General features: G+C 50.5%; 5 protein-coding genes and 3 long non-coding RNA genes across 16 annotated transcripts in view; 3 read left to right on the top strand and 5 right to left on the bottom strand.

Moving 5' to 3' along the window:
• HOXC9 (homeobox C9) overlaps positions 1-1,540 on the bottom strand; it is a 3,080-nt gene extending 1,540 nt beyond the window's left edge. Inside the window, exon 1 of the mRNA XM_081310251.1 lies at positions 922-1,540. Coding sequence (XP_081166377.1) covers positions 922-1,459 — 538 coding nt within the window. The 5' untranslated portion in view covers positions 1,460-1,540. The remainder of the gene's footprint in view (positions 1-921) is intronic.
• LOC308657938 lies at positions 1,403-7,094 on the top strand. 5 transcript variants are annotated; one of them, XR_014024107.1, is made up of 4 exons: positions 1,403-1,540; positions 2,369-5,316; positions 5,678-5,758; positions 6,073-6,087. It is a non-coding gene; the product is annotated as an uncharacterized lncRNA (long non-coding RNA). The 5 variants fall into 5 exon arrangements; XR_014024104.1 differs by lacking the exon at positions 6,073-6,087 and adding an exon at positions 6,978-7,094 and having other exon boundaries at positions 2,369-5,758; XR_014024105.1 differs by having other exon boundaries at positions 2,369-4,832; positions 5,200-6,571.
• Positions 7,095-11,278: 4,184 nt separating this feature from the next.
• Positions 11,279-16,476, bottom strand: HOXC10 (homeobox C10). Its single transcript, XM_081310245.1, has 2 exons — positions 15,610-16,476; positions 11,279-12,397 (listed from the first exon to the last, which is right to left on the bottom strand). Exons 1-2 carry the CDS (start codon positions 16,358-16,360, stop codon positions 12,120-12,122), a joined length of 1,029 nt encoding a protein of 342 aa, XP_081166371.1. The 5' UTR covers positions 16,361-16,476; the 3' UTR covers positions 11,279-12,119.
• Positions 16,477-16,640: 164 nt separating this feature from the next.
• On the top strand, positions 16,641-25,336 carry LOC308657936. Of its 4 annotated transcripts, none has more exons than XR_014024099.1 (5): positions 16,641-16,655; positions 17,452-21,450; positions 21,822-21,879; positions 23,411-23,497; positions 24,914-25,336. It is a non-coding gene; the product is annotated as an uncharacterized lncRNA (long non-coding RNA). The 4 variants fall into 4 exon arrangements; XR_014024102.1 differs by lacking the exon at positions 16,641-16,655 and adding an exon at positions 16,772-16,894 and having other exon boundaries at positions 21,181-21,450; positions 24,914-25,127; XR_014024100.1 differs by lacking the exon at positions 16,641-16,655 and adding an exon at positions 16,880-16,894 and having other exon boundaries at positions 25,162-25,336.
• HOXC11 (homeobox C11) lies at positions 25,271-28,817 on the bottom strand. Of its 2 annotated transcripts, none has more exons than XM_081310239.1 (2): positions 27,975-28,812; positions 25,271-26,710 (listed from the first exon to the last, which is right to left on the bottom strand). In XM_081310239.1, exons 1-2 carry the CDS (start codon positions 28,658-28,660, stop codon positions 26,122-26,124), a joined length of 1,275 nt encoding a protein of 424 aa, XP_081166365.1. In that variant the 5' UTR covers positions 28,661-28,812; the 3' UTR covers positions 25,271-26,121. The 2 variants fall into 2 exon arrangements, with proteins under 2 accessions (XP_081166365.1, XP_081166366.1); XM_081310240.1 differs by having other exon boundaries at positions 26,350-26,710; positions 27,979-28,817.
• Positions 28,818-34,913: 6,096 nt separating this feature from the next.
• LOC308657937 lies at positions 34,914-39,617 on the top strand. The gene is made up of 3 exons (XR_014024103.1): positions 34,914-35,412; positions 35,838-35,926; positions 37,838-39,617. It is a non-coding gene; the product is annotated as an uncharacterized lncRNA (long non-coding RNA).
• Positions 39,618-41,510: 1,893 nt separating this feature from the next.
• Positions 41,511-48,159, bottom strand: HOXC12 (homeobox C12). Its single transcript, XM_081311554.1, has 2 exons — positions 46,371-48,159; positions 41,511-45,618 (listed from the first exon to the last, which is right to left on the bottom strand). The coding sequence occupies exons 1-2, from the start codon at positions 46,972-46,974 to the stop codon at positions 45,380-45,382; spliced, it is 843 nt and encodes a 280-aa protein (XP_081167680.1). The 5' UTR covers positions 46,975-48,159; the 3' UTR covers positions 41,511-45,379.
• Positions 48,160-57,048: 8,889 nt separating this feature from the next.
• On the bottom strand, positions 57,049-63,398 carry HOXC13 (homeobox C13; the record flags this gene model as incomplete). The annotated part of the gene is made up of 2 exons (XM_081311265.1): positions 57,049-57,416; positions 62,666-63,398. 2 exons carry the CDS (start codon positions 63,396-63,398, stop codon positions 57,160-57,162), a joined length of 990 nt encoding a protein of 329 aa, XP_081167391.1. The 3' UTR covers positions 57,049-57,159.
• Between the last annotated feature and the right edge of the window lie 4,184 nt (positions 63,399-67,582).

The raw sequence follows: 67,582 nt of genomic DNA, 5'->3' as shown, positions 1-67,582 counted from the left end.
CTCTCCTGCTGTTTCTCCTTATTTCCCCTTTCTTTGGCCCTGCAGTTCCCACCTGCCCCCCCACCTATCCCAGCCAGACCTCTTTTGCAATACTCTGAAGGTTCCTATCTCCTTGATAGGAGCCTAAGAGTGTGAGTGAGTGTGTGTGTGTGTGTGTGTGTGTGTGTGAGAGAGAGAGAGAGAGAGAGAGAGAGAGAGAGAGAGAGAAATTCTCTAATCTGGGGAGATGCCTTCCCCATTTCACATCCCTGACACCCATTCTCTACCCTTTCTCCTGTAAACCCTCACAAGAGGGTTCTCAAGTTTAAGGAGACTCAGACCCTACTTCTCTCCCCAGTTCCCTCTGGAAGTCTTGATCTCTCCAAGATTCTATGCTACAAAATCCCCGAAGACCCCTCAACCAATGCTCCTGGGGGAGGGCAATGGACCTTCTGTTTTTATGAATCCATAGTGGGGTGAGAATTCCCATGCTGACTGGGAGGCAAGGGTGATTTTTCTCCCAGGGGTATTTCCTCTCTACCCCTAGTGTTCTCCTCACCTCTTCCTTGTCCCATCTCAAACCATAAAATGAATCTCGCCCCCCAACCCAGCCCCTGGCCCTGTCTGCATTTCTTGGAAAGTGGCGATTGAGCCAAAAAGCCTGGGCAGGGAGAGGGCAGGGGTCGCTTTCATCAAGTCAGCCTCTGGGAGAGGAGTCTCCCTTCGACCCTCTCCCAACCTGGCTCCCTGGGCCCCCTTCTCAGACCTTCCTTTCCCTGAAAGCTCCCCAAGGTAATTCGCTTTTATTGAGTCCTCGCCCCCTCGCCCTCGCCCCTCTCCCGCGCTCCCTGGATCGCTCGGAGGGGCTGTAATTCGGCTCCCCCCGCCTGTCCTCCCCTCCCCTCCCGCGCCGGTTGTAAAGGAAAATTGCTCCCAACTTACTGGGGTCCAGGTCGGCCTTCTCCTCTTTGTGCTTGCTGCCGGCGAGTGCGTCCGCCTCGGGCGAGGGCAGTGTCTGCGGGGCGCGGTCGCGCAGCTCCCCGGGCGAACCGTACATGTAGTCCGGGTAGCTGCGGCCGTCTCCCGGGCCGCAGTCGGCGCGGCGCCCGGGGTAGGCGTCCGGCTTGAGGGCGTAGTGACGGCCCCCGGCCGGGAAGCTGGGGAAGGAGACGGCGCCGGACAGCGGCTCGAGCCAAGTCCGCATGTAGCGCGTGTCGGCGCCGAGGTGGGGCTGGGGGCCGTACGGGTGATATACCACGGACGACTGCGAGGGCACGGGCGCCCACGACGTGCTGAACACTGCCGGCTTGGGCGCGAAGCTACAGGACGGAAAATCGCTACAGTCCGGCACCAAACCGCTGGGTCTGGCGGCGGCCGGGTGAGCCCCTGTGGCCGGAAACCTGGACGCTAGGAGGTCTTCATTGTCGTGAGAGATGAGCGAGTCCACGTAATAGTTACTGATGGGCCCCGTCGCCGACATCGTAACAGGGTTTTACATACATAAGATTATTGTATGAACTGTATATGTACTTTTTATCTGCTCACAGAACAATCAAGGCAGGTAATTATTTTTCCAGCCTTTTCCCGGCAGCTCATTGGTTCCCCAGCCCCCACGTGATCGTATTTACCCAAAAATACGGCGCGGATCAATGCGCAGGGGCTTTTTTTTCCCCTTGCTTTCCCCCCCTCCCACCCCCTCTCTCTGCTGATCCCCGCGACCTGCGATTTCCTGGGGATCCGCAACTCTGGACTCCAGGCGCCGGCCCCCCCCCCCCGCAAGATCGCTGATAATCAGAGAACCCCCCCTTGCCCATGTCCGCTCATAAACAGATGGCTCTCTCCAACCATGAGGATTTTTTAATGGGGTGAAAATACCAATCCCCGAAGCAAGGGTTCCCGGACCCCCAGGGTTGAGCTGGGCGCAGGAGCCCCATAGGGGCGTGGAGGCTGGTGGAGGTAGGTGGAGGAACTATTTCTTGACGTAATCTGTCTCTGTCGGCCCCGACGCTCCCGCAGTCTCTGAGCAAGCCTAGATCAGCGATTGTCAGTTCGGAACGTGGCTTTTAAAAATGTGTTTTTAAATAGTGTGTATGTATGTATTTCTTTCAGGAGCTGCAGCAGTGAGGGAGGGAGGGTGGGAGGGGACTGGAGAAGCTGGGGTGGAGGGAGGGAAGGAGGGAAAGGGGAGCATCCTTCTGCCACTGGCCAACTCAGCCCCCAAATCTAGGGTAGGGGAAGCTTAGGGAAGATGATCTGCGGGTGGGAGGGGAAGAACTTCGGAATCTCATACACCTTTAACATCAGCCTTGGAAGTCTTCGCTTTGGCACAGATATACAAGCGCCTTTATTTTAAATTTATTGTCTGTATCTATTTATGTTTCTTTGCCAGCTTGAAGAAGTGGAGGAGAGATCTACACAACTTAAGTGGGGCATCCCCATCCCGTCTGCCTGCTCACACTCTTTTGCCCCCAACTTCATCTCTGCGTCACCCTACCCCCCCCAAAAGAAGTCACTCACTGGTTCTGTCTGCAGAGAGCCAGGGTGAGAACGGGCAAGGCGAGAGAGCGACCTCGGTCGTGGGCAAGTAGCTTGTTTTTACGTCCTTCAATAAAAATTTTATGAGGATCATTTGATTGTTCATAAATGTGTCTTTCATTAAATAAAATTGTAGGCTGTTTTTGGAATGGGAAAAAAGCAACGGAGGAATGGGAGAAAGCAATTTCTTTGGGGTCGGATGCAGGAAATCTGGAGGGGGCAGTGCGATTGTAGGTGAATATCAGAGAACTTGGATTAACCCCCCAATAGTTGGTTGCTACCCTCCTTAAATTTTGGGTTCACTGCACAGCCCTAGGCTTTACATCAGACTGTCCCATGGTGGTTTAGTAAGGGGGAGGGCATTAGGCAATCAGAAAACCCTCAGTGTGTGTGCAAGAGGGGGGTAGGGAGATTGACTGGGGGCAGGAGAAGGACAGGTGATTGTCCCTAGAGGTGGTGCACTTAGGCAGGGCAGAGAGAATTTGAAGGAAGGGTGCAATTTCAGGGTCAGAGGGAAGAGTCTCAGTGTGCTCAAGGGGAAATAGGCAGGAGCTGGGGCTGAGATGCTGGCTCTAAAGGCAGCAGGGAAGGAGGCTTCCCAGATCCATCCATGCTTGCCCTGCTTTCCCTCTTCTATCCCCAGGAGGGGACCAAATGCCAGGGGTGGGGGTGAGTGCTGGATTTCTCATGTATCTGGATTGCTCTATCTCCTCTGGGGTGATAGAAGGGCTGGAGAGTGTATTAGGTGTATTTGGTGGCGTGGAAAGTTGGGGGGAGGGCACAGCTGCAGCTCCAAGCTAGGACCCCAGCTCCATAGGTCCCCTCCCCAGTCCCTGCTCCTCCCCCTCTTCAGTTCTTTCCATTTCGGTCTAGCGGGGCTGGGATTTCAATGCACAGAGGACATGAGGGAAATAATCTGACTGGGGAGAGGCAACGGGGGTCTGCAGCCTTGTCCCCCTCAGCTCCTACTGTCTTCTCCCTCCATCTGGATTGGCTGGGAAACCTAAATTACAACAAGACAGAAAATCTCTTTGGCCTTGATGGAGTCGGGTTAGCTGTCAATCAAAAATCTTCCTCACTAGTTCAAGGAAAAGACGGAAGGTTCCAGTCCTTCTGCGGAGGCTTTCTCCAAATCCCCAGTGCAGTCAGCACCTCCCCCAGCCCTTGGTGGCTGGGGACCGGCCTGGCTCTTGGGCGGCTGCTGGCAGCGATAAGCAGAGACATTTAGCCTTCAGCGGGGCCCCGGGCCAGACTGCGACCAAGAGGACACCAGGGGACAGAGCCTGAGAGAGACTGAGACCCAGACAGCCTAAGACAGACCAACTGAAACAAGGCGCCAGGCCCAAGAAAGGAAAGAAGGAAACAGAGGATTAGGATAAAAAGAAAAGAGGTGGGGGAGAAGAAAGGAAGGAAAGTAAGCTAAAAAGAGAGGAGGGAAAGGAAGGCATACAGATAGCTAGCCCAAAGAAGGGCAGTGATAAGCAGGCAGGCAGGCAGGACGGGGCAGGGCGAGAGCTGACGGAGCAGCCGTGGCATTGTGCAGTCCGCTTGCTTGCCGGGCCTTTGCAGTGGGACCGACTCCGGGCGCAGCAGCCACTTCTGTCTGGACACAAAGGAGGAAGAGGCCTCTTCTCCTGCCCCTCCTGGGGGACCAGCTCGGGTGGGTACACTAGGCCTCTGGAATACAGAATCCCATATTGGCCCAGGCAGCCTCCCAGGCGACTGGAGGCTGAGCCATGCTCTGGTCAAGGAGCGAAGAAACAGAAGGAGAAAGAGCTTTCACGCCTGCTCCTCCTTTGCGTTTTCGCCAGGCAACAGGGCCTCTCTGCCCCAACCCCAGCTTTCCTGCAGGAAAGAGTCTTTAAAGATCCTCTCCTATGGACTTCTGCTCTTTGGGAGAGCCCCTCAACTGGACATCGTGGCTGTAAAGAGACGCCCCCTTCTTTCCTATCCCCTTTGAACACAGCCTTCTTTTCAACTCTTGAGCTGCCTGAGCACTGGCCTGCCTACCCTGCGGAGTCTGCAGCAGTCAGGCGTCAGGATCACCATCCAGGGATCTTTGCTGCCCATTAAATCCCCCAGGAAACCAAGGGGGATTGTTGCCTTGCCTTGCTTTTGGGAGCAGGAACTCCAACCCTCCCCACTAAGTCACAGGCACAGCTGTGGATCAGGAAGCAGGCCTTGCCCACAGCGCCCTCCTGGCCAATGTCCCATTTTCCCTATGCCTCTCAGAGAGAGGCAGCCGTGGGGAGGCCTTGGAGAGCCTGGGAGTCTTGAAGTCCAGTAGGCCCAAGTAAGACAGGTTCCACAACTACATTGTGAGTTGCAACCCCTTTTTGCCATATTTGGAGACAGGATGGCAGGTCAGGACTTTCAAGCAGGCTTTCAGACTTCCCCTAAACCCAGGTGTGGGGGGCACAAGGATATGGGGGCACCAAGAAGGACAGGGTTATCTTACTGGGGTTCAGTTACTCCTGCTGAATCTTCCATTCATATTTCAAGGCTCCCTCTCACCCACACCACTCCCTTCAATTTTCCTTAGCACTGCTGGGGCAATTTGAGAGACCTGGGGGCAGCTGAGAGTCCCTGTTGGTGTGTGTAGAGGGGACCCAGTTCTAGCTAGCAGTTCTGTGAATTCACTTGGATTGCTTAACATTCTTCTCCCCCCCCCCCCCCGCCCCAAAGATTTCACTGGGCACAGGAGAGTCCCTTAAGGGGGAGGGGCACGCTTACTCTATCACCTCAAACCTGGGCAGCTGAGACCATAATCAAGCTAGCACCGTGGGAAGGACAGACAGACAGGTTACAGTCATCCCCTCCCCCCTGTCCCGCGGCTCCCTTTCAGTGATTTAAATTCCCTCCGGTTCAATCCACACCGTCAAGTTCGGATTAAATTTAAAACAGGCTTTTCCCTATGCCCCCAGTGGGCCATCCCAGCCGCGGCAGGCAGGGAGCCTGCTCACCGCTCCTTAGCACCGGCCCTGCGCGGCGAAGGCCTTGCTCCATTTGCTTTCATTTTCCTTCTCCCCCTGAAATGGGCTCATTTCCCCTCTCAGCTGTCCTCTCCCCTCCCCGCCCCCTCCCGGGTTCCCTTCTATTTTCCCCCCTTCTTTTCTGATCCCTCTTTGTTGGGAAAAACACACCCACACACAACTCCTCCTAGCTAAGGCCTGCCTGCGCTGGAAGCAGAAACTGAGTCCTCTTCGCCTGCCGCGAGGAGACCCGCGACCTGCCCCCACCCCAGGTGGGTATCTCGGATCCCTGCACACCCGGAGTCAGGCCCCCAAGCCCAGCAGGAGTGAAATCCCCAGGGCCTGTGAACGTGGCCCTCTCAACGCCACGGCCTGCCGCCCGGCCTGCATTCCCGCTGACGCCCCCGCCCTGCCGCTGCGCAGCAAACGGGGCTATTTCCGGCTCCCCCAACACATTCTGGTTTTCCAGCCTGGGGAGTGGCTGGAGGGGGAGCCGCCCCAGAGCTAGGGCTGCCCTCTGCCTGGAGCCCCAGTGGCCCTGAGCGCGTTGTTACCTGATCTTTTGTGTGATGTATGTGTCGCAAAGAAATTTGCAGTGACTTTGGAGCCCAGACTGAGGAAGCCGAGGTAGCGAAAGGAGAGACAATACCGGCCCGAAGTACAATTAAGGGGCTAGAGCCTCTGGTCTCTCCCCCGCCCTCCCTGCCCGACTGAGAGCTGTCTAGCTCAAACCTCAGGGCGACTCAACGAACCTGGAGCCAGAAACTCAGCCCATGGCGGGGAGAGCAAGAGGACTCCGCATCAAGAAACCAGAGGAAAGCTCCCTTCCAAGTTGGGGGCGCCGTAACCCGCCCTGCTGAGTTGCAGAGAATCCAATGAATGAAAGTGCACATTCCGACGACTAATTTTCCCGAATTGTCTCAGCCTTTAGAAGGAGAGCCTAGGGTTTGGGACTTCTCAGACAGACAAACCGCATCTCCCGAGACGGACAGACTCACAACATGAGTGTGAGCCTGAAATAATATACAGGTTCAACATTCCCCGAGGCCTCCTTGCCAGGCCTGGCGGGCGCCGATCTCCCTACCTTCTCTCCCGCCAAGGCCTCAGGCAAGAGACCCAGAAGACTCCGTCCCTCTGGCTTGGTCCAATCCCGCCTCGGGAAGTGCCTTCGTTACCTGCTCCTCGGCTCCCCATGGCCACAGATGCAGGGCAGCAGCCTCCCGCCGCCGGGGGAGGAAAGCCCCGGCCACCGCAGCCCGTCGCCACCCGCCCTCCTTCCCTCCCTCCCTCCATCTCGCCCTCCCTCCCTCTCTCCCTCCCTCACGCGCTGCCGCTCGCGGGGCCCTCCCGCGGGCAACCTGCTCTGGACCAAATCCAGGTATCTCCGAAAGAGAAAAAAGAAAGGACCTCTTCCATGAAAATGGAAAAAAAAGGAAGACCTTTAACTGCATTTATTTTTTCTGCTCTGACCATTGGTCGGCCTCCGTTTAGATGTCCAGGACACAGCCCAGAAGCCGCAGAGGTGTGCCGGGCCTGCTGCCTCGCCCATACTGACCGCCGCGCCCCCAGCACTGCACGCTGCACACCCTCTGGGCCGCCGCCCCCGGCAGCCCAAACACGCAACAGACCTCAAGGTCCTTCCTACAGACTCAACATCCGGTTGCCGGCCTCGCCGCTGACCACAGCCCTAGAGCCCACTTTGCTCCGTCTGCGGCCGAAGTCCACACACGATCCACCTTGTTGGTGCTCTAGCACCCTGCCTGGACACCCTTCCTAGTCCAGTCGCCAGCTGAGCTACACTTGGGCTGCGGCGCTGCCCAGGACTTCAAACCTCATCCCCCGAGTGGGACCCACACAAAGCCCGAGAAAAGCTGGCGTTCCCACCGTAGCCCCAGCCTCCGGTTTCCGCCTCCCCCTTCACCTGTTCCCAAGAAGAGCTTCTTTCATCTCCAAGCGAGCGCGGAGGCAAGGCCGATGGCAGGGGAGAGGTCTCAGGGAGGCCACAGAGATCAGTCAGGCTGTGCCGGAGCCCCCGCAGCCGGCGAGATATCTGAGAGACCAAGGCTCTCCTTGGCGAGCTCTTGCCTTTTCCGCCTTCTCCTGCAAGTCTCAAACACTCACACGCGGAGAGTTCAGCTCTATAAATCCTGCTCCTCTTTCTCATATCATAATTAAAAAAAACCAGTAGGGGAGGTTTTAACTTTTATTGCGATTTCTAGAGTTGGGCTGAGGAGCATATATTAAGTTTACGCTTATGCGCTCTCTGCGGGGAGGGTCCTTTAAGAAATAAAAATCCATCTTAATATCCGCAGACGAGAGAGATAATTTTTCCCTCCTCTTCACGCTGTTCCTTCTGAAGACTCCCTTCCAGCGAAGCGAATAAATAATTACCATCGCCTTAGCCATGATCCACTGTCCCAGGGCCCTGAGGTGGACTCTGATTACCAGACTGGCCCTCACCTTGGCCCTATGAGACCTTGCTCCATTTCTTGGGATCCAGGGAGGAGGACCCATTGACCCCTGGCTCTGTGATCACCCCTAAGAAGCCCACTAGCTTTGAAATGGAAATGGGAGCAAAGGGACCCAAATCACAGAAGTCTTTCATTGGTGAATTTCGGCCCATCAGGGGACACTATCTCCAAGTCAAGCGTTTTTGAGCACCCTGCTCCAGCCTGGGACTCCCCTTACCCCAGTCGGCTGTGTGCTTGGGTCAGACTAAAGACTCAAAGGCTGCTAAAGGATCCCAAACCAGGGGAGTCCCTTGCTTGCCTCCCACCAGCTGGCCTGTCTCTCTGGAAACCTCCCCATTTCCCTGGGAGCCATAGAGATTTGAGTATATCCCTCCAAGGGAAGATTTTTTTCTCTCACAAAGGGATAGAAGATAGACTGACCATTCAGTTGGGGGGAAGGAAAGGCTCTATTTCCATTTTCTCCAGTTTCCTTGAGGTTCAAAATAAATCTCTTTGTGTAAGAGAGAAGAAAAAACTGAACGAGTATGTGTATAAATAAATACAGGGGATTTGAGAGAGCCTAAAGGAGACAGAGAGATAGAAACAGAGACCTACATTCATGCAAGGGTGCATATATCTGCCCCCCCTCAGCAAAATGACTGGAAGAATATAGAACTCTATGTATATATTTTGTTACAGAGACATGATTTTGTCCCCTATTTGAAAGTTTATGTTTTAATAATCATTATTATTCCAAAGTAAGAGAACTAGCAATCCAAACTCTTTTTGGCTTCCCTTATCCAGTATCTCTGAGAACAGGGGTGTATCTCCCCATTCTCTCTGACCCCTCCCCCATTTTTCAAAGGCAAGGAAACCTCTTTTGAGACCCTTCTTTCTAGCAACCAGGGCCAAAACTGAGGAACCCATTTCAAAAGGAGTGGAGGAAGCTTTACAAAGTTTCTCATTACTCAGATTTCCCCCTACCCCATTCTCCTCCCCTCCTCCCACTGGCATTAGCCAACAACCTTCCCAACAACATGGTAATGGTGGGCGCTGGCAGCTTGTGTTCACCCAGACATTTCCATGGAATGCAAAGATAGGTAACTGCCTGACAGCCACAGACTCACAGATACACAGACCAAGGCCTATGGGCAGAGACTTCTAGACAGACCAGAGCCAGGTTTTTGCCCTGATATTTCCCAGTAGGGTGTTTGTGAGGGTTTCTACTTGGACTTGGTAGCTTTTCTAACCTGCCAACACCCCACATATGTTCTTCCCTTGGAGATGGAGCTATAGAAGGGGAAGAGGAGGCAGCTGGGCTGTCGTTCATAGTTCCCCAACTCTTAGAACCTCCAGGCACCTCGCATTTCTAATGAGAAGCTCCAGCCCCAGCCAACTAGAGGCATTTTCTCTTTTGGAAGTGGTAGGTTCCAGAGACCCTTCCTCTTTCCCCTAATGATTCTGCCCCACCCTGCTGTCCAACTGAGCTGGCCCGCCAGGCCAAACTCAAAACTCCTGAATTTCCTTGGAATTGGCTGGACCTTCTTTGTCTGTCTCCATCAGCTGGGCCCAGGAGACAATAGCTGCAGGAAAAACTCCTTTCCCTCAGTCACAGGGATTAGGACAGACTGGGGAGGGGACAGTATAAAGCAGGGTTCTCCGGACTTGTCCTGCGGTCCCATTCACAGCTTGCACCCACTTTGCCCTAACTGGGAGGGGGCTGTGGGGCAGTCTCACTGGGGAGAGAATGGGCAGGAGAGATGGGTTGGGGCCCTCGACGAAAACCGACTGATGTAACTCAGGCAGTTTCTTGTTGCCGAGTTCAAAACTCAATCCCAACAACATGAAACTACCTAAGCCACAGATCAGCTGAGCAAGCAGGGCGGGAGATTCAGCTTTGCATCTATCCGGAGGAGAAGGGAAGGGGGTTGGGGAAGGAAGAAATTCAGCCCCGTCCCCCTTTCCGCCCCCACAACCTCCCTAAGGACTAGAGAGAAGATTTTGTGTGGCTGGGTGAGTAGGGAGTCTGCTTTCATCAGTTTCTGGTCTAAGCAATCACTAAGGGAAACTCTGGTGAAATGGGACCGCTAGCCGCCAAATCCCTGCCCCACCCCCAGCACCGCAGTGGAGCTATTTCCCTGCATCTGGCCCTGGCCCTGAGGGAAGCTGGATCCTCCTTCCACTCTTGAGCTGGGTCCTCTGTCTTGTCCATCTGGCTCTCCTGTACTCTCCTACACTCTGTGATCCTTTCCCTCTTCCAGCTCAGTTTAGGCTTCCTGGTGAACATGAATCGTACCACAGCGCCTGTGCTCTGAAGCCACTTCCAATCAGACCACTTGCCTGGCAAAGTCCTACAGGCAGGGAGTGTAAGGACCAAGAGCCTGGGCAAGGCTCACACCCACACCAGCAAAAAGCAGGAAAACCTAAGCTTCAAGCTCCAACCTACTCTACCTCTCCCTCCTCCCTCCAACAGACGACCAGACTGAGAGACACCTAGACCAGTGCGTGAACCTCCAGGCGATTCTAAGTGCCCACAAAGATAAAGAAGCCAAAACCACCAATTTACCCCTTTAACCACCGAACCCCATAGCAATGGGCCGGGGAGGGGAAGAGAGGGAGCTCAAGGCTGCTGCCCTCCGCTGCCAGTGCCCACCAGGCAAGCCTGGGCTCTTAGCAAGCACGGATGCCTGAAACACCTTCTTCCCGGCTTGCCCACTGCATGCCAAGCACCTGGGGACGCTGCTAGTCCCCACTCCGCCGCCAAGAGAAGAACAAGAAACCGCTTCTCTTACCTTGTCGCTGCTTCCTCCTCCTGCTGCTGCCGGCGTTTCTGTTAGCTGCTGTCGATGTGTCTGTGTGTGTGTGGGGGGGCTGAGCTCCTCATGCCCCTCGGCGGTTAAGTTTATTCCTCTCTTTGGATGGGTAGGGGGCTCTTGGGGTGCCCCCCAGCAGTGGTGGGGTGCGTCCAGCCCAGCACCCCAGGCAATCAGATCCGTCTGCTCCTCAAGATTGCAGTTTGCTCTCTGCCTCTTTCCCTCCTCCAGTCACCTTTAAATGCATCTTTTACTGCAGCACCACATTATATTTGCAGATCATAAAATCCACCTCTCGCGCGCACCAAGACCGTCCTGACATTACTGTTTTATGACCTTGACTTATTGTGGTCACCTGGATAATATTTAAATCAACGTTATGGTCTCTCACTTACATTAAACCCGCCAAGAGACGTTCTAGAAAGGCTCTAGGAGATGAGTCAAACACAAAACACACACATCCACACACACAGGTTCTTTGGGGGAGGGGGGTGTCGCTAAAAAATACTAAAAACAAAAAAACCACCCATTTGAAGCTTATGATTCCGGAAATTTATTAGGATTTTTTTCTCCATTAAGGAAGCTACATGCAAAAGATACAACATACAGAATATCTTTAAATAACACAACTCCCAGACAGGGACAGGGCAATTTTTTTTTGGGGGGGGGTCATTCTGCCTTTGCTTTGCTATGTTCTATTTTTAATTTTTTTTGTTCCTCTGCATGGAATTTCTGAGATGTTAGTGGATAGGGGACGTGGGGTGCTGGGAGGGGTGGGAGAAAAGCAGAAAGCAGTACAAATACAAGACTTCAAGCAGATTCTTAGAGCGATTGGGAGGTAAAGACACAGAGAGGGTTTGGTGGAGACGCTGGGTGCTACGACAGACACACAAACACTAGCCGAACTTTCCAAAACGTCTATTATTCTAAGGAGGAAATGCAGCAAGGAAGAAGCGATTCTGACTGACTGTGCTCTGCGAGATTACAGACCCTCTCTGTTTGATTATTTTTCTTTTCTTCGCCTACAATTGGGTGGATTCGATCTTAATTTTGCACAGAGAACAGAATGCTGTGTGTGAGTGTGTGAGTGGGTGAGTGAGGGGCTGACACACACACCAGTCACACTCCCACCCCCATCTATGAGGGCATACACCACACCCCACACCCAAGCACCCCATTTCTCATGCTTTAGGTAGAAGCATCCTCGCAGCACGAACCATAGGTCCCTTGGAAGGAGAGTCTGAGGTCTTTGCCTTTTTTGCAGGCGCGTTGCATTTATACTCAGGGAGGAAAAAAAAAATATCACCAGGCACAAAGGGAGGAGGGGCGGGGAAAGGAAGGAGGAGGGAGGGGGAGGGGAGACCGCGCACTCAGGTGAAATTAAAATTGGAGGTCAGTTCCCGGATCCGATTCTCTCGGTTCATTTTCTTGAGTTTCATTCTGCGATTTTGAAACCAGATTTTGACTTGTCTGTCTGTAAGGTTAATGGTCTTGCTAATCTCCAGGCGGCGCTCTCGCGTCAAATACATATTGAACAGAAATTCTTTCTCCAATTCCAGCGTCTGGTGTTTAGTATAGGGGCACCTCTTCTTCCTTCCGCTCTTTGCTGTCAGCCAATTTCCTGTGGTGTTTTCTGCCTTTATCTCCTCTGTTAAAAATAACATTATTTACATAAGTATCCCTGGAAGATGCAAATCCTCCCAGCAGGGCTGCAGCCTTTGCCAGCCTGCTGTTGGGGCGATTGAGGGAGCAGAGGGGAGCTGCTCTCACCCCACAGGCCTAGCCAGTGGGATCCTCTTGGGGACAAGACTTTTAGAATTTCTTTGGGTCTAGACTTACAGGGAAAAAAGGGTGCAGGTTCTTGCCTTTCAAACATTCATTTAATCTAAATCACCCAAGTCCACATTAATCTATCAGATCCTGAGTATTCTCACTTTTCTCAGCTTGCTGACCCTGGTGGGTTCCTTTAAGCCTCTCCAGGGCCTCCCTCAACTCTGTTCTTCTCCAGCTCTGGAAAATTCCAACCAAACTGAATAGTATTTTCCAGGCCCCAGACCCAAGTGCAGAGTCCACCCCAGAGCCCAGAGTCAATTTCCAAAGAGCTTTGGCCTTTCAACTCAGTGGAGGGACTTTGTTCCAGTCTCTGCAGCCAGAGGCCACTGCATTGTCCCTGCACCAGGCTCCCAGCTCTAACTCCCACCTGAGTTGCCATAGAGTGACTGTGCTCTATTAGATCTCCCTGTTGCCATCTCTTCCTCTCCTGGCCATTTCCCCTAGGTGTGTGTAGCTGAAGCAGGGAAGCTTGTTGGAATAGTGAAGGTCAGGGGCAACAACTTTGTGGCAGGCCTAGGGGTCCTCAGACATATTCCCTGGCCAGAGGACCTAAAGTCAAGGAAGAGAGGAATCCCGAGATATTTTAGCCTACTAAAAATTTCCTGCCCAATCTGGGTGTAGATAGGTACATATGCTTGCAAATATACATGTATACCTGCAGAGATACACACTTGCATATTCATATGTACACATAGGAATGTACACATGTCCATTTATATGAGGAGATACTGTAGTGTAGTGTGTATTTCCTATTATCTTATTAACAGCTTCTCTCCCTGGCACACATTCTTTCTGAAATGGACCAGCCTTGCTCTTCAAGCAGCAGAAGGGAATTTGGCCATTTATTAAGGGAAAAATGTAGTCCAAAGACCTAAGAGGAGGCACCCAGCAAATAAGTCTGCTATGGTTCTGTGCTCTCTCTCCTCCTTATGCCAAAGGAAGCTGCCAGGTTCCAGGATCTTATCTTGATTGGGAGTGGGAAGGGAGTACTAAGGGAACCAGAAAATACCAGAAAGATGCACACTGGAAACTGCAGTATAAAAATATCGATGTCTTTTGATTATTCTCCATCATTTGCACCTGCCCCATCCTGCCAAATTGTGTACAGGCTCTATGCATATAACCCTGTCTTGTTTATTTTTCTTATTGGTGTTGGGTTTGGGGGGGAGGAGAGAAATTATAAATGGGGAAGTTCAGCCACAACCTGTCTTTGCCTCTGGCCTCATGGAGACACCAAAAAGGGAGGGAGACCAGAAGAGCACAGGCAGAGTACAGGCTAAGGGGATTAGTTGGAATAGGAGGGTTTAGGTTGTGGTGTGGATAGCAGGAGAGAAAGAGGAGCTTATAGGGATGGGTGCAATTTGAGTTGGGAGATGAATTTGTTAACCTTGACTTTGCTTTTGGTGGGGCTAGGATACAACTTTTTTCTATCATAAATCTGTGTCCCAATCAAGCTTAGTGTCTGTGGAGAGTGTATAAAATTAGACCTTCACAATGCATATGTACCACAAGGAAGGTTTCATGTGTGTAGCTGCCTCACTCTCCCTCTTATCCTCACAAACACACCAGTGGTCATCTTCTGGCCAGGATCTCTGTGGACTCATTTGCCAAGGCCACCTTTGTAAAGCTGACCAAAGAGAGTGAGGTTCTACCCATTCCTGAAAAAAGAGTGCAGATATCTATGTGAGTGGGCATGAGTGAGTGTGTGAGGAACATGTCAGAGGGGTGTGTGTGACACAAGTCGCCATCAGCAGGCATGCGTGTGTGCGTCGCTTCCATATACAAAGCACCACAAGATCCAGCCCCCCCCCCCAGTCTGCTCCACTCTCAATATTTCATCTACCTTTACACCCAATGAGCCCTTCTTATATACTGCTGCCAGTAGCCAGTGTCATAGGGAGCAGGTTTATTCCTCCCCGTTGGGCCTTTTCCGATGCTTTTTGCTCCAACTTTTCAGGGAAAGTCATTACCCTCAGCCTCCCTCCCCTGCTTATGTGTTTCCTCCACATTCTTTCCCCAGGTGTCAGAGAAAGATCCTAAAGGTCCCCATTCCTAGAGCAGAAATGAATCTTGAACCCTGAGCTTGAACTCTAGCTAGGCTTTCTCTCTCTAACCAAAGTCACAATGAAATCCAACCAAAGCCACACTCCCTTTCAGGAGAAAACCGCTTGCCACGCACACAGAATTTTCCAACCTCTCATTTGTAAGCTGCTTTTGAAAACCAATGGGGAAAATGTAATTTAGCTAGGAAAACAAAGCCAAAAAAAAAAAAAAGGAAAAGAAAAAAATTTAAAGGAGGAAACCACCACCAACAACAACAACCAAAAAGAAAAACTTAAAACATTCCAAATGCCCTGTTTCAACGCCATCTCCTAGCCAAGCATCTGGAGGAGAAGGAGAGATGTGGCGGGCAGCCCTTCACCTCCACCTCTTCCGGCCTCAGCCCTCCAGTCTAAGGCCCCGGGGCCAGACAAGCCAAAAACCCAAGAAACCCAAACCCTATGTACAACTCAAACCCACAAACAACAAAACGCGTTTCGCAGGAAACAATTTTCAACTGGGAAAACGCAGTAAAGAGAAATCCCTCATCTCAAAAGCCTTCCCACTTCCTGGCCTATGATCGCCATTTTAAGCTTTTTGTGAGCTTTTGACCTAAGTGGGGCACAATCAGCCCCCCACCCCCAGGACACCAGTGTTGAGAAAGCAAACCAAAACCAGCACGCGCCCAGGAGCCATCATCCGTACTGGGCAGCACGGGGCGCCTGCAGGCTGCCTGTGGTGCGCACCGCCCCGCCTTAGCACCCATGGCCCGGGCTGGCCCGGCACCTCCACATCGCCGCTTACCTTCCCAGCTAATGACGCGCTACCAGCCTGGCGCCCTGCAGACATCAGTCGCAAACCGTGGTCGCCTTCCCAGGACCTCCGGTTTTCGAGGCCTCAGCCCAACCCTCCCCCCTGCCCCTGTCCTGGTCACGAAGACCAAGTGCCAGAGCGTCCCAGCCCGGCCCGCGGCCCAGGCGGCCTTACCTTTCGCTTCGTTATCCGAGGTATCTGGGCTGGAGTCCGCAGTCTTGGCCCGCTCCTTTTCGCTCTCCGAGGGGCTGCTTTTGGGGCCCGCCAGGCTCTGCTCGGTCTTGATCTCATTGGGGCTAGGGGTCTGGCTGTCGGACTTGGGCGTCTCAGGGAAACTCACTTTGCCCCCGAGCTGAGGCGATTCCAGATGTTCGGCGCGCGGGTTAAGACTGGCCCGCTGCTCGAAAGGGGCTTCGAAGTCGTTGGCCCCGGCGCAGTGGGGCGTCTTGTCCAGCGCCGAGTAGCTCGGGCTGGCGCGGTAGTAGCTGGGGACGGGCACCTCGTGTTCCCCGAGGCAGGACTCCGGCAGGGGGTGGGAGTAGAGAGCTGCCTCGGGGCCACTTTTCGCCCGCTTCTCTGCGCTGTACATGCAGCAGACATTCTCCTCCTTGACACTAGGTGGGTAGGAGCAAGAGGACAGCGGCCTGCCAACAGGTTGTTCCAGGCGGTAGGCGGCTTTAGGGTCGCCCCAGGAGTCCAGCTGAGAGAGGTAGGACGGGTAGGTGTTGAGGGCGAGGTTGGGACTGCCGCCCTCGTCCCTTTTGGAGAGCGAGGGCGCGAGCCCGCAGCCTCTCATCACCCCGCAGTTGAAGTCACTCCCAGATTGCATATACATGCCTGCGCTCCGGCTATAGCGCTCTCCTCCGCCCGGCGCAGCCAAGGGCTCCGCGTACGAGTTCGGAGTTACATTGCGAGGGCATGTCATTTTCAGAGAGAGGGGTTTTTAAGGAGCAATACTACAGCGGAGGAGCTGACATCTTTTTTTTCCCCCATCCGGGAAGGGGGGGCGGTTGGAGGGGCGGGAGGAAAAAGAAGGGGAGGGGGGGAAATATCAGCTCCATAATTATCCGCGCATTCGGTCCTCACCATGTGACGGCTAGACCAATGGGATTTGAAAATGGCCTTGATGATTCAGACGGCCGTGACGTCAGCGGGGTCAAGTTGTCGGCAGGCGGAGCGCTCAGCATGGAGTAACAGCGCCACCTAGCAGCTGCCTCGGGGTAGGGGCACTGGAGCCCTTCCCCGTGAACAAAGGAAGCGCCCCCCAGGCGGCAGGGGCGGTGGGGGGGGGGTGGAGGGAGATGGGGGCGTTCTGGGTAGAGTGGGGTTTGTTTACCCGGGAACCAGCCGGTAACTCCTGGGGAGAGGAGGGAGGAGAGGGGGGAAATGAGGGAAAGTGGGAGAGAGAGGCAACGGGGCTCAAAACAAATTCAAATTAAAAGGTCAAGACACGATTCAGGTACTTCTTCCCTTCTCTTCACCTCCCCTTTTCCTTTTCTCAGCCCCCACCCAATCTTCTCTTGGGGTGGGAGCAGGATGAAGTTTTTTGGGGGTTTGGAGGGGAGTTGGGAGGTGAAGGGTGCTCCTGCGGGCAGAGAAAGAGAAAGTTAAAGAATCCCAAACAGGACTAAAGTTTCAGCTGCCTGTGCTCTGCTTTCTCGGGCTTGGCCTTTTGGGTCTGGGAGTTCGGGGACCGACCGTCTGGGAGGTTGGTTGAGTTGCAAGTTCCCTGTGGGAGTTGACTGGAAATCTCCAGTGTCTGGGGTGGGTCAGGGAGGGGGTCACGGTCACTTCAGGGCTGCTGGAGAAAGGAGGTTCCTAGTGGATGTAGGGATCCCTGGAGGGAGAAGCCCAGGACCCGAGGTCCCCGCTCCCTCACCCCGGAGCTGTGGCCTGGGCCTGGCTGGGCGGGCAGCTCCTGGGTCTCAGGACTTTGGCCTTGGAGCTGGTTCGGCCGCTTTGCTCCAGGCACTAGCGACCCTTGCTTTCCGCTTGAACTTGTCCCTACTAAAACAGGGAATATTTCTGAAGAAAAAGACCGAACCTGCAGGGACTTTGATCGGATTCAGGGAGTCGCATATCAACACGAAAAATGAGGACACCGGACGTAACCAAATCCGACCCAGAGCGATTGGGCTGGAAGCATTTTTTTTTTAAAAGGAGAAGTGAGGCCGGTCTGTTTTTGTTATTGTTGTTATTGTTTAATAAAGGGAAGGAAAAAAGGGAAATACATGTTTCAAATAGTTCTTTCCGTTTCTCCATCGCTTTTCTCCCAAAGCGAACAAAACTCTCCACCCCTTCCTCAGGAAACGGAATCCGGAGAATAACTTGTCTTTCCGGTAGCCCCGCATTTTTCTCTGGACAGAGCCTGGGGTTTCGACTTTCCGAAGTGCTGAAGCCAAGCCGGGAAAGGACCCTAATGCCGAGCGCCCTGGCGTGGTCGAGTAAGGAGGCTGGACCGCTTCTAGGGAGGCCCAAGCCAGCGCGGCCAGAAGAGGACTGTGGAAAAAAATCTGCTGAATTCCCTCACCCACGGACTGAAAGACAAGGCGCAGGGGTCCCTGAACCCCCAGAAAATTGGAAGGAGATATGGAGTGTGTGACTTGCTTGCAGAACGGACAGGGGAGATTTGAAATTAGTTTTGTGTTTTCATTTGCAGGGGTCGCCTGGCCTCAGCATGGGGGTTGTCCCGGGCAAGGTTAGGCTGTTTAGGCCCCAGACCAGACTTGGGACAGCCTGGGCAGTAGTCAATCCAGGGAGCCATTTGTCCCACCACCCTTCCCCCGGGAAACAGCCCAGACTTTATGGCCACTCTGTTTGTATTATCTGCATAAGTCTTTCCCCACCAGTTTGATCGAAACCGTTCCCTTTTACGAGGACCCAACGAAAATTTCCCGTCATATTTATCAGCTGAGGATAAAAATTTAGTATGGGAACTGATATTTCCTCATTTATGGGACGATGAAATTAAAGACCAAAGCAATTGAGAATTATATGGCTTTGGGGGGTTCCCTCCCCCCTCTTTCATGTCTCCTTTATTTTCCTGCCTGGTTTGTCTGTCCCTGGAGTTTGTTTTCCCAATCCCCTGCCCTTGTCCCCTGTTTTGGAGTCTAATGGTCCCTTTCCCCCATGACCAGGTGCTGCCTAGCTACCTAAGATTTTTCTGGCCTTTTTCTCTGTGTTAGTGGCTGAGGGCTGGAGCAGCACTCTCTCTCCGATCCCCTACCCAGGCCAGGCTAGGACTGATGGAAGGTGATGAGGGAAGAGCCTCCAAGATGAATCCAAGCCCAGCCTGGGAGGGGATGGTAGGAGTCCCAGAAGAGGGTGAAAGAGATAAATTCTCAAAAACAAGTCCCCAGGCAAAAGCTGAAGAGCCGGCAGGAGAGGAACAAAATCACTGGGCCTCCCGTCTCTCTCCCCTTACCAGCCTGACCCCCATCCCAAATCTACCACTACCTCAGCCAGGGGAAGGGATAGAGTTGCTTCAGAATCCTTGCTATTATTAATGGAAATAATACCCTTGGGAGAAAGCCTCCCACCTCCTCACAAGAACGGATAGTGTTTAAAGTTGAAATAATTAGAAGTATGATAAACACGGCCCATTAATGGAAAAAGAAATCAAATTCATCAGCTTAAGTGGGACCCCCGGTGGGACAAATGTTTGCCTCTAATTACTCAAGATAAACGAAAACCCAGAGCTGTTAAACAAGAGCCCGCTCTTGCTCGGACAGTCACAGACTTGAATAACTTGTTGGGTTTTTGCAGACTTTGGGATTCTACCTCAGTGAAGGTAAAAGGAAGAAAGAAGTGAGAAAGAATGGGCCAGGCGAAAGGAGTATTTGTGTGGCTCCAAAGAAGTCCAGCCTGGTCTGGTTCCCAGCCCTGCCCCCTTGGGCTCGGTCTTTCCCGAGGCCACGAGCAAAGGCAGTTTCCATCCTATTGTCTGGGCCTGGCGTTCAAAGGCATGCCGGCCACCACAGTCACCCCGCCTGCCACTACTGCCAGGTGCTCACCAGCTCTGCTCACAGGACCAAGACTCTCAGCCTGCACCCTTGGCAACCGGATTGGGGCTTAGGAGAAGTCTGTGTCACCCCTGTACCAATTCTTATTAAGCCACTTCTCCAACTTCCCGAGAATGCGGAGAGACCTGCACCTAAGACTGACACTGGGATTCTTCTTACCTCAGCTTGGGGACTCAAATATCCATGGGTGCAGGCCAGAGTTGGGGCTCAGGCTCTGCATGTTCTGGATAAATCTCACCCGCCCCAGAAGCCCTGGCATCTTTTGCTCTTCATGCCTGGTACCCAGACCCTGAAGGGGCAGCAAGGACGGGCCTGGGCCTCCTGCCGGCTGAGGGTTTCTGAGTAAGGGAGACAAGGAGGGTTTCCAGAGCTCCTGGCATGCTCCAGGAGGATGCAGTGGTTCCACATAGCAGGCCAAGGGCTGAGGCATGAGGGGTCCCCATTAAAAGCAGAAGAAAGTGTCGTATTCAACGGACAGAAAGGAAATTCGGCTGTTTTCCGGCTGTAGCCCTCAGGTCACCCCAGAAGCACCATGATTTCTCCAGTGAAAATTGTCCGTTTCCCCAAGTGGTTAAGGAAGTCATCTGGGAAATTTTAGAGATGAAATGAAAAAGGAAAGGTGTCTCTTCCGTTGGGATAAAATAATAAAAATAAAATGTGTGTACAGAAATCTCTTCAAGCGAAACAGAAAATAAAATCACACCAGAGATTGCAGAGTTTTTCCACTTGTTTTGGGGGCTGAGATAAATCATTCTCTTCCCAAGTCTTGAAGGAAAGGTTGACTTTTCTTCACTTAGCACCAGGCTCTGCCCCAGCTGAATCGAGGGCCAGGAAATTCCAGGCAAAATGTGGCATGTTCGGAGGTCCAGAAAAACAGTTTTCAGACAGGTACGGAGGTAAGAGGCTGAGGACAATTAAAGGGGCCTTCGGTCTACTTCGGATCTCACAGCCAGGCCGGCGGGCCCAGCCAGCCAAATCCCTCTCACATCTGGATGTTGTACACACTTGCACCCAGATGCTGTGGACTTTAGCATCTACACACATGTCCAACTTGCACTTAATTGAGTCTACACAGCCACAAATATTCACTTTTACCCCAAAGTGCTCCCTGAGAACCTTGAATCCTGGAGTCTGATAACCCGCACCAGCCGGGCTGCTTCTGTCTTGCCGAAGCCAACCAGTTATTTAACTTTGCTTCCTGAATTGAAACCAGACTGCAAATACCGCCAAGAGAACCTTTGGGAGGAGGAGCTGGATGGGAGGATATCTTGGGGGGAAGGCCCTGGTCCCCACTTTAATGGTTTGTTTCTAGGTTGCCCCAGTAGGTCAGGTTTCCAGCCAGTGTAAGGACTGTGGTTGGGCGGGTTTGCTCTGGAGAAAAACCCGATCCTCCTTCTCGGGGGGTTAAGTTCCATTTTCAAGATCTTGATTTCTTTCTCTTTTTCTTTTTTAGTACTTTTTTTGATTTGTTCATTCTGTCTTTCTTTTTTTCATCCTCCTCTTTTTTCTTTACTTGCTTCCTTTTCTGTTTTTCGTTTTTCGTTTCCTTTTTTCTGCAATTCCTTTTTCTTTTCTCTTTTTCTGATCCATTCTCTCTCTTAATATGTTGTCTTCCTTATTTCACCATTTCTCTTTTTCTTCTTTCTTCATTATACAGTTTATTTTTTTGTTCTTTTCTTTCCTCCTCAATTCTTTCTTTTCCTTTCTTGACTTTCTTTCCTAGGCTTTCTTATTTTTCTCTGGTGTGCTGGGCTCAGTTGGGGTGAAAACACTAGGCTCAGTTGCACGCCTCCCCAGCACAGCTACTCAGGCTTGGAGTTGACCTTCTCCCGCCTTCAGCTTCAGCTCGGCTCCTCACAAGGCGAAGTGTAGGACAGCCAGCCAGCGACCAGCAGCCAGGCCTCAGCAGTCGCCATTAGAGGAAAGGAAAAGCTGGCTCTGAGGCACGTCCCCACTAATGCCTGATGGTTCCCTGAAGTGCCAGGTTCTGGGGGTAAGGTATTTTAATTTCCATCACCCCAAAGGAGCTTTGTTCAGCAGGCCTGCTGTTTTTGTCCTGACTTTCAGAGCTGAACATTAAAATGGCCCAAAGTTGAGCCCAATTGGTGCCCTCAAGGCTGGAGAGAAATGAAGGAGGAGGTTGCCTGTTACAGGTGGGGGTCAGGTCCAAGGAGTTATTCTTAGGCTTGGCAGCCCCAGGCCTTGTCCCCACATGGGTATCTTTGTTCTCTGTGGTTCTGGACAGCAACCCTAATGGACTTCTGTCCTCTTTAGTCTTGCAACAACTGCAACCCCTGGGCAAGAGATTCTGGGCATTTTGGGTACTGTCTTTCTTCTAACCCATTTTTTTTTTTAATTTCACAGGCAGCAGGGATGCAAGATTATGTGAAAAGACCATCCCTAAGCAGCAGTTTGAGTCAAGGTTATGGGTCTTCTCTGCTTTGTGCAGTGGTTTATGGGGGGCATGAGCAGGGCTGTGTGTGTGGCAGGGTTGAGGGACAGAATGGTACCTGGAGGACAATAAGAGGGTGTGGTGGGGAGTCTTTTGTCCTGGGGACATTATCCAAACTTTGGAGGTCTATAAGGTTGTATCTTAAGAGCATAGTGAACAGGACTCTCCCGAAGTCCTGCAGCCTCTGTTTGCTGGCAGCCCCCAAAGGCAGGTCCAAGGTGGGCCTTTGGAAGGACTGTCCCCGACCTTCAAGCCTTTTTGCCTTCAGCAAAGAAAGACAGCTCCCCCCCCACACACACACACCCAGACAATGGAGTCCCAGAGTCCTTTCCATCTCTTCCACTCTCAAAGATCTTAGATGCCAGGCTATGGCAGGACCAAAACTTTTAAGTTTTTTTTTTTTTTTAAGGGAGGGGGAATCTTGTAAAACTTTTATGCCAAACAAAGTTATAAAAACTTCCCAGGCGTTGCCTTTTCCAAAAGTTTATATGAATAATAAAGAGTGTAGTCGCGTGCACAGAGTTCTGGCCTGCCCCTAGCAGGCAGGATTTAGCAAACTGCATTATTTAGCCTTAGGGCACAGGAAACCCCAGGGGCTGCCCTCTTCAGGGAATATTAGTCCCGAAAGGAATTGCCCTACAGATTCCAGAGAGGGGAGGGGTGGGGGGAGAAGGGGTGGTGCCCTTGACTCCCTTGAAGTTCAAAGTTCTTCTTTGCCCTAATGAAAAAAGTACTCTCTGTCCACTCAGGCCACTCAAGAAATTAGCCCAAGGTTGTTTCTTTTCTCTTAGTGAGGACTGACTGCAAGTAACCCCAGCTCTGTTCACCTTTCAGACCCTGGTCTACCCTTTTTTTGCTTTCCCCCAAACAAGGCTCCTCAGCTTCTCCATCTGGGAGGCTCAGAATCCATGCTCTCAGAGGTGCTTAATGGGGGTTGTCAGTCTTCTTCTAAGGGACCCTTGCATTGCCATTCCCCACCACCCTAAGTGTCTGAGTGACAAAGAAACCCCAAACCCAAGGCTACCCCCAAACCCACATCTCCTTTTGAGTGCCTCTGGCTCCTCTGCACCCCCAAAGCCCATAGTGGGAGGGGAAGGGGCCCAGAGTTCTCTGTCAGCCCACACCACTTAATACCCTTGTAAACTCCCACGTGCGCTATAAACTTGGATTTTTACAACCAACATTCCTCCTTAGCTCCGGGAAACTTTGAACTCGGCCTCGGGTTTATTTACTTGGGCAGGGGGGAGCTGGGAGCTGAGAAAGGATAGTGAAAAAGAGGGAAAATGTGGGGCAAGGAGATGATGGGGTGGGGGTCTGGGGTGTGTTGGGAGAGCTAAGATGGTCCACTTCGGGTTTGTTTACTATTTAGGGCGGAAGCGTTTTTTAACACAGGCCAGACTGGGTCGTTAAGAGCGAAATGAATCTGGGTTTAGAGGCGCGGGGGCGGGGGGGGGGGCGCTTTATGGCGGCGTCTAGACGAGGATCTTTTGTTCCCGGGCAGCGCTGTGGCTGGAGGGGATTACCCCAAGAGGTCGCGTCCACAGTGCCCCTAGTTGGCAAGGGGGGTTGGACATTCAGGAGTCTGAAGGTGGGTTTCTTGGGGGCCAGAGACCCCTGTTTTTCCTTTTTAGAAGATCACCAAGGCAGGTTCCTGGGCCTGGGTCACAGAAGTCTTTGTTTTTCTTTCACAAAGACTCTCCTCTCATCCTTCAGAAATCTCTTCTGGAGTTGAAAATCTTTTCTGGGTTGCACGTTGCAGAGAAAGTGGTAGCTGACAGTTTTGAACTTTTTTTCCTCCAAAATCAGGAGCCATTTAAAGGTTAATAGTTTGCTTTATAAACTGTTCATTCTAAAGAGTTCTCTCCATCCTCCTTTACAGGAAACACGGCCAACAGGCTGATGGTCCCTGATATAGCTAGTGGACAAATATTATACCTAGAGAAGTGCCACACACACTCAGTTTGTGCTCCTGTCCACACTCATTAAACACTGCCAATGGTTACACACTATGGGTGACACACTCTGTACTACAGGTAAAAGTGTACAGATAATATTCCTTCTCACATTCATTCATAGGCACCCTGACTTCAACAAAATGTGCAGGGGCACATGAAAGAATTGTGGGCCACATACACACAACAGTTGTCTCAAGGACCCACATTTACAATTAAGAGATTCAGACACCTAAGCTGCAGGGTCTCCTGCCATCAACAATAACAGCAAACTCAGGTTTGATAATCATGGTGCTTTTCCATTTCATTCAACACATGGATAATAACATTTTAAAATTACACAAGAACAGAGAGTGGAAAGATGAGAGAATTGGTCCTGAACCTTTGCTCCCAAGTAACATATTTATAACAGAGATGACCAAGTGGTTTCACTGAAAGTGTTGAAAGGACCGTGATTATAAGAAACGTGCATACTGGGTGTGGTGGTACATGCCTGTAATCCCAGCTACTTGGGAGGCTGAGGCAGGAGGATTGCAAAGTTGAAGGCAGCCTCTGCAATTTAGCAAGACCCCATCCCAAGATAAAAATAAAATAAAAAGGGCTAGGGATGTAGCTCAGTACTAGAGCGCTTGCCCAGTATGTGCCAGACCCAGGGTGCAATTCCCAGTATCAAAAAGAATGGAGGGAAGGAGAAAGAGGAAGAAAAGGAGAGGGAAGAAATGTTCAGCAAATACATATGGGTGTGGTGACTAGCCCCATGGGTCACTTCCTTCCTCAGTATTCCATCCATGTCTGACATGAATGTCAGACGACACAGCTGGAGGCTTTCTACTCTGGGACACCTAAAATATAAAACATCAGAGTGGCTCCACTCTGGGTATCTGGTTGTGTCTGGAGGAGCCTGGCCATTTGTGCCAAAGGGGAAGGGGCCAGAGTCTACCTTCCCATCCTCAGAGGCTGTGGAGAGGACAAGGAGGGGGATGGCTCCTCTTCCTCTCCCCTCATTCCTCCAAAACTGTATATAAAATTTTCTATACCATCTTCTCATAGAGGGAAAAAAAATACTTCACAAAAGCCCTACCCTCAACTCTACACATTTAACTGAGACAGACAGAGACATCTGGCAGGAGGACGGTGGAGCCAAGAAAATTCCTATAAATTTAAATTTGATGATGGTTACAATTAACTCCACAACGAACGTGTGCTTGAACGGAAAGCATTGCTGGGTGTTTGGACACAGCTTGAGCTTCACATGAGAAAGGAGATCTTAAGAGTAGCCCTGGAATGTCCTCTGTTTCAGAGAGGGAAGAAGCCACTGCCACACTCCTGACTCTGCCAGTGGAGAAGAGCTCTAGCATGGGCCTGCCTTGCCTCTGCAGGCTTGTGCCCACGGGTGAGGATCTCCTGCATTTTTCCTCCTCCTCCTCCTCCTCCTCCTCCTCCTCCTCCTCCTCCTCCTCCTCCTCCTCCTCCGCCTTGAGAGGATGGAGGATTTTAAGAGGAGAGGGGTTAATAAAAAGATCAAATAAAAATCATAATATTGAACAGAATGAAATATCTTTATTTGCCACCAAAAAAAAAAAAATTAACAGCAACCCCTTTGGGTCGGGAGCAGGGTGGGGATTGCACATGTACACACTCACTCACGCACATGGAGGGAGATGGGTGATTTGAATTTCCTTCTGGCATGTCCTTTCCCATCCTCTCTCCGGTAGAAATAAAGGCTTGTGAAATTTATTTACAAAAATTCAGGCCCCAGCAAGGGGGAGGTGCCCAATTCCATTCCTATTGCCTCCTCCACCCCAATTTTCTCTGTTTTCCTCTTTATAAAAAAGAAAAGAAAAAGAAAAAAGGAAAGAAAAGAAAAAGTAAAAAAGGAGGTAATAACTGCAAAGACTACCTATAAATCCATGGAGTGGAGGGGGGCACTGCTTGGAGAAAGGTTAGGACACCTCAGTGTGCCAGTTAAGAAATTCCAAAGAAGGGCTCTACACATTTAGGGGGAGAACAACTAGGCTTGGGAGGAGCCAGGGCGCAGACGGAGGTAGGACACGGACTTTGCACACCTAACACCAGGTCGAAGGTACAGGAATTTCACAGCAAGGCAGGATCACATTTAGTTGCCCCCTAACAGTGGGGCAAGGTGGGGTAGGAGTGGGGAGCCCGAGAGGTCTCCCCTTGCAAACAAGGTGTCTTAGTGGATCTGTTCACTTGGGCAAGGGAAGGCTTGTAGTTCAAGGATTGTTCAGCTCAGACGCCCTTACGCTCGCCCCTCCCTCCACCAAATCCGAGCAGCAAGACATTGTCGCGAGGTGTGTTTTCTTTTAAATAAAAAGTCTTGGGGCCTCGGCGCCAAAGGGATCCACTCGCCGTGAGTCAGACACTTCCCTTCACCTCCTTTTCCAGGCCGGTCTCTATCTCCACAGCGAGAGTCAGACCGAAGGTGAAGGAGGTTCCGGAAGGAAGTGCCAGCAACGGCGGTGGGGGCCAGCCCTGGCCAGTCCAGTTTTCCACCCGCGGAAAAAAGACGAGTTAGAAAATAAAAAATAAAAATAAAATAAAATAATTTCCCCCTTTCCCTCCCTCCCTCCCCCAAAAAGGGCCCCCGGTCTGCAGTTACAGCAGCGGATTTCCCGAAAAATACTGCAGCCGGTCTCTGCTTAGTTTTTTTTCTTTCATCCTCCTGTTCTGAAACCAAATTTTCACTTGTCGGTCCGTCAGGTTCAGCATCCGAGACAGCTGCAGCCGCTTCTCTTTGTTGATATACACGTTGAAGAAAAACTCTCGCTCCAGTTCCCGGATCTGGAATTTCGAATAAGGGCAGCGCTTCTTGCGGGTGCGGGGGGCGTCTGGAGGGAGGGGAGGAGGCAAGTGCGAGGAGAGGGGGAGAGAGACACGTGAGACCAGGGCGACCCCAGCCCAGCCCGCTGAGCGCTCAGCGGCCTTTCTCCCAGCCCGTCCGCTGGGCAGCCCTCCCGCCTGGCCCGCGGCTCTCCTCTTGCAGGCCGCAAAGCAGGGGTAAGCCTCGACCCCCTCGCCTGGTCTAGCTCCGGCCACTGAGCGACTGGCGCCCCACTGCCCTTCAGGCGGGAGCCTTAGCTGACAGGGTCTGGGGGGAAAGGAAAGCCTGCTGGGGCACGTGCGTCTCCGTGAGCCCCTGGCCTGCTCTCAGGCAGCCCTTGGCGGCTCCATCACAGAGCTGCCCTCCTAAAGGTTCTGAAAGTCCACTACCATCTCCCCCAGAAATCTGGGGGAACCGCGGAGAAAGAGGCGCACAAAGTATGACCTGGCGAGAACAGTGGGGAAGCCGAGAGGAAACTGGGGAGCAGGCACCTAGACACCCTAAAGTCTCTTCCGGGGGTGCCTTGGCGCCCGAGGCCGCCCGCCGGGCCGCGCCTGGTCTGCTGCCTCGCTAGGCCTGCACCGAGGCCGGCCAGAGACCGAGAAGAAACGCTGAGACCCCTGCCTAAAACAGCGGAGCCGGGATCTTCCTCTCCTCAAGCCTCGGTCGCCGCTAAGCCCCTGGTTCTTTGGGTTTCTGCTCCAAGATTCGCGAAAACATAGTTTGAACATTTTTTTTTAATTGATTTTAAAAAGAAGCAGAGCAACCCTGGCTCTCCTTCTCGGGTCCCAGGTTCTGCTCCATTGCTTCTTTCCTCCACCTCTCCCCCTCTCTGAGTTTCTCCCAGTCTTTCCCTCGCCCTCCCCTTTCTCCCCCTCCACCCCTCCCCTCCCTCCCACCCCCCGGCAACCGGCTCCCCATCCTTCCTTAAATGCTCCTCTAAGTTCACGATCAAAGTTAATATCGCCCGCAATGGTGGCACTTTTAAAATTTTCACAGACCGAGGAAGATAACGGGGGAGGGGGGTTCACCCGGCTTTTCCAAAGAGTCCGTTTCCCTCCCTCCCACCCCTTCTCCATCGTAAAAAGTCGAGTCGTTGGGAGAGAGGGCTTTGTAGGTTATAATAAAATCCTTTGAATGCTTATAAAACTCCACATAAAATCGGACTGACCCAAAACACGAGGCTGTCCCTGCTCCCCTGGCCACCCCCCTACTCTAGCCCTCCCTCTCGTTCCCTCCCTTGCTGCCCGCCTGTTCCCGGCCGCTGCTACCTACTGGGGGCGGCTCCCTTGGCCGGCTCCTTGGTCGCCGAGTGGGCAGAACCGGACGAGCTGGGATTCGTGTTCTCCTCCTCGGCCTCCGCCTCGACCCCCGCCTCAGCCCGGGACGCCAGTCCCGAGGCCGGGGGCGCTTCTGGCTCCCCCTTGGCCTCGCCCTTGCCGGAGCAGGGGGGCTCCGCGGGCGCGTCGCCGCCACCGCAGTAGGCGTTGTCGAAGAAACGGTCGAAGGCTTGAGGCAGGACGCTGTTCTTGTTGACTGAAGAGTAAAACCCGGCGGGGGCAGCATGTGGGGCGCTGGGGTGGTGGTGGCTGCCGTAGGAACCTTCGTTTTTCATGAGGATCTCAGTGACTGTGGAAGGAGGAAGGCACTCCCGGTGCATAAGCTCGTCGGCCGCGGCATAGCAGGAAGAGTAGCTGTTCCGATGGTGCCACTTGCCGGATGGCTCCAAGCCGTAGGAGACCTCCCGGACCGGGGGCACTTGGGCCGAGTAGGGATAGGAGATCTGACGAGAGGGGGCTTGGGGCAGGAAGGAGGAGACCGTGGAGAACTCGGGCACGTAGTATGTGCAACTGGGTAGATAGAGGTTGGAGGCGCAGCTCCCTCGCTCGCCGAAGTCAGCGCCCCTCTCTTTGCGCGACGGCGAGCAGAAGTTGCCCAGGTTGACCGAGTTAAACATCGTTCTCCTCTCCTGCCGGCTCCGGATGGAGGTTTTGGACCCGGTCTAGTGAGGGGGGAAATTTTGGGAAGGCGAGATGACGCGTTATCCGTCTTAGTCTCTCTCCCCGAGCACGTGATCCAAAGTAGATATTGTCATATATCAGTTCGGAGCACTTCGCAGACGTAGGAGGGGTTCTCTCTTAGGTAAGATCGGGGACGTTCAGGCGATTGGTTTGCAAACACCGCAGAAACATTATGAAAATCAATTGCAGATTTGTATTCGTTTTTCTCTCGTCACTCCCCTCCTCTCCATTCCACAGAGCGAGCAAAGGAGGAGAGAGAGGTTGGGGTGGGGTGGGCGGTGGGATGGGCGGGGGCGGTGGCTGGGAGGGGGCAATAGTATTTTTATCCCTAGCTGCTGCTCCCCACCCCACCCCCAGGATTGGGGAAAAGAGGCGAGCTTTCAATATGGGGGTCTTGCTTCTTCCCTGTGATCAGCAGAGACCAGAATGAAGACTTCTTTCCCCATTGCTCATTTCCCGGAGAATAGTGAATCCTTTCCCCCCAAGTCTAGGAACTCTTACCCCTCCAACCCGCAGTCAGCGCCTGTACAAGAGTTTGAAGAAGTCCATTCTATTATTCTTTTCTGGCCAGAGCTGGTTGTCAAGACTCCCTTTTAGGTATTTGGAGAAGCTCCCGGGAAGAGTATCTGAAGTTTCCCAAAGGTGAGGCAGCCCATCTAGAAGCCAGTGTCCCAACTTTGTCTGGCTTGCTGTGCTGTTGCCAGCTAGGGACTCCGATTAGTCATAAACGAGTGGTAAGCGAAGCGCCAGCCGCCCAGCCGGTGCCTGGTGAAGTCTGGGAAAAACCTTCTCTAATGTTGTGTTAAATATTTAGTATGAGAGAGTGGCCCTGGGTGAATATTTCATGCTTGCCTTTATTGTCAATCAATGTGCAGAAAGCTCCATCCACTGTGGATTTTTAAATCCCAAACCCCAAAGAAAAAGATTGGAAAGAAAGTCATGCATCTTCTACGTTAGGGTCCTTGGAGTTGGGGGCTCAGCTCAGCTAGTAGGCTGAAAAGAAGCCTAAAGGGGAGTGCAGCAGAATATGGTGGGAGAATTAGGTTTGGGGCTCCTATTCTTGAATGATTTGGGAGACCTGTGAGGTGGATAGTGGGGCCAGGTACAGTACAGACCAGCTGGACAGTGGTAGAGAGCTGTGGATCCTAAGGCAGGCAGGGTAGGGCCAGGGGCCTCTCTCTAGAGGGAATCTCCAGAACCTCAACCTTGGTGAAAGTCAGATACCACTGCCTCCTTGTTTCTCAGTCTGGCCTTGCCCTGCTCTCCTCCAAGTCTGTCATCCTCCTGGATGACTGTGGCCCAAAGGGTAAGCTCGGTAATTTTGTCCTCTTGTCTCCCATCCCTTTGGGCACAAAAAGACATGTCTGGGAATCAGAAAATCACTTTATTGAAAGGTTCTGGACTGGGTCAAAGGGACCTGATCAATTGGCATGAGCAGAGAGCAATCTTGGTTCCAAAGAGGAACTGCCAGTGTATTATTTGTTAAGGAAGGAGAAGAAGAGCTGAGACCCCAAGGACTGAGCCCACTGAGCTCTTAGAGAAAGAAAGAAAGAAAAAAAGAAAAGCTAGAACCCACCTTACATCCCTAACTTTTGGTCAAAATTGGTTTTCACTTTAAATTTTTTTATCATGATTATATTTTCCTTGCTGAAGCATGATGAAGTACGAGGCCCCCAGATCAGGTAGGGAAGACCTATGGTAACTTCTCTAAACACTACCCTGCCAAATCCATTCCTCCTCAACTTTTATTCCTCCCTAAATTTGCTCAACTTTTAGAGTAAAACTTGGGTGGGGTCTGCCTTGACCCTAGGTCCCATTCTTTAGATTAGAGTGTTAGAGTACTCCTATGCCCTTCTACCTACTCAGTGCTGGGCTTTGCTTCCTGAGCCCTCCTTAAGTCTGGGCTAGATCTTTACTGAGGGCAAAGAGGAACTAGATTGGGGCTTTGCTAAAGTGTGGGACTTCTCTGTGTGGAAGGGACCAAAAGGAAAAATCTGTTGTGTTTCCTACTTCCTCCAGCCCTTTTTATAGGGTAAACTGGGGGCAGCATTTTAAATTATAATGGTGGGGAACTCAGAACTGTGGTTTTTATGGGGTTCACACTGACCTCATTAAACTTGAGTTTATTAGAGGCAAAATGCTCCCCAAACAGTGATAGTAATCAAGGAGAGGGAGGCAAGAGGTACCCCTATCCCTTGTAGAGGTGTTGATGAGGGTAGTGTTTCACCTTCTGCTTTCTTCCCTTCCCTAGGAGAGTCTGCTTCCTTCCCCCTTCTGGCCTCCCAGGCAATGAGGGGCCCAATCCCCCAAGGCACATTCTGCACAGGCAGGGACAAGGGGGGTGTGGGCTGCTTCCTGTGAGGAGACAGCTGTGGGCCTGAGCACTTGAATTTGACCACCAAGTTTATTCCAGGACCATCATAAAAGTAAGCCAGGCGGCTGCAAGGGGCTGCTGGCGGCCTTATTTCCTTGAAACAAACAAACGAACAAACAAAAACAAAAAGGAAACGCAAGAAAGAACATCAATGACTTAATATCCTGGAAACTTGGGGTCTCCCAGTACAGACTTTTGAGAGTTATACTCTGCTTCCTAAAAGTAAAACACCAACCTTACATTTTTTCCTATTGTTTCTCTGACTTTTAGTTTTTCAACAGTTAAAAAAAAAAAAAATCCCAGCAGCTGTCAGTTGCTGCTGGGATCAAGGAAAGAAGGCCCTAAGGTCAGCAAGATGTTGATTGGCAAAAATACCTAAGGTGTGGGGTAGTGACTTCTCTGCCTAGCCTTGGTTCCAGACCACCCATAAGCATGGTCTGAGCTTGCTTGTCCCAGGCTGCACCCTCTCAATCAGCAGTTTCTGGCCAGGACAATAGTTATCTCCCCTACAGGGAGCCATCTGTGGCCCCAATCCTTTCCCTGGTGGGCTTCACTCCAGGTGGCTATTTTTTTTCCTCACCTGGTAGGTGGGGAGGTCTCTCCAACCGCCCAGAGTCGGATCCTTCACCTGAAATCCTCCGCGGGAGGGCCATCCTGCTCGCTCTTGTTGGCCTCAGTTCCCGCTGCCTGCCTGACCGCTAGCAGGCGGCTGTGGTCCGGGTAACTGCCTTGGTAGTCTGACCAGGGCCACACCAGCGCCCTTCCCTCCCACACAGGGACGCAGAGAGCTTCAGAAGGGGGCAGTATCTAGCGAATTCTGGCCTGAGCAGCTCCCAGCGGCCTCCCACACACAGCGCTAGGGTTGCCTTGCAGCTTGTCTACCCTTTCCTGGGTTTTACAGATCTTGGTGGGGAGAGGTGACTACCCCACAGATCATGACTAGGAAGAAAACCCTGGGAAAAGAAAAGGGGTGCCTAAGCTCTCCTATGGGCTTTGGTTGTAAATTCAGTCCTGTATAGAGTCAATGAAAAGATAAGGGGAAGGAGTCCCATGCATGGACACCCACAGTTCTTATCCTAGGAGGATGAGGAGGAGCCCTCATAAAAAATCAGCTTGCACCTTTTTGCACATATTTCTGTCCCTTAGAGCAATATTGTTGCATTGAATAATCCCTTTAGAGTGCTTTGGGATTTTCAGACTAACAGCTTATTTTTCAAAGGAGACACCCATACCCCACTCCACCTCAGCCAAGAAACTGGAAAGGGTGGGACTGCTGGTTTGCAGCTTCTGCCTAGCTTCAGCCTTGGTCAGAGCCCCAAGCCCAAGGCCACAAGTCAGGCCACCTAAGTGATGGACTCTGCTCAGTTTCCTCCGGCATATGGAAGAGGTGTGTGGTAGGAGAAGGGCAGTTTCTCTACCCCTGTAGCCCCACCCAGCTTTCTCCTGAGAGGTATTGTCCCAGGAGGCTAGCAGTGCAACCCCATTTCTCCCCATAAAAGCCTGATTTTATGAGCCAGTTTCACTGCCCCCCATCACCAAATGCTCTAAAATGAAAGAAATGCCTTAAAAGTAGTCTGGAAATGGAGCCGAGCCGCTGCCCTGAGCCTTAGTTTCCAAAGCCAGTTGTGGCCCCACAGAAAATATCTTTTCTGGGCGAAATTGCCCGCTTGGGCCACCCAAATCTCCCCCCTTGCTCATAGCAGAGACTGGGTTGGCCCAAGCCGCCATTCCCAGGCTTTAGCGCCTACTTAGGCTCGGACCCAGTCCTAGCTGATCAAAGTGAGCTCGCGGCATTTTTATGAGATCAACTTCAGTGCCTCTTTACTTGTAATCAGACGCCTGGATCGAAAATGCAAAAGAGAACAGCCCATCAATCCAAAAAAGAAAAGGAGAGAGAGAGGGAGAAGAAGAAGGTAAGGGAGAAGAAGGAAAGGGAGAAGGAGAGAGAGCAAGAGAGAGAGAGAGGACAGAAAGAAGGATCTGAAAATTCAGGTGTCACAGAGCAAGAAGATTCCAGTCACCAACAAAAAAAGAATCTTTGCCCCCAGCAAGAATGGTTTGTGGGTCTGTCCCAGCCTCTAGGCCCTGTCTTTCTGCCCGCACTTTTCTGCCGGATTTCCGGGAGCCCTGACTCGCCAGGGCTTGAAAGCTAGATCCATCTGATAGCTTCCACAGTGTGGACGCCTGCGTGGGTTGAGTGTGCTGGCCTCCATTTTCTTGCCCCTACAAGAAAGCCTCCTTCTGCTCACGATTTAAAAGTCTCCCCCATTTTGCTGCCTTCTGTGATCTCCATGGTTCTCTCTTCACTCCAGCCAGAAGTTGAGTTACAGGAAGATTCGCCAGAGATTTATCGCCCAGCCCCAAACTTGGAGAGCCTCGTTGTCATAAACAGCCGTCTATTGTCTAGACTTTTATCTCCCGGTATGGATCTGGATCATGCATTAGCAAGGCTCAAGGGACGTGGGCTGGCTCTGTGGGGTGTGCAGTGCAGCCATGCCTGCCCAAGACCCTTAGGGGTTTCTTTGGATCAGTTTAGAAGAATGCATAGATTTGTGTGTGTTCTTGGAGTTGGGCAGGTATACCTGAGTGTCCACGGGTGGAGGCCAGAGGTAGAAAAGGTCTCTTTCTCTCTGTGCCTGGGAACATTCCGGTGCATGTACTTGTGTGTTGGGTGAGAATTTGTCACGGTGTGCTTTGTTCTGGGGCATTTTAAGTGTTCCTGTCTGGGCTTTTGCAGGTTTTATTAACCTGCATCCGCTGAGCCTGTTTATGTCCCTTCGAAGCAGATCATCTGGTGTTTTTCAATATTGGAGTCCATTGTGTGGATTGGCTTCTTTGAGGAAATGGTTTGGGGTGATACCTTACCAGCCTTGCCCCTTCAGATTCCCCTATCCACCCTGAATCACACTTTAGCTTCTGCCTTCACCAGGGTGTCTGGCCTTGCCTTTCTCTGTGCAAGTCCCTAAATCTCCGAAGTGCCTGCCAATTTTCTGTCAGACATAGAGTACATTTTTGCAGGGTGAAGTCTGGCTATCTCTATCATTCCCACACTAGGGGGAAGCATCCCAACTAGTAAACCTCTTCACTTCCTGGGACTCCCCTTCACAGCTGAGGGAACATTAGAAAGGGCCTCCCCTGTTCATTTTGAACATTTAAATACTTTCTGCAGAACTCTAGATCTTGACAAACAGGGCCCACCATTCCTTTTCTGGGACTTCCAGGTAATGAAAGCTCCCACCCTGGCTATCCCCTAACTGCTTGAGCCCAAGCACTTTGACAAAAATGGCACTTTTACTAGATTAAATGACTACGGGTGAAACACTTATCACTCAGACCTTAGGTTTAGAAGCTCCATTGAACGCCAGGATCCTTTAATACAACCAGAAATAATCAAATCCGGCCTCTTTGTTTTTTAGTATAGGAACACAGGGTAGGAGGAACCAGGCCCAAAGGCCTGGGAGCCCTGGTGACCGTACCCATTGCTTCTGTCACCCTGGCCCCACTTCAGGTCTCTGCGGTATTCCCAACCAGGTAGGCAAGGTGGGAGGGGGTTGATTCCAGAGGCCAGCTTTCAGGTTGAGGAGGTGGAGGTTACAGCAATTAAGGGCTTTGGAAGCATCAGATTTAAACAGAATCCCCTATCCTTGCCTTCTGAACATCCTTAACATTAGAATTCCAATTTAAAAAGAAATAATTAGACCTTAAAATCGCTCCAAGAAGAGGAGAAAACAAGCTGTGAAGTCCAGGAAAAAGGAGGTGAGCCCTTTGCAGATACCACCACTCCAATAATACCTTCTCTCCACACCTCAGTGATACCTTGGAGGAAAAGGATCAAGGATCCCAGTTTAGGCTCCTTGCCGCAAGCACTTTCAACTGAGCCTCAGGCTCTACACCGCCAGCTCAGCCGGCAAGGCTGCGGATCTCACTTTCTGTCTCACAGGCCGGCTGTGACTCCGCCTTACTCTTCGTGTCTCCCTGCCTTCCTCCATTCTGCCGCCCAGCTCCCTGAAACCAACAAATACCGAATATACTTGCTTCTCCGCACCCAAGGCCTGGACTGAGCAGGCTCAGCGCTATGGGATCGCAGCGGGAGTACCCGGTCCTTGCGTGGTCACCAGCTGCAGCCTCTTTCTTCGCTATTTGCTGGGTTAAAACGCTTCTCTCTCACTTCCCTCCTTTTCGCCCCTGGATCTGAGAAATAAATCCAAGTCTCCTACTGCATCAGCCCTCCCCATCGCTGCTATCTCACTTCTCCTTACCGAAGATAATCTCTTTGTTTCCTGAAGGAAACCGTAATATTCAGACATTTGAGCGGTAAATGAATTTTTCTTTAAGATGTTTAATTTTCTCTCCATTTCTTAACGTCCTGCTCCGCTGGACGGTGGAATAGAACGACTTTAGAAGTCTGCAGAGGGGAGAGGGTGAGTGGAGAGATGGAGCCCAGAGTTAGTGGTCATAGATGCGGAAGACCAGGAGAATTTAGGAGGGGAAGAGGGGGGAGGAGAGAGAGAGAGAGAGAGAGAGAGAGAGAGAGAGAGAGAGAGAGAGAGAGAGAGGCGTGGGGGTTGGGGGAGAGAGGGAGCCCCAGCTGGCGGGAGCCTAGCCAGAGAGAGAGAAAAAAGAAAAGTTTCCCGGAGTCTTCGTTAGTTGACTTCCCTATCCGAAGCTTTCTCCGGCGGACAGAACTCGCCCCCAATAAAGGAAGGAGTGGGGGTCTTTATTTTTTTAATGTCCCATAGAATCCAGTGTTTACAAGATGAGGAATGCCACTGCCAGCGTCCTTCTGGAGAGAAAGGCTGAAATGGAGGACCGACGCCTTCCTTATAAGGTACGATGCTAACTTGACCTTCACTTTGTCATGGCGCCCCCGCCCACCCAGACTGCTGAAAGCGACCAGGCAGAGTGAGAGAAATTGCTGACCCTTGCCTCTGCCTCCCTCCTCTCTTTTTCTTTTAATTTCTGCCCTTTTCAACCCTACCTTTTCCTTTTAATTTCTTCCTTTCTTTGTTTTCTCCTCCCGTTCTTGCTGCCCCCTTTCTTTCTCTCATTTGTTTTAGTCTTGCCTTTGGTTTCATAGTTCGGTAGGATTCTCTGGGCCTTGCTCTCTGCCTTTGCCTCTAAGGCAGTCTTCCCCTGTCTCCCAAAGGCTTCTGGACTCTTGACTCCTGGAAACAATTTTTTTTTTTTTTTTTTTGGTGCTAGTGTGCATGCTGCTGGGACTTAACCGAGGGTCTCATATATGCCAAGCAAGTGTTCTACCCCTGAGCCACAAACCCATCTTAAAAAAAATATTTTCAGTCTTCCCTTCATCCCCACCATGAACTGACCTCTGCAGTCCCAACTAGGCTTTTACCTCCACTCATGTGTCCTTTGGGAGGAGACTCCAGGAAAGAAAATAAATTTGGGATTAAAAGGGTGGGGGGACTTGCTCTGGGCCCAGTGCCTACTTGGGGTTGACTATGAACTTGATTGAGATAAGCTCCTATCTTGCTCTCTCTAGTCTCACCTACCAAGTCTCCACAACACTAGTGGCCTTGCACTGAGAACTGAGAGCTAAGTCCCTGACTGTGGAGGCCTGGGAAGAGCAAAGTCCACTGCTCCCTAGACTAAGAAGGGCAGAGTTCAAGTATCAAGTTGTTCTTTGTCCTTGTCTGAGCTTTATGACCCCTAAAATTCTAGAGATCTCCCTCAAGACACTCAGATAAGAAATTTAGAGTATTAACAATTTTTGAAAATTTTCACTCTTTTAATAGTAGGAAGGAGAAAGACTCTCAGAGCCTCTCTTCCTTGCTTCATGCTGCCTCCCAGGCTCCAACAGAGCTTCTGACATTAACTCTAATCATATCTTGTGTGACTATAAAATAATATTATCGACACCCCTATAATTATCTATTATCCACTTACTTGTGATGATTACAATACTAGAGGAGGCAGGTCTATGCTGACAAAGTGAAGCCAAGTGAATATTGAAAATGAAACTGGATCAGAGGCCTTCAAACTGGATCTCTTACTTATTTGAGTATGTTTTCAAAATCTGTAAGCTCCTGTCTAGACCCTTCTTGATTTAGGAGTAGTCATTTAGTAGAACTTAGGGTGGTATTGAGAGACCCTACCACCTCCTTTTCCTCTGTATCCCAAACACCCCTGGCCCCTCCTCCTCCTTCTTCTCCTCCTCCTCAGCACAGACACCAGAGAGGGTCAAACAATAAAAGGGAAATGCTTTCTCTCACTCCCCCTACAATTATCCAGATAATTGCATGAATTCTTCCTTGAATACCACTGTGTACTGAGGGTCCAGGATTTCAGCAGGAAGTGTAGAGGACAGGATTTCAAATGGGGGAAGCTGAGAGTCCTGGGTTCTTACATTCCCGGACTTTATAGTTCTGTATAGTGTTACATTGTTTCTTCAGGCAAAGATCTTTGTTCCCCTTCAGTCATTTTTTCTCCCTTTCCCCCTCCCCTTCCCTCCTCCCCCCCCTTTTTGGTCCCTTTAAAGGAGACTCAGATCATCTTCTGCTCTTAATAGATGACTATAAAAGTAAAATTAATTCCCCCTTGCCCTTTAATATCAATATCTCTCTGTTAAGTATGCACATCGGCGAGAATAAACAGAATTAAGTGCTACAACCCGAACCAGCAATTACACCCAAGGTGTTTTTCTCCCCCATTGGATCTGGCTTATCAGGGGCTGTTCGCTCTGGTGCAGGATAACCAGCGGGTATTTGTATTTTTTTATAAGCTCATTGGACCCTGAGCCAGCACCGACCTGGTAGAAAAAGCAACCACGAAGCCAGAGAGAAAGAGAGCCAGAGGAGGGAAGAGAGCGCCAGACTGAGATGAAAGGGAACCACGCAGAGAAACGCTGGGAAAGGAACGAGACGGCAGGTCCCCGGAACAAACGTGGCAGAGGGCAGGACAAGCACTCACTGGCTCGCGGACAGAGGTTTATATATTTTTATTTTTAAAGTCTCATTTTGGGCCCGATGAAGAAAAGGGAGAATTCAGGGAAGGAGAGAGGAAAGAGTCCTAGCTCGCAGCATGAACGCCCAAGAAGGAAAGAGCGCTGGATAAACCCGAGTGGGCGCCAGGGCAGCTCAGGCTCCAGGCAGGCGTCGTCCCACACGCAGCTCAGCTCGCGACCGCGGCCCTCCAAGCCGCACCCTGCCCGCCCCGCGGTGGCTGCCGCAGCTTCCTTGCACTTCTTATCATCTCCATCTTTATGGTGAGGCTTGTTAACAAGACCAGCGAGCTGGCCACTCACATCTATCTCAGCCGCGCCCGCTCAGCCGAGTAGCGGCCGGCGGGGGGACTGGGAGGCGCTAATTAATTGATTCCTTCGGACTGTAAAATATCGCAGCGTCTACACGGAATCCGTGGACTCATAAACAATATCTCTGCTGGGTGTGAGTGAACTGTCTCAAAGAATTTTTTTTCATAGGTATGTCAGACAGCCCTGAATTTTTAGTTGCTGAGACCTAAGTGAGACTAATTTTTAGGGGGCCAAATCAGGGAACTCAGTGCCTCTCCAATAATTTTGTTGGGAAAAGGAGAAAAGAAAATTTGGGGTTATGAGATAGCTTTTTCCTGCTGCTTGTGTAGGCCCAGCCCAGTTTAAAAATGGGAGTCCAATAGCTGGGACTGCTGAAAGCATCTCTTGTCCTAGCTGAAAGGGAGGCTAATCCCAGATTTGAGGCTACCAATAGAAGCCCAGGTCAACTTTTGTTTCATGTTGCTCTCTAGACTCGATATTTAAAATAAAAATTTTAAATTAAGCAAATATTAGCCTTCAGGAGCCCCCTTACGCTCAGAGAACACCTAGAAATCAACATGTCTGTTAAACACACCAGACCAATTCGGCCTCCTTTTTCCTACCTGGCAGAACAGAATCAATCTCTATTGTACTTACATTAGGTCTAGAAGAGAGCATCTTGGGACACACGGGGTAACCTAATCATATAATTCTATGTAGGAGTGATTATGCAGTAGATCCTGCTGAAGACAAGACTTAATCCTGTTCTAAATACCCAGCTTCAGACAAGAGAGATACAACAGGCAAATAGATATTGGCGACCACTTACATAATAATGCTTGTAGACATAGAAGGGGATTTTAGGAGATAAGAATAATAGAAACACAAAAAAGAAAAAATAAAATTCAGCAGATGGAGACTGTCATTACTAATGCCTGAACTTCTTCTTGTTCTTACTTTTAAGATCACCAGAGAAATATGTACTATAAAGATGTAAGTCCAACAATTGTATTTTCAATATATTTGGTATACATACACCATGCGGGCAAACATAATTTACAGTGTGTAAATATGCACTTTGTGTATGTACAATATTTTTTCATTAAATTTTTGTGTACATACAGCAAGATCTAGGTAAAATTAATGCACAGATTCTATGTGTCCTGTGGAGTATATAAGCATGTGGCCAAGTAGACTCAGGACTATACATTCCCCATGTAGGACATATTCACTGTAGTATTTATATATGTAAATAAATTTTACATGTGAGTACTTATGCTATGTGATCTTTTCTCTATACATTGCTTTTCCATGTAACAGATAATAGTGCCTCTGTGTGCATATTTTATATAAAACTGTATTTAGCATGCCCAGAAAATACAAGTAATATAGGTATCTAAAAGATCTATTAACATACATTGGTCATGGCCCCAGCACGGCCAGGGCCAGGTGTATATATTAGGGAATATCTTTCCAGGATTCCATGTGGACTACATGCCTTTCAGAAAGCTTTCCAAGCAAGGACTCCTGGTGGGTTGGATCCCTACAGACCTGTCCTTGAAGGAAGTTTTCCTCTCATGGTCAGACAAACTGAAGACTTGTCTCCAAGTGCCCAGCAAACTCTTTGGCTTGAAAATGAGAAATCATCCACTGGCACTGAGCTGGTTCCCACTGGTCCAGCACTATAGTCTTGTGGTGGTTCAGTTTCCTGGCTTCTGTGCTAGGATTCAGCGGGTAGCACAGGAGCCACCGGGGGCAAAACCGCCAGAGATAAGAAACCCCGCTGGAGGGCTGGCTGCCACTGTGGGGACACTGCGTGCTGGCAAAGGGAAGGCATTTTGGTAGAAATGTCTGGTTCCCGCAGCTCAGACAGAGCCTCAAACTCCATCTGCTTTTCAAGGCTTCCCACAAACTCATGGTGTGTGCCCTCAGGCCCAGGGTGCTCAGGGAAGAGGAACTGGGTGGGACGCGGTCCAGGAGAGACAGACTCCACTGCTCCGGCCAGCAGGGGTCATCCCGTCCTTCGCGGGGCCCGACTGCCCTCGGAAAGCGACCAGAGCCTCTGGCGCTGTTGGGCGGTGAGCTACTCGGATCTGCCGAGGCTTTGGGCGCGCTGAGTTGCCTCTTCCTGGGCCCCTGAAATGGACCAGTCGGCGGGATCCGGACCGATCCGGGTCTCAGGGCCCTCTCCACTGGGCCGGGGCGCTGAGGGCTCCAGGCGTGAGTTGGGGAGTGGCCCAGGCGCCCGAGTCCTCCGGCAGCAGCCGACCCGCCTTTGTCTTGGGGCCTCCCCTAGAGCAACAGCCGCGAGCACGGCGCGGGCCTGCAGCGGTGAGCGGCGGCGGGAGAGACTGGGGAGTCTTGTGGCTGCGGGCGCGAGCCCCCGGCCCATCCGCGGAAAATCGGCAACTCTGTCTCCATGGAGGCAGATACAGAAAAGCGGCCGCTCAGGCTTCAGACTAGGCCTGTGGGCTGCGGGATACCGGACCTTCTGTTCACCTCGCACTGGATTACACCAAAACCTTCTGGACCTCCAAATGCCCACTGCGCAGAGAGGTTTGGAGGCTCCAGGGTGCGTTTCTCGTGTGGCCTGGAGCCTAAAAACCGGCCCCGCTTTCTTGGATATAAAGGGGAGGGAGGGCTGGGGCGCAGGAGAGTCGTGGTCCGAGCTGGCCGGAACCCAAGGTCCCAAGGGTTTGTTTTGTTTGCGGATCTGGGCCCCTGGTCCCAGCTCCGCCCTGGGTCTGAGCCATCGATCGCTCTGGGTTTCCGGTTGCATTAGCATCCACAGAACCCAGACTGCCGGGTCCATCTCCTGCCTGCTCGCTGAATAGTGGCTTTAAATACCCAGCTTTGGTTGTGCAGATCCGAGTGGAGCAGAACAACTTCGTAGATAATCAGGACCAAATAAATACAGAACTCATTTGGGTGATATAAGCTTATATATGTAAGCAGAACAGAAGAATGATTTTCTTCCTAAATCTTTTTTTTTTTAAGAGAGAGTGAGAGAGAGGGGGACAGAGAGAGAGAGAATTTTAACATTTATTTATTCTTAGTTCTCGGCGGACACAACATCTTCGTTTGTATGTGGTGCTGAGGATCGAACCTGGGCCGCAAGCACGCTAGGCGAGCGCGCTACCGCTTGAGCCACATCGCCAGCCCCCCTAAATCTTATTTAGGAGAAATATCTTGCTCCTTGAGACCCAGTTTTAGACACAGGGTGTTTTGTGTTAAAGTCAGTGGAGTCCATTGTAATTTGGGGGGTTAAACTAGACAAATAGTTGTGGCACAGACACAATCCTCACTCAGATTCAGAGCTCAGCCTCAACCTGAATATTGGGGTGGTGGGTCCACCATGACCTCCTTTTAATGAGAGACCCATGGAATTCCTTTTCAGTCCTGAGGAGAAGGCTGTAGTGTTTTCCTTCTCTGACAACTTCCTCAGTTATTGAAACTGGAGGCCTGCATAGACGCCACCCAAGAAGGTGCTTTCTCTTTCAGATTGGAAGCAGTTTTGGAATAAATTAAGGGACAGTTATTCATGATCTCCCTAAGTTTCCTCTTTTTTAAAAGCCATAAACTCTTACACTGTTGGCCTTTCCTGTATAGACACATCTTAAGCAGTGGATAGATAGTCCTTTGCCTGATCTCCCCACCTTTACTCTTTATTCTGGTAGTTAACTGGCCCCTCTCCCAGCTCATGGCTTCCAGAAGCTGGTTACCCCCAGCCTCTCCTGCACTCCCTGGGGCCTCAAGGCTTGGAGTCTCCTTCCTGCCTGCACCCATAGGCTCTGCCAGACAGTTGGGAATTAGGAGTAAAGGGAGAATGGGATTTAATATAAATTTGCTAGTTTCTTTAATTGAGGAATGAGGAAAGGAGAGAAAGATTTCAGGGCAGGAGGCTTTGACTCTATGGTCAGTTCAATGGGAGCACCTGGTATTCCTTCAGAAGCCTGGGAGGGTGGAACAGGAATTTGGAAAAGACTGTTTATTATAGCTGAAGCCAGAGAGTTAGAAAGGGTCACTACGGGGAGCAAAAGGAGTAAAGGTCAAGGAAGAGGGAGGGCATTTCATAGGGCAAGAAGGGATAGTAGAGGTGGAAAGGGCTCACGGGTACATTGCATCCTACTGGGCCACTGGCCTGGATGTGGGCTTCTCTCTGGAAAAGCCCAGAGGCGAATACTGGCTTCAAGGATGGAGCCTACTTCACCCACTCCAAGGGGTCTTTAGTTTCCTGCCCAGTTATCTTACAACACACAATGTCCTCTCAGAGTGAAGTTCCAGAATTAGGACCACAGAGCTGAAGCTCCCGAAACACCAACCCCTATTTCAGGGGCACTCTCATCACTCCCATGTCCCAGCTCAGCTTCTATTATTGAGTTCCTGCAATGTAGACCTCCTTTTTTGAAACTGGTTTCTGCTTCTTCTGAGCTGTCCACATTATTTTAGTCCCCATGACTCCTTGGAGCTCTCTCTCCTCCCCCTAGTCTACAGCTCCCTAATTTTCTCTTTGCCAGTAATTGCTGGAGACTACAGATGGCAGTTCATCAACATTTCTTGGTTGACTATATATTTTTGTTGCTTCTTCAACTGTTCTTCCTTTATTATCTATTATACATTCATGATTTTTATTATTCACCTGAATTGGAGAAAATCAAGTGGAGAACAGTTAGGAAGTTGAAGCTCTCATTCTTTGTGGACAGAGGAGTCCATATGTGGGGGGCCCAATTTTAAAAATTGTTCCAAAAATCATACTGTCATACATCCATATTTTAATTATTAATATTAATATGACAAAGCAACTCTGTACAAGGACCATATAAAGGAGAAACGTGCTAAAGACAGATGTTTGAATAGGAGGATATACTACAGAGAGCTGGGAAGGAAGTAGGGAAGGGGTGACTATCCAGGGGGACTATACTAGGTACTAGCAACAGACACATAGTACAGGACATAGATTGACAGAGAAACTCACGGAAGTCAAATTTAAAGTGAAGGAAAGAAAATATTGCATATTTGTCCTCCCGCCCCCCACTATTTTTGAAGTGTTCTGGTCTCTCTGATAGGTTGTAAGAGTCAAGTCAGAGTGGTGAAGCTTGAATCCAGCACTGACCAGGCTGGGTATGGGTGTGCCTCATTTCCAGGACCAATGCACAGGAGATTGAGTGGACAGCTGGAAAGGAGGTGCACTCTAGGAAGGAGTACCTAGGTGAAACAAGTATAGGTTGGTGGAAAGTGTGTCAGGTGTCAGGTGCCCCGTGGGGAATGAAGGCATGTGATTGTATCTCCTCTCTATAGGACCCTGTGAGCACTATTAGGCTGCCTGCAAGTGCAGTAGTGGGCTTGTAGCGGCCCCAGTGGTTTGCTGAGTTCAACTGTTTGCCTGTGCCTCAATACAAACCCTTGCAAGGACTTGAAGCTGTGCTGTTGTTGGGGATGTCTGGTGATCTGTGAATTACCCTCAGAGGATGGGAAGACTTTGCCCTGGTGGGAAACACTCTAAGCCAGCAGGCCAGTTTCATACTGTCCAGGCAGCACTTAACTCCAATCAGTCTTTGCTTCTCATCTCTTTTGCTTCTATAGGGGTGGGACAGCAGATGGGAGACTGGCAGACTCTTGGAAGAGGAATAAAAACTGAGTGCAGGAGGGCTAGTGGGCTCTCTCTCTCTCAACTGCTCCTCTTTGGAGAGTCAGCCCAGGGTCTACTCCACTGGGTCTGGGGCCTGAAGACATTTATGGATAAAAGGCTTTCCCACTTGGAGAAGCCAATCTTTGGCCTCCAATGGGTTCTAGGGAAGTGCCCCTCCCTCTGCTGTGGTCCTTATATTCCAGTGGTTCGCTGGCCTGGGGACGAAGCAACGGAGAGACAAAGGGCAATGGGGGGGGCGGTAATGGAGAGAAAGGAGTTGGGTGGGGAACTGTAACCTCCTTCATTGTCGCCAGCCTGGGAAATAGGGGCTGAGCTGGGCCTCCGCAGCCAGTAGCCCCTTTAAGGGCTGATTCTCTTCCCGCCTCGTAAATTACTCCGGTCCAGCCTCTTCGGCCATGACCGTGAACGCCAGCGGGAAAGGGAGAATCAGCCACTGCTGCCTTGGATGCCAGAAACTCTCCCCGCCAATCAATGCTGTGCTCGCCAGCCCCTTCCAAAGCTTCTTGAACTTCCTGGAGGGCTAGGTGGGGGTCCCTGGGGTGGCTACTGATCTTGTGGCTGCATCCGATTGACCCTCAATTCCTGGCTAGCTGCTGTCCATCCGCAGCCCCATAGGCCAAGATATCAGGTCACCTGTGAGCCAGTGTTGGCCAGGGCAGGCAGGGGACTTCTGAGAGGGCTGGGGGCCAGGAGACTGTTCTGGAAACCTGTCCTAGAGGGGGCATAAGGCTGATGATAGCCTTGCTTGTAGCTCAGTATGCCAAACCCTGAAACTTCTGCCCACACTATGCCCAGGCCTGGGGAACCCAGACCTGAACAACTTTGGGCCTTGCTGATCATTCTCTTCTTCTAAACTGCACTTCCTCCTTGGTTTTGCCCACCCTCCAGTCCTGCCAGAGGTACCCTGACTCCCTTTAATGATCCTCCCCTCTTGCTCCCTCCTCCCAGCCGGTTCTAATCCCACCAACTGTGTGTTTGGGCACCTTGGTTCTACAATCCACCGTCATCTGCTCCTCCAGGAAGAGAGACTAAAGACCACAGAATGGAAGTGGAGGAAGGGACTGTTTCTTCAGATCCTTAGCCTAGGTGCAGCCCCCCATTCCTGCCTCAAATACACCAACCCCATGCAGTGCCCCAGTCTTTCCTGCTTCTGCCACCCAATGGCAGCTGTGAGCTTACTCTCCCTTCTCTCTGGGACCTGGCAGGGCCTGCTGGATGGGGTTGTGGGAGGGAACCGCAAACAAAACAGACAAGAGGATGTCCAGGGAGGGCCTGCCAGAGAAGCCTGGCGATCTAAGCGAGAACTGCGTCCCAGGCAGCGCCCTCTCTTACTCTCTTTTAGTACAGGCTCAGTCTGGGGCTGGTGCCGGTATCCTGACCCCCTAAAAGAAGGAGAGCGCTTGCTCCCTCAACAGAAGTCTTTTCTTTTTCATTCTCCGGTTTTGAAACCAGATCTTGACCTGCTGGTCACTAAGATTCAAGCGGTCCGAGAGTTCCCTCCGGCGCTGGCGTGTGATGAACTCGTTGACCAGAAATTCGCCCTCCAGCTCAGCCAGCTGCAACTTCGAATAGGGCTTGCGCTTCTTCCGTGAGCGGCTGTGGATCGGGTACCAGGGCGCGCCTGGGTGGAGATGAACCGCAGGGTTGGCCAGAGGATCAAGGGGTGACCAGCCCAGTGCCCTCGACCCTTCCCCAGATCCTTTCACTTTGGCTCCACATAGGACCCTAAACCCTTCCTTTCCCTTCTTGCCTCTATGCATCCCAATACCCTCCTCTACCCAGACCCCACCCCCAACAATTCCTCATCTCATCACTCTTTTTTCCACTCTCATTCCTTGCCCTTGACTCCTCAACCCTATCTCTGTTCTATGTTCCTATTCCTCACTTCTCCCCAAACCTCTCCGATTTCTTCTTTCCTATTCCTGCCTGGCCTGGTTCTCCCACATTCACCACCACTAGGTCCTCATCTGTTAGAACAAACATGGACAAGTGGTGAACAGCCTGTGTCCACCGATGTTTCTTTTTAAAAAAAAATGTAGATAACGGGGGTCAGTGGGAAGGCAGAGGGAGAGCCAGGTTCTCCTTTCCCACCTCCTTACCCCAGGCCTAGGGAAGTCCTAGTCAGTATCCTCCTTCTCCGGAGCTCCAGTTCCCCTCTAGTAGCAAGCCAACAAAAAAGGAAATCTCACCAGTTCTTTTATGGGGATATTTACAAGTTTATAGGTCTCTCCCCCCACCCGCACTTCTTTTTAAAAGAAGTGCTTGCTCACCACACATTCTGTCACCCCAGGCAGCCCTAGCTCAGTCCTACCCTGCCCACCCTAGTAGGATGTCAAATCTGAGTAAGTCTCAGAAGCGGGCTGGGGTCCTTACCGCTGGCTGAGAGCCCGCTGCCGGGGTTCAATGGCGATACCAAACTGCCGGGGTCGCCTGTCCCGGCGCCCTTGTTGCCCTCGTTGAGTAGGGACGAACTGGAATCGGATTCCAACGACTGACACGAGGGTGGGTCGTGTGGGGGTCCAGTACTGCCGTCCCCACCGCCGCCGCCTGCCGCGTAGTCGTACTTGAAGCCCAGTGCAGGGGGCCCCGACGGCTCCAGCGGCAGCAGAGCTGCCCCGGGCCCGGGTCCCGGGTCGCGCCCGCGCTCCTCACGCTTCAGACTCCCGCCGCCGCCCTCCGCGCACGGCTCGCGGTAATAACCCTTGCTGTCCTCCACACGAGCCAGCTCGCACGTGCGCCCGAAGGGCGGGTTGAGCGACACCGGGCTGCCGAGATAGGGCTGCGGGTAGCCATTGCACGGCTCAGCCGACGGCCAGGGCAGCGAGCACACGTTGTCGCGGCGTGGGTAGGACAGCGAAGGCAGCCCGGGGAGTTGCGCCCCGGACGCGCGGAAGTTGGGGAAGTAGAAGGTGTCTCCTGTATGGATGTTCACCAGCGGCCCCACAAACCCAGGATTCAGGAGATTATGCTCGCCCATTTCCGCGGGGCCCGACCGGCAGCTTCTACTTTATTGCTATCTGACATTAAACATAGTTAAACCTGCACCAGTCACCCATTGGCCGCCCTGCTCACGTGGGCGCCGCCGCCAGGGGGAGGGGTGGGGACAGCCGATTCCCCCCCACCACCCGGTACCAACTCGAACTTCCCCCTTCCCCAATCGCAAGCAGAGGTGGGGGGGGTGACGGACGAAAGGTGGGGGCAGGTCTATTCGCTGGATTCTGGTTTTTTAAAAAAATCATATAAAACCTGGGGCAGAGAGTGAAGCGATCGCTGGATACGGGGGCAAGAGGGAAAAAGCTACACCAAAAATACCGGCACATACACACCCCTGCACCCTGCAACGCCTCCCCCCATATGTATTATCTTATCCCCAACAGCTGGACGAGTACAGCCTGTCCCTCTTTAATTAGCTCCTTTATTAACTAAAACCGTTGGAATTTACAATATCTCCCCAATAAATTACTATTAGATATTGTGTCATATAAAGTTTACTGGCTGTTTAAGGAGACGGATGAGCCCTTTGGCTCGGAGTTTATTTACAGTAGAGGCGAAGTGGGGGTAAGGACAGGTTTCCCTGCAGCTATCTCTCCCAGCTCTGCTGCTGCTGCTATGCTCATCTTCATCAGCTCTTTCTTAGGAATTTGGAGATATTTGGGGTCCTCTCATCAAGAAGGGCTGCAGAGAATTGGTAATGCCAGTTCTTTTCCCCAGACCAAGAGCCACCCCAGCCTCACACCTCCACTCACCATTAAAGGAAGGATGCAAAAGGAAACCAGAGGAAGCAAAAAAGGAGCTGCCTGCCTGCTCTTGAAAATCTGGGGGCTTTGGACTACTATTCCACTGCAACTTCTGGGGATGAAGGGTCTTCTGGGAATCTCCTGAAGTCTTTTTAGCAGGAGTCTATGTGCCCCTACCAAGGCTTGGCCGGCCAGAGAGATGCCTGACTTCCACTGCAAAGGAGATACCCACACACAACCGCGGACTTGCCGCTGGGACCATCAGACAGCAGCACACAGAGGCCGGCTTTAGGTTGCCTCCTGAGGTGGGCTGGGAGTGAGGGAAAGAAACCTGGAAAATTATCTTGTTGGGGTTTTCAATTTTTATTTATTGTGCAAGTCTTGGAAGCTTCTTCCTGAGAAGTCTGAGAACCCAAAGCTGATGGGCGGTGAGTTAATCAACATCAGCAAAAACATAATTGGATTCTCAACTAGATGCACAGAGCACAGTCAAATGGATTTAAAGGACAAGAAAAATATCCCCCCCCCCAATCAGATTATCTTATTGGGGCCACAGTTGAGAAAACACTCAGACATCTATGTGATTATTTCGAACTTTGATCGAAGCCACAGGCTTAAGTAGTACAAAGTTAGATAAATAGTTCAGCAAATGTACAAATAAAAATAATCCGCTGGAAATTTACAGAAAGCCAGAGGGACCGAGACAGTCCGAAAATAAGAGAGAAAGAAATCCATGTAGGTAAAAGTTAAGTATCTGAGAATTATCCAGAGCTACAAAGGACACTGAAGTGGAGGAGAGTCTCATTTCCCTCTTTTTCTCTCTCCCTCCCCTCTCTCCTCTGCAGGACGCGGCAGAAGAAAACACAGATTCCTCGAATTCCACCGCTCCCTGAATGATTTCATATCCCAAACTATAGCTGCTCACTCCGACAGAAATGTGTCCCCGCGGGCGTCGCCCCAGCAGCTCGCAGCCGGTAGCTCGACGCCCTCCTCTTGCCCAGCTTGGCGGGTTCCGCTTCCCCGCCCCGGCCAGCCAGGCCGCTCGACCGGCCCCTCCCGCCCGGAAGCCGGTCCTGCGCCAGGCCCACTTGCCCGAACCGAAGTCTAGCGGTGGGATGCCCCTCTGTGCAGTCAACCTACAGTCAGATCTAGAGGCGCCAAAGAATGTGCGGGACATTCGGACTGGATTGGTCTTTTTGTGCTTAATTGATTAAGGGGTCTCGAAGCTGCAGAGAGGAGCATCCCTCAGCTGCAAATTCCGTATCACAGCATTTCCAACATCTCATTTCCCGTCTTCAAGATGCATTAATGAGCTCTGTTGAAATTTTAATTTTTATACTTTTTATTTGGGGGTTACTTTGGTCATAAAGATAAACAGGGTGTGACTTTAATATTGCTGATTTCAATCAGAACACTATGCTGGCAGCGAAGTCTCCGCCCAGGCTCCCCAGGCCTCGGCGGCGCTCAGCAGCTATTGTTGGTGTGAAGGATGCCGTAGCTGGCTTTGCCGAATAATCACTAGCCTTTATGGGATAGAGTCTTCTCCCCACTCTCTTTTCCCTTTCCAGATGACTCTGATCTCCTAGAAAAAGGACTCCAGGACAAAGGTCTCGGCCTCTCTCGTCCCTCCCCAGCTCGAAAAAAATCTCAGGCTAGGAGCTCTACTTGCTGCCCTCCTGGGCCAGACCACTGAACGCTGGAAGCATCGGCCACAGGGCGGCAGATGCAATGCTGGGGAAATGCATTTCTCCCAGCCCCTATTCGGCTCCATCAAAGCAGGCTGTTTTCTGCAGGTTTCAGACTCTGGGCACCGACGCACGCACCAACCCGCTTCCTTCTGTGGAACCGGATATTGGTTTCTCTCAGGAAGAGCTGCCGAGAGTCATCAGTAAAATTCGAATCCTCAGGGTTCTGCTCCCTCAAGTCCACGGTGAACCAACCTAGGGATTTTCAGGACCTTGCGGAGGACTCAAGCAATCTAAGTATCCATAGCGAACCACAGTGGCTCTGTTTGCCTCTAAGTAACCCCTCCACTGATGCAACTTAGACACCCCTTCCTTAACCGGGCTCAGACAAACAAAACGCGGCTCCCAAACTGGATCCCCGGGGCCGGCGGGAGGCTAGGTTGTGAAGCTTCAAATTTTAAGTCCAGCCTCGGTAAAACCTGCTCCCTGGGAACGAGCTGAGGCTAGGTGAGGAGATTAGGAGGGACTTGCAGCCCAAGCGTTGGGCAGCTGCGTTTAGCCGGGTTTAATCCGCCGGCACTCCACTACTCACACGCAAAACTATGGCTAGTCAACAGCGGAGCAATTGGTGCGTCTCAACTCTCCTGCACATTCATCAAATCACGGTGCTAGAAGGGGTGGCTTGCCTGCTGGTCCCTAGGCCACTGGCTGTCGCTGCAGCTGGCCAGGCTCAACCATGCCCCGCTCATTAACTCGGGGGTTAATTAAAGCTGAAGGCAAGGATACAGTCCAAGGCTTTCCTTGAAGACCCTAGGCAGCCGGCGTCTTTCAGCGCATCCACCAGCTGGATGCCCCTCCATCTCTTCCACACTTTGTCTTTTTTTGTATCCCTCCCGCATCCTCATGGCCTCTACTGTGACTAAGATCGGGGACAGGAGTTAATGATAAAATTTAAACCGTCTTTGGTGACTTGGGCAAAGCGGCTGTAGGAAGCTTATGCCTCCGGAATCAGTTTAAGAGGCAGCTGCGCTCAGGCCCTCCTGCCAACGAGGTCGGGAAATATTCAGCACAGTGCTGCCTTCTCCCTGGTGGGTGAGAGGCCGGAGAGGTTCAAGGTCACTGTCTAGTTTGCAGAAAGCGGTTCTGCCACGTATGCAAATGAGTCAGGACCTGGACCCCTGTAGGGATGCAAGCAAGAGATTTGAAGGATGGGGGAGGGGAGAAGAAGAGAGGTGGTTGGGGAGGGCCTGAACCGCGCCCAACTCCTTTTCGGTGGTTCTCTACATCTCTCCAATTTGGTATGGCTGGGGTTTGGGACTGGAACTTTGTCAAGTTCAGACAGGGGTGGGGGTAGGAGTAGTAGATTTGTTCTCCTCTTTCCTCATTTCACTGGCTTCTCTAGTATTGGAGCCCACCTGGCTCCTAGCCCTCCCTGTGAGTGTCCAGGACCTAGATCAAATCGGAAGATCCTTTCTTCAGTGCCACTTTCTAGGGATCTGCAGCCTGGAGGAGAGGGGCTTGAATAAACCTTGGGTGAAGGAGCCCAGACAGGCATTCAGGTTCAGACTCCTCCCCTGGCTCCTCTGGGCTCCCTCCTGCCAAAAGACCCCAGTCGAATTGCCACTCAGAAAATGGGAAAGGGGTAAGGGGAGAGAGACATCTGGGAGACCATTTCTTCACACACCCCTCAACTTGAGCATTTTCAAATGAGCCATCTTCCCTCATTTTTCTGTCCTTTCAGTGGCGGGTGGCGCGCTAACAGTTAAATAGAACCGTAGCTCTGACATTTTCCGCCTCCGCCAGCAGAGGATCTCCTCCGCCTAGTGAATTACTGAATGTCAGAGAAGGTGTAGGGACCAAGTTGAAAAAAAAAAATCATCAAATGCCACACCCACAGCCGCCAGTAATGCAGCCTAGTCCAGGTCTGCATCCACCTCCAAGCTGGGTAGGGGGGATGGTGATGACTACCCCAAGTGCCCTGGCCCTTCAGCCCTGCAGGCTGACTCTGACCACATCCACTGGCTTGGTCCAGCTCTGAAGAGGGCTTGAGATCTGCTTGGGGTCTGCTCAACACAGCTACCCAGCTGCTTCCCAAACCCAGGACCCCAGTCCTGGGCGAAGGGGGGCCAAGGATTGAGGTTGGAGCAACCAACCCAGGAAGCTGATGGGGGTGGGACAACGAGCTGACAACCTCAAAGCTGGCTGAGCTTGGAGAACAGGGGTTCACTTACCTTTGGAGACTGAAGAGGCTTAGAAGGGTGAGGGGCAGGAGTTCTCAGCCTCTAGAAACCTTCCGCATCCCCCCTCCCCAAGGCCGCCCGCAGGCCCAGCCGAGGTATCCAAGGGGCGGGGCGGGAGAGCCGAAGGGAGCGGCCAGCGGCAGGCGCGCGGGAGCTGAGTTGCCAGAGCATCTCTGGAGAAGCCGCCTTTTATGGGCGTTATTAGCGCCCCTGTCTAGACTGGAGACGACACCTCCTCTGTGTGTAAACAGAGGCGGCGGGCTCCGGCGCAAAGGGGGATGGTGAAGCAGCCCTCCCCTTCATTGGCCACCGGAAGATCAAGGCCTTTTCCATCCTCCCCCCCTTCCCCTGTGCTCCCTGTGATGTCAAGGTCAGAAAGACCTAGTCATGGTCAAGGCTAAAAGAGGAAGAGCCTGGTTGGTTGCTAAAAGAGTCTAGCCCCCTCCTCCTTCTCCCAGAAGCCCCTCGCTCCTCAGGGCCCCTCAATCCTGCACCAACCAAGGAATGTCTAGATACACATCTGCTAGAACCGGCACTTAGAAGTTTTGTTAAGGGTGGGCTCCAATACCACCTAAGACTGACTCAGGAGGATCCTGGGTGGGAAATTCTCTTTGAAACAGGATGGAGCTACAAAGAGGTCAATTGCAGGGACCCCAGCTGGAACAGGAGGGACTTTTTAGAGAGATGTCGGCTTTGCACCCACAGTGAGTGCTCACCTCTCTCCCCACTGCTGACCCAGCCGCCTGTGAATCAATCTCAAGAGAAGATGGTCTCAAGAGCAGACAGCCATGAAGGGATCTGCTGAGAGAATTGCTGGCCTTGCTTCCTCAGGTGGGTTCCTGACTCTGGGACTACTGACCGAAGAAAGGCCAGTAGTCCCTTGCCAACGCACCCCATGTTAATTGTGGTAATGCTGGCAAGGAAATTTTGATGCGTCATTTCTACTTGGTAATGGCCCTCAGCAAAGGCCTATCTTGAGAAGCTGAGTAAGGAAGGATTTTTTCTCCAATCAGAAAAGGATCTAGCTGAACCATCCTTGGCAGCTTAGGAGAATGACCTCCATAGGGTGAGTCCTGTGAAGCCCCAGCTCACTAGGCACACTTCTTGGCCTAGGGCAAGTGGGGAGTGGCATCAGGCTATCAGAAGGATACAGCTCTTCAGACTAACCTCTTGTACCCTCCTATTTGCCTTCACTCGCAGCCAGCCTAATTCTAACACCAACACTAGGAGACTGGCCTTGGAAAGAAAGACTTTTGGTGGGGAAGGTACTGAGGATTGAACCCCAGGGTGCTTTACTATTGAGCTATGTCCCAGCTCTTTTTAACTTTTTGAGATAGGGTCTCATTAAGTTTCTTAAGGCCTTTTCCCATTGCTGAAGCTGAGCACAAACTTGTGATCTTCCTGCCCCAGCCTCCAAAGTCACTGGGATTACAGGTTTGTGCCATCATGCCTAGCCAAAAGATTTTTATTGTAGGTGTAAATAAAAAGGAGAAAATGCACTCTACACCTTGGGGTAAGTGTGCCAACTGACAACACTTTCATTTCTACACTTCCATACAAGCAGCCAGGACATTCTCAACTGCTCAAAGGCTCTACACACACACACACACACACACACACACACACACACACACATCCCTTCAAGGAATATCTCACACAGTCACCGGTGACAACTCTTGGATGAAGAAAAGGGACCAATATAATTGGGAAAGAATATCCATTTCCCAACTTTGCTTCCCCAGAACCCCCCGCTCCACACACACACACAATATTTGCTTACTGTTATGTGAGATATACCTCCAGAATTAATTTGGGCATGATAAGCCTCCAAAATCAGTGTAGATATATTTCATCAAGTATTTGGGAGGATTCTAAACATGCTGGGGCTCACAAGCTTTCAGAGAAAACACAGTCATTGCTTCCCTTGCCAATGTCCTAGTGCACCTTCAATCACCTACTTCTGGGGTCTTTGAAAGCATCTCTCAGTATGGAAGACTTGATTTCTTTATTTTTTTTCTCCCTACTCCCCACCCCACCCTTTTCTTTTCTTTCTTTGTTTACTTCTTTCTTTTTCTTCTTCTTCTTCTTCTTCTTTTTTTTTTTTTTTTTTTTTTTTTTTGTCAGTGCTGGGGATTGAACCCAGTGCCTTGTACATGTAAGGCAAGCACTCTACCAACTGAGCTATATCCCCAGTCCCTGTTTGTCTTTCTTTTTTTTTTTTTTTTTTTAAGAAGGGCTTTGCTGTGTTGCCCAGGCTGGCCAGAACTTCTGGACTCAAGCAATCCTCTGGTCTCAGTCTCCAAGTAGTTGGGACTTCAGGCCCACTACTATGCCTAAAACTTGGTCATTTGGTTAAGTATGGGTTTGTGTGCAGAAATAGAAGGATCCCTCAGTCCTCAGAGAACTCTAGACTTCTCTTTACTCACTGAGTCCCCAACTTCACTTGCATCTATTACAATGTCACAGGACTACCCCTAACAGTCAAGAGGACTGGGCTTCAATAGTCCCAGGATTCTCTCCACTTTGTTCCTTTCTCTAATCAAACTCACACACATTTAAACTTCAACTCTCTATCTCAGAAGACATTCAGAGGTTTTTGGAGAAGAGTTGGTATACTAGATGTGGAGAATAAGGAGAGATGGAATTTAAAATGAATTTTTTTTTTTTTGGTACTGAGGATTGAACCCATGGGTGCTTAACCATGGAGCCACATCCCCAGCCCTTTTTATTTATTTATTTTTTAAATTTTGAGACAGGGTCTCGCTTACAGCCCTTCAAAGTTGCTGAGGCTGGCTTCGAACCTGTGATCCTCCTACCACAGCCTCCTGAGCTGCTGGGATTACAAGTGTAAGGCATTGCACCCAGCAAAAAAAGAATTTTATTCTTAGGAGATTCATCTATTACCTCTCTACTACCTAGTATGTGGTTCTCTGGTAGTCAACCCTGTGTTGAGACCAGTGGAACAGAAGTGGCAGCCACATCTCTTGTAGAGCCTCTGCAAATAATAAACTCTTCAGGCTCTTTGTCTCAGGCTGTGTATGTGTATGTGTGTGTGCAAGCACGCGCAGGTGCACACATGAGCATGTGTGAACTTGTGCTTCACTCCCAGAAAAACTATTTAAATGAAAATTTAAAAGCTACAGCCCCATCAGGCAAAAGGAAAATGGAGAACTCTGATTTCCAACCTGATGCCTCCAGTCTTTCTATGTCTCAGGAGAGGAAAAATATTATATATAAATAAAAATTGCTGCAGTAAAGATTTAATCTGAGATAACATTGTTTTAGGCTATATTGCTTTTTAAAAGTCTCTTAACCTGACAACTTAACGATCTCATTAACTCTGCCAGATAGGGAGATAGGCACAGACGCGACAAGGAAAACAAATTAGTGGCAGCATCTACACAGGCTCCTGATTGCCTGGAAGACTGGGGTTCCCAGAAATGCTAGAGAGTAAAAGCAGTGCTGGCTTGGGTAACTGGGGGCCCAAGGGATCTTAGTGTTCTGACCTCTCCTCATAGGTTGATAGAAGAAAATACTGCACTCAGGGCAGCTGGATCCTAAGCTTCCTTGGCAGACTGTGCCCATCTTATTCCAGCCTCAACTCCACCCCCAAGGTGGCTGGAGGAATTTGGGACCCTCTGATGGCAGTAGGACCCCCAGACGGAGCCAAAGTTTAGCTTTCCATCCCTACAGCTGCTACCATAAGCCCACTCAGCTCCCAGTTGGGATGCTGCCTACTCAGCACCCAGAATGGATCTGAATTTCAGTTATTATTTTTTATATATTTTGTGATGGTGAGGATCAAACCCAGAGCCTCATGCATACTATTCAAGCACTCTACCTCTGAGCTATACCCCCAGCCCTAAGCCCCAACTATTAGTGGAAGTGGCCAGTGATGTACTTTTCTCATCCAACTACTTCCATGCCTTTTAAGTTGCCAAACATATTTTTTCCTCCCCTAAGTTTGGTGTCAGCATGGGAAGTTTTCTCTTGCTTGAATAGTACAAATAGTTCAAATCCTAAGTAAAGCAAAATACAGCTTGGGCATCTACCCAGATGGGGTGAATCTATACTCTTTCCCCTGCCCATTCTGGCTCAGTCATTAGACATCATTAGATGGCTCTGAGAAGCCAGTGGACAGAAGGGGCGTCAGAAGGAAATCTGAGCAATGAAATCAAGCAAAAAAAAAAAAGATATTTTATTTTAAAAACAGGTTTGTGGGATTTTTCTGTTTGCATTCAGTACATTGTCATTCAGACATCACAATACTATATACAGATACACAACATTTAAAAAAGAGCCTATTTCTGATGGACATTTCAAAAGAACACTGTTTTGTAATGCGCCAGTGCGAAGAAGGAAGGAGGTGAGGGGCCCCCACAGCACCAAGTTGGTCTTTGAGAGGGGAAATATTAGGCAGCATCTACATTTAGCTGGATAATTGAGGACCAGTTATTTTAGGCTCCTAGAGTAGCTCCTCTAGCTTTCCTAGGAAACTCAGTAAAAATGAAAGTGTAAATCCTCTCTCTTCAGCTATTGTTTTGATGGAGAACTGACCAGAGAAAGATTCTACTGAGGCACCCACTCTCCATCCCCTTCAAAGAGAAGTTTATTCTTAAAAAAAAAAAAAAAATGTTCTGTTTCTGAGCCTGGCCTAATCCCCAACCTCACCAGGAGAGAGAAAGAGGAAAGATAAGCCACATTTAGCACTGGGGTTGGAGTTCTGTCCTCCTTGAATTTCCACATGAGTGAGAGAGAGAGAGAGCATAGAAGGGAGGTGGTGGGGGCAAAGGCAGCTCCAGAGAGAAATTGTTTTCAGGTTGGGATGGGTTAAGGGTTGCACCAACTCCAGGTTTTGTTGAAATAGGAAAGAAAACTTAAAAGTTCTAAGCAAGATCTGTACTCCAATCAAGCTGCCAGGTCCCCAATAATTATCATCAATATTATTAACACGACTTTAAAAATATGCACAAACATCATCGTAACTGGAAAATCTTGCCTATGGAATGCAAGAGGGAGAGGGAAAAGGAGAAACTGGAAGTACAAACTCACCAGATCCTGTGCCCAAGCCACACCCCTAAGAAGGGTCTTCTACCATCTTGGGCATAGGATGAGGCAAGGATAGGGTCATTTGGGACATCCCCCCACCAACCCTACTTTGGTTGGAAAGATTGGGCTCTCCGCTGCCATTCCTCTATTTCTGGTGAGGGGAAGGGAGACAGCTAGAGAAGTAGAGGCCCACGGCCTTCCTCCCACAACTCGCCAGCTCCAAAACAGCTGAAGCTCCGTGAGTACCCTCTGGATGGGAGAGGGGGCGGGGATGGAATGGGGATTTAGGGCAAGGCAGAGCGCAGCCTGGGAGACTCTGGGCCTCCTGGCGCGGGGTCCTCTTTCTTGTTAACATTAAATACTCGTCTGCACGGGCACAGCGTCCTTCGTGGGTTCGGTTATGGTACAAAGCGGCGACATAAATAGACGGGGCGGGCTGCGGGGTGGGCGGTCAGGTGGAGTGGAGATGAGGCGCTTTCGATTTGCTGACCACCTTCTTCTCTTTCACCCGGCGGTTCTGGAACCAGATGGTGACCTGGCGCTCAGAGAGGTTCGTCGTAGCAGAGATGCGCCGGCGCTTCTCTTTGGTGATGAACTTGCTAGCCGCATACTCCTTCTCTAGCTCCTTTAGCTGCACCTTAGTATAGGGCACACGTTTCTTGCGCCCGCGCCGGTAGCTGCTCACTTCGGGCTGTAGGGGAACCACATCTGAGGGGAAAGAGAAGGCAGGCGGGAGGAAGTGAGGCAAGAGGCTGGATCTGGCTAGAGGCCGCAAGCAAGGCTATGACACTGCTGAAGCACCGGGTTTGGGCAGGGACTCAAAGAGGGCCCGCGGATTGCTCTGCCTAAGTAATCCTTTGCACCATTGCTATTAACAAAGACAGGAATAGGGTGAGACCACTGGGGTTCTGGCCTCTGGTACAAATTTCAGGGGAAGAGGCGCCAAAAAGTCAGTGATTAAGATAATATTTTAATGCAATGTTTAAAATAATCAAAATGAATGCAAAAAACGCACGATAAGCAGAATATCAATTTAAAAAATAAATACAGGATCAGTATTACTGATTTTTCATTTTGCCTCAGGCTCCAAAATGGCTCTGCATAGCTCTCCTTATTAGGAACCTTGAGCCTTTAGAGGGGAACCTCTAAGGACCTGCCATGCCTATTGGATCCCGGGTATTTAAAAAAATACCTTCCTACAGTTGGCTCATTGGGTGCCTATCAGTCTATACTCTGCCCCATCATCAGAGGAAGGAGTTCTGTTGTATGTGTGTTCTTGGCTTCAGTGAGCACAGACAACCAAATGGGTTTGGGCACTGGCCTTACAATAGAAATCTGAGGTACTAACATAAAATGTCAGGAGAGGAAGGGCGTCCAGGGGAAGCCAGCCTGTTTGGGGACCAATTACTCTAAAATTGGGGCTCAATGTTGTAAGCCACCTAACAGCAACCAAGGTGAGAAGTCCTGTCTCAAGGCATTGGGAATCAGGTAGTGGGGGTCCACACTTAGGTCCTACCCAAACAGAGCAAATTTGGTCCCAACCTCTTCATTGTTCCATTCTTTTAAGGCTGAAACAAACTAACTACATCCTATGAGAGTCCTAATCCTAATCCTAACCTTGTCATTCCAATCACAACCAGTTCAGTTTCTTTGGGTTCTGAGAATTTCACAGGAACTGAAAACAATATGTGACTTATATCCCTGTCTTCCACTCTACCCTCACCCCTGGCAGTAAAGATCACAGAAACACTTTCACAGGGAAGTGGGGGAATGAGGAAGATTAACTGAATAACTCAACTCTCAATTTTTTCCACATAAGTATTATACTTCATCAGGTAGAAGCCAATGAGGGAGACTGAACTATTTGAAGTTTCCTCTTCATTCACACTATCCTTTGGAGTTCAGAGTGAAGATACAAAATTCCTCCTGAAATGCTTCTTCATACCCCACCCACACAAAACACCTTCCCTGCACCTACTCCCATTGGGTCTGCACTCTCCCAGGGATGCTTATCTATACATGCTGGGGAAAGAAGAGTTCACAATCAAATGTAGGGAAAAATAAAATGCCCAGTAAGAAAACAGGGGTGAGGGAGTTCCAATAGCCTGCTTTGGCTGTCTTCATGGTGACAATTTCTCAGGAAAACTGTGCAGCTTTTCATTTTTCTCTGTCTCTGTACAAATAAAGCCATTTTTTAAATCTGAAAAACAAAATAACTTCATTTTACAGATAAGATCCTTTAAGTTAAAAAATGGTTTTTAGGTACAAGATAATTTTTTAAAAATTCTTAGTTCTCAGTTTGTTTTTAGATATGACCATGAGTTGAGAAATTGATGATTCAGGGACAAGAAAAAAAATGAACAGGGTAAGTAGTGATACAATGAGTTTTCTGGTTTTGCTTTTGTTTTTAAATCCTCAGAACATTTCCTCAGGTTTATTTTGTTAAACCCATTTAATCAGATCAGGAACCTGAGACTCAGAGAGGATAAAATAATTTAAACATCAGAATCAAAATTTTAAATTCAGATTCTTTGGACTCTTAATATAATAACATCATATGTTTTTAAATGAAAATAGGCCATGTAGTATAACTCAGCTTTAAAACACCCCTTTTTAAAAATTTTTCCTGGAGAGCAAAGATAGATTTTACTTTCTGAATTAACCAAATAATTGTCCCTGATTTTTTTTTTTTTGCTTCACTTTCTGTGAACTCTTACAATTACTTACCTAATTTTGACTATCTAAACTCCAACTCTAAATTTCTAGTGAGGTTTAATCTACAAAACCCTAAAAAAAATCAGTTTAAAAAGCAAACAACTAGTCTAAACTGGTTATTTTCTCTATAGGATGACACTAATTGATTTGACCAAGATTTTCATTTTTCAATTTCAGCCAGAGTGCAGGCTGTCTGGCTTCTTTAGGAAATCGCACCAGTCTTGACTTTTCAAAGAAGCCCCCCTTTCATTGTCTGTGGCCTTTTGGAAAGGAAGTAGGATCTACAGATGTGGAAACATCTGGTAGATGAGACCTTGAGCTGTGTCTACACTGGCTAAAATAAGTGGGGACTTGGCTATTAATTTCACAACTACTCCCTCCCTAGACTCCCTCCGGATCTCATATACCAATCACTTCATACCTCTCAACCTAGTCAACACCTTTGAGGAGTGAATGAAAATTAGATCATTGCTTAGCCTTAGCTTTTTCTTGGAGCCCAAGGGGCTTCCATGTACAGGTTCTCACAGCCAACCCACCCTTTATTACTCATTCCCAAAAGCAGGCTCTGGGCTCTGAAGACTATGTTGTCCAACTAGAAATCCAGCTAGCTGCTCTTCTCAACCCAAATCCAAAGGCTTGTCAGCAGGGATTTCTAATATGGTCCAAGTCATCAATGTTTCTTTCTCTCCCCCTTAACCCCATCTCTCTCTCTTTTTCTCTCTCTCCCTTCCTCTTGAATTCTATCCTGGATTTTGTCTCTCTCAGTTAAAAAAAAAAACCCACAAAAAAAAAAAAAGAAAAGAAAAAGGAAACGGTGTCTATACTCATCATAAGACCAAAAAAAAAAAAAAAAAAAAGAAAGAAAAAAAAAAGAGCAATGAAGCTAGGGTCTGTATAATTGGAAGAAGGAAGAAGCCACAACACATCTCCCTAATTATCTGGATCTTTCTGAACAATTGCCTCCATCTCCCACACCAGCCCAGACTGCCATAGATGAGGTTTCTCAGAGCCAGAGGCACTGAAGAGAGACAGTGGTGTTTATGCCTAGATGTTGCCGAACAAACCACAATTGCATAGACAGAGTTATCTAGAAATCTCACTACTTCTAAAAGATCTGTGTGGGTAGAAAGATGGAGGGTGTCTGAAGATAATTTCTTTTTCATCTGACTCTCGCCCAGACCTCTGCATTCACTGAGGTACACCATCCCAATCCTATTTCTACGGAGTTGCAGAGGCACACTGGGTTTTATATCCATTTCCATGCTATAATTTGCGAATGTATTAAACCTCAATTGGGCTGTATTTTTTTATTTCAAAGATATTTTTTCTCTAGGAGGCTGTGATAGAAAAGTGTTTATTTTTAGCAGATTTTTTCCCCCTGAGAGCCTTTGAGATGTTTATTTTGATCAAAGATATTCCTGAGCTTCACTCCAATCCTTTACCTCCACCAGGATTCACATGCAAATCATGGATATTAGAGTAGCTCTTTCTCTTCTACCTCATGACTCTAAACACATTGTCCATTGCTGTAGGCCTGGGTGCTCCCACCCACAGTGGGCCTGCTGGGCACCTGCTCTCTTGCCTATTGGTCCCGTTGCATGGTCCATGGGGTCCACTGCTCCAGAAATTCATACTGGACCCTCATTTTCTAAGGAACTTTCTGTTTTGGTCAAATAGAGAATTAAAGGGCAACCGCTCTATAATACATTATAGTATACCTACATGTAAACTGCCTGTCTTCTAGAAATATTCCACATTAGGCAGTTAATAAAAAATCATGTAACATTTAGTTCTTACAACCAATAAAGAGTAGGTGATGCATGATACCATGTACTAAAATTATATCATACTTAATTCTGATAGTCAGAAATGGGGTGACTTGTGTTGGTCCCACCCTGGTATAAGGAGTGTTAGTAAATTTCATCATGGTTACAGAACATTGTCTGCTACTCTCTAACATCATTCAGTGATTCTTCACCATCTACCTCTCTTCCCAATCCCAACCCGGATACAGAGGAATTTTAGGCCCACCCTTAGGAGGTCTTCAGGTCTATGCTTTCCAATGAAAATATCCCTGGCCCCAGCACGTGTAGCTAAGGGGGCCTTTTAGGCATTATAGGGAGATATCTGGGGCTGCTCTGGTCCCCCAAAGACCTTTGAATGCATCACATCAGAAGGAAGGACCTTCTTTCACTGAGCTCTGCTTACAGGGACAGCAGACTCAAATGCTGGCTTCTCTAGACCCCAGAGAATCCTTATTTCTCAAGAAAATGGAATCCAAAACTACTGATGTGGTTTTGGGAAATCTGGGATTGGTCTTTCTCCTCTGGGGAAGGGTGGGAGTTATAGAAACCTTTCCTATTCAGAGATAGTATCCGTTGGAAAAAGAATAGGCCATTAGTAAATTGTCCTCTCACATACACAGCTATGCAAGATTCAGGGGTCCCCAGGCAATGGCCTGGACCCCAGATCCTCACAGGTCTTCTTACTCCACCCTGCATCCACAGCCCCTCTTTCTCTGTCTGGGGCACCAACAACTAACTCTTTTTTGACCACATTTGGGGGATGTGGAAGTGGATTCAAGGGATTTGAGCTCAGCATACCAGAGTGCCAAAGAAAATTTAATAGGGCTTGCATCCCTCTTGTTCCTCTCGAATTTTAGCTCTTCGAGACCCTTAACAATCTGAGTATCTATGGATGAATTTTTTAAATAAATCAAGAAAAAAATTTACAGTTCTACAGTATCTGGCAAATTAGATTGCTATTTTTTAAAAAGCACTACTGCCTGAATGATTCTGAAAATCCAGGCAAAGAGAGGGCTCTTATCCCCTCCTGCAATTATTCAGTGGGTTGAGAGTTTTGTCCTAGATTTCAAGGCAATGGAGGCCCATTCCACCCCCATTCTGACCAGCCAGCGGGTTTAAGGTACAGTAGCTCTGCGTGAGGCTGGAGCGGGAAGGGGGAGGAGGAGGTGAGCTCCTGACCCGAGCCGGAGCCCGTGGCCGGGCGCTCGGCGCCTGTGATTGCTTCACTCTCGACCCGGCAGCTCCGGGGAACGTGTCGGAGCAGATTTCTCCCCAGCGCATTCCTCAGCTCAGCTCGCCCGGCCGGCTCCATCGACAGCCCAGCCGAGCCGGCGCGCCGGGGCCAGACGGCGGGGGTGGCTGGGGCGCGGAGCCCCGGGGCAGGCAGGGCGGGAGGGGTCCCCGGCGGCGGCGGCGGCTCTCGGGCCCCTTCCTTACCTGGGAAGGGAGACTTCCAGAGGTGGGCGGACTGCGACTGCTCCTTGGAGCAGTACACCTGACTGTCCCAGCCATTGGAGAGAGCCCAGTGCTGGTAGCCTTCGACCGGGATGAGCGCGTCGTGACGCGGCTCCGGGTGCCCGCTGATCCCAGGCACCACCGACACGTCCAGGTAGCCGGGCATCGCCTGGTAGGAGCTGGCGAAACTGGGGTAGAAGGCGAACTCCTTGGCCCTGGAGGACAGGTCGTCTCCGGGCAGGGAGCCCGACGGCTCCGGATACTTATCGCCCGGGTGGTAGGCGCAAGGCTTCTGCTGCAGGTTCACGTTGTGCGACAGGCGGCAACCGTAATAGCTGCCCCCGAATGGGTAACCGTAGCCCAAGGTGGCGCTGGACGAAGTGGGGGGCGCCGGCGGCGGGGCGCACTGGCGCGCCGCCTCCGGGGCCGGAATGTCCGTGTAGACGGCGCCCTGAGGGGCTCCCAGAGGAGCAGGCGGGCGGCCCAACACCGGGTGCGGGAGCAGGTCGCGGCAGTGGCTGGCCGGGCAGCTGCTGCCCAGACCGTCCATGCTTGGGGCTTTGCCGGGGCTGGCTCCGCTGCAGCCGCCCCCCGTTCCTCCCGCACTACCGCCTCCCCCGCCGCCGCCGCCGCTGCCGCTCTCCGCCGCGCTGTCCTCATAGACGTACATAAGGCTCTCCGGCCAGCGTGGATGCAGGAGCAGCGAAGTCGTCATGACATGATCTGCTCGAGCTTTTTAAAAACTCCACTTGCCAGAGGCAGCGAGCTAGGGAGACACCTCGCTCCCTATTTCCCTCCCCATCCCTCCTCCCTTCCCTCTCCACCCCACCCCTCCTCCTCCTGGTGCTTCCACCTCGCTCCACACAATCCCTCTACGCATGCGGGAAACACTTCATTAAGAAATCCACCGGCTTCCCTCCCACCTCCCCTCAGCACTCCTCCCGCTCCCACGTGACGGCGGTCGGCGCACGTGACGCTCTGGCTGAGTCTCCAGGGGTTCCCTCCCCTCGAGGTGGGGCGGGGCGAGAAGAAACGAGGTTTTTGCTGATTGGTTCTCAGGAGGGGAAAAGGAGGAGGGAGTTGAGAGATTTAAAGGGACAGGGTGACGCCCCCCTGGCAGGCCCTGAACAGGAGAGGGAGGAGGGGGCGGCTGAATTTGGCCGACGCAAAGGGGCCAGGGGAGGAAAGCGCTGTCTCTGGGCACCTCCCCCGAGGCTCTGGATGTGCACCAGCTAGACAGACCCCTACCTCCAAGCCAGTCGCTTTGACTGCCAAGTCCTTTGATTAAGGCTTGGAACTAAGAGTGGGGCGAAAATGGATTTTTAAAAATAATAATAAATGAAGAAACTAGAAAACAGGATGGAGTGCTCGGCTGTGGCAGGCTTCGCTCCAGCTCGCGGCTGGAAAGAACCGAAGACGCCGGGCAGCAAGCCTTTGATGCTGATTGTGTTTCTATTTCGGACCTTCAGTCACTTACTCCAAAGCGCCAGTCAGGGAAGGACCCTTTTTTCTCTTTGCTGGTAGTGGAGAGGGTTGGGGAAATGTGGTAGCCCCCAAACACAGACTTCATCATAGGGGTTGGACGAGCGTGCAGAGATGGAATACTCTCAGCGAGAAATAGAGAAAGAATAAAAGGAGGGAAATGGGGCAGAGAATAGACTGATACTTCAACATGCAATAGAAATAAAAGCCTCTGAATGAGATTTTTTTTTTTTTTAAGAATTAGGGAGGCAGAATTCGGTCTATGAAGGCAAAAAGTATTGGATGTTATGAGAGCGCTCCTGCCTGTGTAAATGTACTAAAGGAAGTGTGCAAAATGGGGAAAAATTGGCGCTGCCCCTTGAAGAGACCACTCCCAGGTACAACTCTGGGGGACACTGGAGGTCCGACCTCAGTCCTACAGTACCCAGGCATCCTTAGCTGCCTGGCTGATCCTGGAAGGTGAAGGCCAGACAGAGCCCAGTTCCACGCAGTCCCCAGGTGAACACCTCGCTGTAGCTCCCACAGTTTTCTCGGGGTCACTCCTATAGTGTGAAGTATTTTTATGTCCTAAACTGTCTCCTATTTCAAAGAAAAACTAACATCAACTTACTGATTTCTCAAAAGCCCCCCTTCTTTCTTCATAGCCCTCTGACTTGTCTGGAGCCTCAATAGAGTCACCCCTTTGCGGGGGGGGGGGGGAGGCATCTCTGCGCGGAATTGAGCCAAGTTCTTTTTCAGCCAGGGCCTCCCTGAGGAGAAGAGGTAATAAACAGAGGTGGGGGGGAATGGGGGAGAGGGGCTGAAATGTCTCCATGTCTCCCTCTTTCTTGCCTCTGCCACAGACTTTAAATGCTGGGTGCTCTTGTTTGCATAAGCAGTCGCCAAGCATCAGATCCCTGCCAAACCGAACCTACTGGACCCCTCAAACCCTCAAGTTAGACAGTAAATAGCCAGGTCTGCGGATTTAGGCTGCGACCCCCACAGTCGCCTCCCTCTTCCCTTGAGGGGAAGGTGGTATTTGATGGTTGAGAGCTGCCCATGCATTGGTGAGTTAATTCTTATCAGCATAGTCTTCATCCAGAAGGGTCATTGGAGAATTCAGAAAGCAGGCTGGGTTGGGGCAGTAGGTGGAAAAGTACAATAGAAAGAGGTTGGAAACACAAGTAGGCCTGCTTGGGTATGTGTTGAGGGCAATGATGGTGGGAGGAAAATAAGCCAGGGAAAGATGGGATCTTGCCGGAAAGGAGTTTAGCTGAGAAACTAGCTACTCTCCCGCTGGAGTCCAAGGTCAAGGTAAAAACAAGGAAAGCAAACTCAGGTTGGCCAAGACTAGACTGAGTCCTGAGACCTTGGGCCCCTTGCCTAAGACCTGGTTAGTGGGAGGTGGGAGAATAGTGAGATATGCTGTTTTTCAGCCTGTGGGTGGTAGAGGAGATGCAGAGGCACTAGCTACAGTGTGAAGTTATCCACTTGGAGAATCCAGGAGGAGTGGACTGGTTCTTTAGGGCCGCCAGGAGAAACAAAGGACTTGGAGCTTTGGCCCCTTTCCTTGGACTCTCTCTGGTCCAGTCTGATGCCAGAAGGACCCAAAGGAGTAAGGGCCAGAACGGCGGGAAAGGTCTGAGTACAGGACGGCCCAGCAATAAATAAAATTAATAGTATGTTCTTTTCCAGGTTTATATAAGGGCATTAACTATTCCTATTGCAATGAGATATAGGTTTAATTAACCTGGGAATTTTACAGTTTCATTTATTAGGGGCATTGTGCGGCCAAAATTTAGCGGCAAGAAGAAAGCAAGGGAACCCAAGACGCCCTTCTCAAGAAGACCAGATGCATATATACTCCCACCCCCACCCTTCAACATGGGGGCGGGCGCGGGAGAGGGCTGGAGTGGAAAGTTCGCGGCTAAGGGCACCCAAAGCGGCTGGGGACGTCTATCAGGCATGCTCTGACCGACATCCCAACCCCTTTCATTTGGTTTCCCAAGACTTTCCGCGCCTGCCGACGCAGGCACCACGACTAGGACGCGCCAGACCCGGGAGGGAGAGTCGGATGGAGAGTCTGACGGCGGGCGGTGTAAAGTAAACCGTTGCTGGTTAATTAACTTTAAGCCTGGGGTCGCTTCTTTCCCCTCCCCGCCAAATGTGGATCTCGCTGAGACACAAATAAAATCAAATTAAACACTCCAGGAGAATATGCACCACTGGAAACGTAGTAATTACATCTCCGAAGCTATGCCGCCCTACAAAGGCGGGCGCTGAAACCTTCCGCTACAATGCTCACCCCTCACCTCGACCCGCCGTCTTCGTGGATGGGGAGGTAGGGCTTGACTATGGATGAGGTTTAGAGAAAAACCAAGAGAAATGAGAAGGAATGTGGCTTCTTGGTCTCTAGCTGAGCCACTGGTATTGGGAGAAAGATCGAGCCGTTAAATATATTAAAGGAAAATAGAAAATGGCCCCTCAGTCTCATCAGGAAGTCCTGGCTCTGCTTTGGGCTGCCTTTTCAAAGGGATATCAGCAGTAGCCACTCAGCCCTCAGCTTTCTCTGGTGAACAAGTTCTCAGTTAGGTACAACCGACCCACTATATAATGGATATGTTCAATGTGCCTTTTCACTGATTTTGTGTGTGTGTGTGTGTGTGTGTGTGTGTGTGTATGCGCATGCATGTGACACACACTCCTCATACTCAGGCTCCAGGGCTTGCTCCTTGCTCATGTACACAGGCACTCAGTGTCTGTGAATTTGGGGATGTACACGGGAGCTATTTCAGCACATGCCCTTATGGACACAGTTCACATGTGCTCATGGAGATACCCAGCTCTCTACCTAAATTCTCTTTATAAATAAAAGTTTCTGCTTGCCTGCTTATCTGTCTGTATGCATACTTGATTTACATGCTGATCCCACCCTCTACTTATGAAGACATGTCTCAGAAAAATACTAGAAAAATGAAGAGGCAGCTATCTGTGTCTTTCTGAAGTTGGACGATTGAATTCCTGGCCCACTGCTACAAATGCAAAGTCAGAGATGAAACTTGGCAGCAATTTCAGCAGGAAAGGTCAAGACTGATGCACACACTTGAGGGCTGGGTGTAGCTTGAATTCTAGGCTAGGGAGAAGGATGAAAGAAATGAGATTGGTGTGTGTGTCTTATTTGATGCCCAAACTTCCTCCTCTGGAAATTCGGCATCAATTGCTTTCCCTCCCTGCCTTCCTTTTCTGTTTCTACCATATTTCCCAAGGTGCGGGGAACACTTGAAGTTCTGAAGCTCCTGCCCCCACTTTTATGGGAGAAATTCCAGTTTAAAAAAAAGGAGGGGGTGGGTTGAGGCTGTAGGAGAACAAAGAGCTTCACCACCATGGGGTCTGGATTCAGGCCTAGAGGTGGGGCCTTGTAGGACTGACAGAGTTTGG

The sequence above is a fragment of the Spermophilus citellus genome (genome assembly GCF_964194105.1).
Source record: "Spermophilus citellus genome assembly, chromosome: 10".
Lineage (NCBI taxonomy): Eukaryota > Metazoa > Chordata > Mammalia > Rodentia > Sciuridae > Spermophilus > Spermophilus citellus.
This window is presented reverse-complemented; position numbering and strand designations above follow the sequence as displayed.

What these genes read in the sequence shown, in the direction of transcription:
- HOXC12 (XM_081311554.1), bottom strand. Translation starts at nt 46,974, where the DNA reads ATGGGCGAGCATAATCTCCTGAATCCTGGGTTTGTGGGGCCGCTGGTG. An exon ending in CAGCGGGCTCTCAGCCAGCG is followed by an intron (nt 45,619 to 46,370) that starts GTAAGGACCCCA and finishes ATCTCCACCCAG; the next exon opens with GCGCGCCCTGGTACCCGATC.
- HOXC11 (XM_081310239.1), bottom strand. Translation starts at nt 28,660, where the DNA reads ATGTTTAACTCGGTCAACCTGGGCAACTTCTGCTCGCCGTCGCGCAAA. An exon ending in AAGGGAGCCGCCCCCAGTAG is followed by an intron (nt 26,711 to 27,974) that starts GTAGCAGCGGCC and finishes CCCTCCCTCCAG; the next exon opens with ACGCCCCCCGCACCCGCAAG.
- HOXC10 (XM_081310245.1), bottom strand. Translation starts at nt 16,360, where the DNA reads ATGACATGCCCTCGCAATGTAACTCCGAACTCGTACGCGGAGCCCTTG. An exon ending in CTCGGATAACGAAGCGAAAG is followed by an intron (nt 12,398 to 15,609) that starts GTAAGGCCGCCT and finishes TATTTTTAACAG; the next exon opens with AGGAGATAAAGGCAGAAAAC.